Raw genomic sequence first — 72089 nt, forward strand, 5'->3', positions numbered from 1 at the left:
GCATTATTACCAATCATTTCTAGAATCTTGAAAGGTCCATACCTTATTGGTTTCAGTTTTTTTACCTTCTCCTTTAAGCCTCTCCTTGATAATTGAAATCCAAAATTCATCTCCAACCTGGAAATTATGGTCAACACGATGCTTATCATGCCTTGCCTTGTACTTGGCTTGGATCTTTTCCAATTGTTCTTGAATCATCTAATGCACCAATTGAACTTGTTCAATGAATCGCTTGGCCTTATCTATGTCAACATGACCATCAATAGAAACATCTTTCCTAAAGATAAAATATAAATGATATTTTGGTAAGTATCCAAAACATGCCTCAAATGCAGATGTTTGAGTTGATGAATGCTTTGCCTGGTTGTAAGCATGTTGAATGTAATGTAAGTGTTCATCCCAAAGCTTAGGATGTTTGTTGCAATAACCACGAAGAATGTAGTACCATTTTGTTCACCACTTCTGTCTGACCATCAGTTTGTGGATGGAATGTTGTGCTCTTTTTCAACTTGGTGTCCATGAGTCCCCATAAGCTTGACTAAAATTTCCCGACAAATCGAGAATCTCGATCAAAAATAATGGATTTGGGCAACGAAAAATGTACCCATACATTTTGAAAAAACATTTGTGTAGTTTGTTCAGCTGTAACCTTCTTCTTTGAAGGCATCAAAATACACATCTTGCTAAAATGATCCACCACAACATAAAGATAATCATGATTTTTTTTAGACATAGGTAGTCCTCCTACAAAGTCCATAGAAACACTTTCCCAAGGATGGGAAGGAACTGGAAGTGGAGTATACAATCCTAACTTTCTATTGATAAGCTTACTTGTAGCACATAATGAGCATCCTCTAACATATCATGACACAGTTTCATTCATTCGAGACCAATAACAATACCTTTGTAATTGTGCCACTGTCTTGCTTACACCAAAATGGCTAGCAATAAGAGAAGTATGTGCTTCCCTTATGATGTTGACTCTTTCACCCTGTGGAATGCATAACTTTCTAAGATGATACAAAATTTTATCATGAACATAGTAATCTAATTCCTCTACTTGGTTTTCTTGACACAAATTTTCATATACATCTTTAAAATCGGCATCTAAAGCATATTGTTCAACATAGCTCTCATGCATGATAGAATTATGCTTAAGAATAACTAAATCACTAAAAATTGGTCTAGAAAGCATGTCAGAAACTTTGTTATAGATACCTTTCTTATACCTTATCACCAAGTGGAATTGCTGCAAGAAACCCATCCATCTGAAATGTCTCGCTTGTTGTAGCTTGGTTTGTGATTGCAAGCATTGCAATGGTTGATGATCAATGTGAATGATAGTTTCCTTTCCCATCAAATAGTGTTTCCATTTTTTCACACTTTGCACCAATGCATACAATTCCTTGTCATATGTATGATAGTTAACTAATGCGCCATTAAAAGTTTCAGAATGGTAACATATGGGTGTATGTTGCATTAATATTGATCCCATGGCATATTCACTTGCATCGGTTTGTATCTCAAATGGTTGTCTTAAATCAAGAAGTGCAAGAACTCGAGCTGTGTTGATTCTCTCTTTCAATGCATCGAAGGCTTTATGTTGCTTTCCTCCCCACTGAAAAACCTTTTCACACTTGTCAAGGCATGTAATGGAGCTATAAATGATGAGAAGTTAGAAATAAACTTTCTCCAATATTAGGTTGCTCCCAAAAATCTCCTAACCTCAGTTACATTATTGGGCTTAGGCCAACCTACAATGACTTTGACCTTTGAGTGATCTATCTTTAATTCACCCCTGAAAAAATATGTCCCAAATACACTAACGAGGTCTTTCGAAGTTCACATTTAGACATCTTTAAAAACATCTTTTCATTTTTCAAGACATCTAAGACTTTCCTAACATGCCTGACATATTCTTCATGGGTCTTGCTAAAAATCAATATTTCATCTAAGTAGACAATCACAAAGACATCAAGAAAAGGCCTTAAAACATCATTCATAACTCTCATGAATGTTGTAGGAGCATTACAAATCTCAAATGGAATAACCAACCATTCAAACAAACCTTCCTTTGTTTTGAAATTTACCTTCCATATGTCTCCTTCAAAAGTCCTAATCTGATGATAGCCACTTCTCAAGCCCAACTTAGTGAAATACACACCATCTTTCAACTAATCAAGTAAATCATCAATTCGAGGAAGAGGGTAATGATTATTTACTGCAATCTTGTTCAAGGATCTGAAATCCACATACATGAGCCATGTACCATCTTTCTTTGGAACTAAAACAATTAGTGACCCACATGGCGATGTGCTTGGTCTGATGACCCCTCTATCAAGAAACTCTTGGATTTTTCTCTTGATTTTTGCATTCTCCATAACCGGCGTCATGTACATGCCAATATTTGGAAGAGGACAATCTTGCTGCAATTGGATCTCATGTTGTATTCCTCTTTTAGGAGGAAGTCCTTTGGGCTCTTGAAACATCTCATCATAGTTGTTAACAACCTCAAACAAATTAGATTTTAATCTTGCATCACATCCTTGGAGGCTTCATTTTCAACATTCTCTTTTTGTTTGATCATTAAGAGTACAAAATTATTGCTAGCATTAACAAGCCTCTTCATTTGTCCATCATTCACAAGTGATAAATTCAATTTCTTGCTATGTTCTCTAACAATGTACTCAATCCCATATTAAAACAAGTGATATTTGTTCTCATGGTGATAAAATATGGCTCTCCTATCATATAGATATGGGCTTCCCAAAACAATACCACATATGTCAATTGGAATAACATCAAGATCTACCTCATTTATAAAGTTTGTAGTGATGGAAAATCTCAGTTTACATCTTTTTGTCACATGCAATTTTTCATTGTCACATATCCAACCTAAAGGATAAGTTTTAGGATGAGTAGTGGTTTCCAAATTCAATTTCTTAACAATGTCTTCGGAAATGAGGTTTGATTGTGATCCACTACCAAACAGTGTATCTATCTTGGTATGTTTTGAAATGACTCTAATGTGGAAAATCTCTATTCTTTCTTTTTCATGTCAAGTTTCATTGAGGCTATTTGAAGAACTAGCACTTGCAATTGAGTCCTTACCTTTAAATCCCATGGTTGTGATCTTTGTTTCATCTCCGGAATCGGATCCTAAATCATGTTGTGTAGTTGCAGAAGTCTTTTGTTTCCCTTTGTTGTTAAACTTTTTGGGTCTCATTTTAGGATGAAGTTTCCAACAGTGGTCTTCATCATGGCCTTCTTTTGAACAATGTTTACATGTAAGTTTTTCTCCCTCTTTCTTGACTGAAGCATTCTTCTTTGAATTCCCCCTTTCCTTTGTCTCCATTCTTGAATGGATTTTTTCTACCCTCTTTAGGAACATTCTTCTCTCCTACTTCTAAATGAGTTTCCTGTACACAAACTTCATCTATTTTTGTAGGGTTAAACATGAGAATTGTGTGTCTCAAATAAATATGTAAACCTCCAATGTATTTGAGTAGAGTATCTTGGGAGGAAAATTCTATACCCAAAATAAAATATCTTTTCCTAAATTCTTGAGTATAGCTTTGCACATTTTGACCCTTAGCTTGCCTAAAGTTTTGCCAATCCATTATAGCTTTTTGCATGTATTCTAATGGATAAAATTGTCTTCTTATTGCAACAACAAAATCATTCCAAGAGGATAAAACATTACCATTTTTCTTCATGTCCTCTTGAGTTTTGGCCTCCCACCAAATAAGTGTTTCACTTTCCAACCTAAGAGAAGCAAGATGAATTTTGGTCTCATCATCCTTGATTCTTTGTATCCTGCAATACACTTCAATCTGACGAATCCAATTATCTAATTTCTCAACATTTACCTCTCCATTGTACATAGGAAATTCAAACTTTATGTCAAGATTTAACAAAGGAGTTTTACCATGTCCCTTTGGATAATTTGGAGGTGTTTGTGAAAGGGTAGAAGAAGTAGAAGAAGATGAGGATGAATATGAGGATGAGGATGGAGGTGAAGGTGGTGGCTTGTCACCATTTCCTCCATTCCCTTTTGGAGGTTTGTCTCCTTTTCCTCCATATCCTTTTGGAGGTTTTTAGCTCTCACCTTGCAACCTTGAGTTCCTCTCCTCATAAAGAAATTTTACCATTTCAAACATTTCAAGGAAGGCTTTTCTGAAATTTCTTTCATCTTCAGACATCCCTTCAGGACCTTCTTCAACAATGTGAGACCTTGGCTCCAAAAGTTCTCCCTCTCCTCTTTTAAGCTTCAACCTTGTAAGCATCAAAAAACACTTGCAAACAAAATCAAACCTTCAAAATAACCTGGCTCTAATACCAAACTAATATGTAATGAAAACTTGAAGGTGATGGAAAAATTTGCAAGTAAAATTTTATGTATTGTAGGCAATGGATCACTTTGCAAAACACATAAAATATTCATTTTAAAACTTATTTAATTAGGCCGATAGGCCTTCTTTTGAATCAGTCGACTATCTACACTTTTAATGTCAGTCTAACATCTGTGCACAGATTTTTAGAGCCATCCTTCTACTCTCCACTGACATCCGGATATTCGTTATGGTCTTCATCCTTCAGTTACTAGTCATAGTCTTCATCCTTCAGTTACTAGCAGAACTCGTCATGGTCTTCATTTAAGGACGGAATGGTGGGCATTTCTGTTATGGGCGCCAACAACTGATGGATGCCTTCCACTCGATGCCTTCCTCTCAATGCAGAGATCGTAAACTTCCCTTCTCTCTCAAAAGCCAAGCACTTCAGCTGCGGAGATCGTCAAGCACGCACAACCTTATAGTGCTCTTGTATAACCCCTAACATAGAAGCCTAATTCTGTGTATTCGAGTAGTCGACAGGAGCATTATTCTAGTTGGTAGCGACACCAAGAATCGGAAAGCCTCTCTCATTATTTTCTATGGCCTGTCCCTAGCCGAAGCGCTTCTGTTCCTGCTAGAGAAGGTCTACTGGCAATGGAAGATCATTGTACGAAAGTTGTTGTTACAGGTGAACACAAAATATGGCTTCAGTGATTCAGAGCTCCCCACCGTTCGACGATTTTTCTATGACACATATTCGCAGTGCGTCAATGGAAGCATTTTCGATGGTTTGAAGATGGAATTTGTGTCATACAACATGGAGCTGCTGCAGTCCTGCGGTATAAGTGATCGACAGCTGACAGGGGCTCGAGTTCTGTCGACGCTTGTGAATAAAGATGAGTTTTCCGATGACACTTTGAGGGCGATCATAAGCATGCGAGATGTGGTGGAGAGGCTAATCGAGATGCTGAATTGGAAGAACCATCAGGAGCAGGGGATTCGAAGAGCGGCTGCAGAGATCATCTCCAAATTGGTTAAGAAAGACAGGAATCGCGTTCGGGTCACGACCATCGCTGGGTCCATGGAATCTATAGCGTCTTTGCTTTACGATAGCAAACAGATTGAAATCCATTCGAGGCAGTATGGGGATGCATACAATTACACGGTTTTCAGTATGCTGGGACTGTGGATACTGAAAAGCTTGGCCATCGAGCACGAAAACTGTGCTAAAATCGGAAGCAGCAGAGGGCTGCTTCCCAAAATCATAGGACTCACAGAACTAAATCCTAATGCGCCCGAATCCCAGATCAAGACCGCAAAGCTCGCTCTGGAGCTCATGAGAATGCTGGCAAGCAGTACAGGCTCGACAAGAAAGGCCTTAAGGAGAGGCATCTCGGAGATAGTCTTCTCCATAAGTAATCTAAGAGACGTTCTTCATTACAGAGAAGTAACGACGCATGGTCTGCAAATCCTGGCCATCGACACATTGACGAGTCTGGCTCTCGAAGAAGAGGGGCCGAGAGAGCATCGGCGGCACTGGCGGTGTTTTGCGTTGTCTCTTCTCTGCGTTTCACATGGAGAGGATTAATATTGATATTAATATTACAAGAGGACCGGGCGACGATGAAACGAGGGAGCTCGTGAGGAAGGCAGGAGAAGCCCTGGCTCTGCTTTCACTGGAGAATAAACAAAACTGCAGAAGAATGATGAGCCTTAAGCTGCGGAAAAATCACCCGAATTTGATCCCGAGTCTCATCTCTGTGCTGGACGACCCAATTCGGGGTTTTCATGCTGCGAGAATTCTTCGGAATCTGTGCTCATATTCAGAGGCAGATTACGTTGAATTGAGGAAAATCACTGCAACGGCAGCAAAGGTAGAAGAATGTATTCAATTAATAGCATTTCTTTTTGAAATTACAACTCTGCACTGGGGCTCGATCTCACAACAGTTTTATCCGATGGATTAATTTATTGTGATATTTTTTTGTCAGGTCTTGAAGTTTGTGATGGAGAAACGAGGTGAGCATCAGGAAGCAGCAATAGGACTTGCTGCTCAGATCTTCAAGTTCATAACCAAATCAGATTTCGATCGTCTGTTCGAAGAATCCGACGGTATAACAAGGAGATCGCTGATTTTGGAACTTGTAAGGGTTCTCGGGAGGCACCCGCATCCGTCAAAGGAGTTTCTGAGTATTAGAAGATTTAGCATCGAGCTTCTGATCGGTGTCATGGAGATGGACAGGGTTGCAATATTAAGCAGTTTAAGCATGGAAATGAGATCGGAATTGGAGGAGGCTCTGGAGGCGGTGATGGAGACGACGTCGGAGTTGGAGAGTTACAGTACATTCTCCGGCAGTGTGGGATTGAGTAGGCATCGTCTACCTATTTCATCCCTCGTAGAGTCTGCCATGGACTTGCTTCATGATTAATCGCTCTGTCATGATTAGATGGAAAAAGCAGATGTGGCCGATGGCCCAATCATGGGAGAAAATATCCATAAAAGACAAAATATTTGGGAGAAAATATCTGGGAAAAAAACAAAATATTTGGTAGAGAACGCTGGCCATGACTACATGTACTCCGGAGATGAGTCATTGAAATTTTATAAGCTGGAAACGGTAACTTTAGATCAACTCAAAACATGTTTTATTTCATTTCATTTTAATATTTTTATTTAAGAGTAAGTTTCAATCAACCTGTGAAAATAGGTATATTTTTATGATCAGTATATATTCCTTTGACTACATGTACTCGGGAGATGAGAGTCATTGAAATTTTGTAAGCTAGTAACTGTAACTTTAGATCAACTCAAAAGATGTTTTATTTCATTTCATTTTAATATTTTTATTTAAGAATACATTTCAATCAACCTACAAATAGGTATATCTATATGATCAGTATATATTTATTTTAATTTTTTATTTATATGAAGTTTATAGAAATTAAATTTTTCAATATGTAAAAACAATTTCTACATAATATTTAAAGAAATTTTTATATGGTTAAAAATTTGAATTTTGTTAACTTTTAATAGATTTCAAGTTAAGAAATTTATGATGATTTTGAAGTTTTGAACAACACACTAATAAAATATTTTAATTATAATATACTTTTTATTTTCACTTAATTTATATATCTACATAGTTGACATATGTTAATGTTAATACTTGCTCTCTTATATTCAAAAGTAAATAACATATATCAATAAAATATAATATCTATGTTTTTGTTACTGATGTATTTTAAAAAGTTAGATGTAGCCACCATATTAAAAAATTGCAAATCTATATTATATCTTTAATTAGAAAACACTTCACCTATAAATGAAAAAACACTTTCTAGCTCTTTATATATATATATATATGATGGTTTAATTTATTTACTCAATATACATATTGAAATATTTGATTTAGAACTCGTATGAAACTTTTTTTGGGTTAATAATATTTTTTAAATGTTATATATCAATTTCATATTAAAAATGGAATAAATTATACACTTTATTGGAAATAGAAAATCAACATATAAGAAAAAAATTAATTTTAATTTTAATTATTTTAATTTTCTCTACACAAAATTGATATAAAATTATCTTATTTAATATGAATATTGAAATATTTTACTTATGATTATTATTATTATTATTTATTAATATATCTTTTTAAAATATTACATGTCAATTGAACATGGAATGAGTATAAATCATGTAAGATTAATAATATTATTTTCACATGCCATCTGCAAATATATATTAAGTAGTGAAGGAGTTAAATATCTTTCTCATACTAAAATGTAATTTATTTATTTTTGTAACTTTGAGTCTCTTTATATCTCTATATAAATTGATGTCAAATTAAAGTGGAAGTTAAAGTATTTTATTTGTAGACAATATTGATTTTTAAGCCAATAGGCCTTCTTTTGAATCAGTCGAATCTTCTTTTTAATGTTCGTCTAACATTTATCTTTGAGGAGTAGTTTTTCCATTACTTTTTTAGAAGAGCCCAATGATGAGGAGACAATACAGATGGAGTGAGGCTCCAACCATGGTAAGCGACAAGTGCTTATGTTTCCATATACGTAATAGTTCCTATCAGTGTAGTTCTCGGATTTCCTAGTGTTCCCAGATATTGAACCCTCATCTGCGTTGTTACAGGTAAACGCTATGCTAATTGTCTACGTTGTTACAGGTAAACGCTATGATAATCTGATCTCCTTCACTATCAGAAGATATGTTAATTAGACTTGGCTTTACTGTGTGAATATGAATTTTTCGAGAGATATTTAAAACTCTTAATTGTTTTCTAGACTTCTTCTTATGCTCATAATGATTGCCTCTGTGGGTCTCTTCTTCCTCCCTGCAAGAACAAAAAGCTTTGATCATGGTGGCCTTCAAGCAGAAATTAATTAGTGGGTCTCGTACAATGTCTCGTTGCAATTGATATTCATTCTTTTAGAGAAAATTTAAATGATGAATAGTCATTGTTGCTTTCTAGTGAGAGGGTCGAAGCTTTTGTTTTAAGTAGATATGTAGGTATGGTAAATGTTGGTAGCATTTCATACCAAAGCCCTTTCCTCAAAATTGGAACTACATTTAATAAAAATTAAATTTATATTTTATTGTGTATGCCTCTCCATGAGAGGCAAGAATGTTTTCTGAAACATGAACATAATTTTACTATACTGACAATAGTACTTAGTCTAGAGATAACATCGATAAGGATGAAAATAATTTTGTATGAAAATCTAAACAAACATTTTAAATACAATATAGCTAATATAAGATGATTTATAATTAACAATTTACTTTCTCCTTCCACTCTATGATCATGACTTCAAAATGTACACCATATTTTAAATAATGAATGTAGTTTTGATTATAAATTTTAACTATTGCAACTGCTTTTTATTGCAACTAAAGGTACTAAATCTTTTACAGTCTCACCCCTCTCTTTGAGTACTCATTTGTTTAATTGCATCTTTTTCACGGGTCTCTTTGAGCAGGCTCATTTGTTTAATTGCATTTTTGTCACGGGTGACATACTCTAGCAACTACCTATCATTGCAACTAAAGGTACTAAATTTATTACAGTCTCTCTCTTTGAGCAAGCTCATTTTTTTAATTGCATTTTTGTCACATGTGAACATAAATACTGAAGCATGCAATGAATTTATGTCTAGCACTAACTCTGGAGATGAATAATTTCCATGTTATTGAACCTTGCAAGGCCAGATGTTTTGCCTATCTCAGATTGGTATGATTCTCATGATGAGATTGTTGAGAAAGAGAAATTTATTGTTAGTGATGCTCTTGCCACTCTATTCAATGATGATTTCTGGTGGAAAAGGTTTGTTACAATTTTACCAGTCTTGTTTAGTTTTGTGGATTGGTTGGATATTCCTTTTGCAGACTATTCAAGGGCTTAGTTTTCAACTTTTCCAGGTTACAATTTTTTATAAACTCTATTGTTTCCATTTAGATTTTTGTTTTCTTGCATGCCATAGTTTAAGATAATCCTTGTGTTTTCATTGGAGGGAATGTACACAGAAATGCCTTTTGAAAAGCCCTTTTATTTATTTTGTATGCCTTTGTTCATCCAAGGCTTAATCTTCATTACAAAATTTCATTATTTTGTATTTTAATTTGGATTATATATGAAATTAAAATAGCACCACTTATCGTTCATATGTAAATTAAAATACATTGTAAATAAATTTTATTTAATTTAAAATATATATATTAATTAATAATATACTTTAGATTGTAGATGTTATGTGGTTTCCAACAGTCGTTATTCTCTATTTTTAGTATTTTGTTAGAAGTATATCAAATTAGTGTTTTTAGTTTGAACTATAGAAATTATATATATATATATATATATATATATATATATATATATATATATATATATATATATATATATATATATAACTATATAACTAAAATATCATCTTTTACAATATCTATATAAAATTTAAATTTGCCAATACATATGGTATATGGCATACATATCTACAAATGCTATTTTCATACCATTTTTCCAATTTTCATACAATTTTTCCAATTTAAAAAACTTATCAGCCTCTTTTTGCACCTTTTGGGGCAATTGCTAGTAGAATAAAATAGGGAAAAAATACCATATCAGAAACACAAGACAACAAAAATGATAAAGGAATTCACCCCTCTCCTAGGCTACATCTCCTGGTCCAACTTCCAATGTTGAGCCTCTTTCATTAAGTGCCCAAACTTGTGTTTACATGGATTGACAATGCTCAGATATATATATATCTATATAGATATATATAACTAAAATATCATCTTTTACAATATCTATATAAAAATTTAATTTGCCAATACATATGGTATATGGCATACATATCTACAAATGCAATTTTCATACCATTTTTCCAATTTTCATACAATTTTTCCAATTTAAAAAACTTATCAGCCTCATTTTGCACCTTTTGGGGCAATTGCTAGTAGAATAAAATAGGGAAAAAATACCATATCAGAAACACAAGACAACAAAAATGATAAAGGAATTCACCCCTCTCCTAGGCTACATCTCCTGGTCCAACTTCCAATGTTGAGCCTCTTTCATTAAGTGCCCAAACTTGTGTTTACATGGATTGACAATGCTCAGAATATAAAAATTATGTCTCCAATGGCTCCACAACAGTCAAAAACCCTTGTTTGGGATCTTGTTAGGTTCAATTTGGCCAAAAAATGAAGAAGTTATTCTCTCTACAAGTTTTCTCTGCTAACTGCCCTACAAACTAGACTAATCTACTATCCATCCTACAAATCCACCTTTTCTGGGTGCGTCGAGCGACAATTTAGTTTGATGCTGGCTAGATTCGCACTGAATTGGGTGCAAAACATCACTCAATTTAAATTTCCAATAAGGCCTGTAGGCAGAAAAATTGGGCCACATGGGGCCATGCGTCCGGGGGCTAGGGCTAATCGCCCACCCTCGTCGGCATAGCCCCCTAGCTCTTCGAAAATGGTTCCATGGAGCCATAAAATCAGGTTTGTTCCCCATCCTTTGTGCCCGTCATTATAACTTTCCATCTAGCCTTTCGCTCCGACCTGTTGTGGTCCCATGCCATATGTTGCGGCCGTGGGCTGATCTAAAACGTTCTGCCCCCGCAATTGTTAAACACCTACATTGTTGGCATGTGGTCCGGTGGCTATAAACTATGGGTGTTCGAACCTTGGGCCAGGGCTAAGCCCATTGCCTCAGCTCATGTTGCCTACAGTTCCGTGGCAATAAGGTGACTGGGGGCCAGGGCTTAGCCTCAGCCCCATCTCCCAATTACATCAATGCTTAAACCTTAAATATATGTTTGCCACTATATATGTGAAGATCCACCATGCACCCTAGTGGTAAGGCATTGTATTTCCACTTTGGAGTTCTTGTGTTCAATTCTAGTTGAGCCTCTAGCTGACCCCTTTCCAAATTTTGTTTGACCTCGAGGTGCGACATGGCATCCCACCATTGGCCCAAATAAAAACTCAACCACCAATTAAATGTGTAGTAAATTTGAACAATGCGGTGAGGCCAAGTGGCAGCCTTCCATTGGCCCAAGAAACATAGACATCATGTCTAGTCACCCTACCCAGTTGGCATATGGACTGCCAAGTCAACAGTCCTGCATCTAACTTGCAAATTTTTTACCTGTTTGGGAAAAATGATTAGAGTGTGATATCGAGAGCATACGATATCAGTTTTGAGTGATTCAAGCTGCATTGGGTTTAGGATGTCTATATCTACACTTTGGTATAGGTTTTGAGCACTTTTCAACACCTTGAATTTTGAGCACTTTATTGATCACTTGTGCACATCCTGCAAGTTTATAGTCTATCCCTCTGCCTCACTGACTCACTCTAGCCAAAACTTAGCCAATTTTGAAGCCTTCAAAGCTCCTATTTCCTTGTGTTGTTCCTACAAGAAATTAACCCGTACAATTCGTCTAGGTCCTTCCTTTGACTGCATGCACCACATGTACATATTGGAATATGCTACAAATGATAGTACACTACCTTGGAATCTTCATCTCAATTGGCTCTTTAATTATATGCATGCAATAATTATTTTAGGCTAACTAATCATTTAAATGGTTGATCATTGAGTGTGGTTGAAGTTCCACTTCCACAACTTGACCTACGCTATTCCTCTGATAGTTAGAACTAGTTTAACTGGCAATAACTCAAATTAAGTGAAATAGATTGCTACAAATTAGCAATCAATCATACTGAAATGAAATCAAGCTTCCCCAACTTGAATTAACTGATTTAACTGAGTGACAAGTGCCATGTCACCTCAATTAACTACCTCCAAGATTTATGTTGAAATAGAAATTCAAATTTTCTCTAGTTTGACCAAGGTAAAGTCAAACTGAGATTTTCTTGTTGCATTTTCAACACTCCAAACACATTATTCTCTCCAAACACAAAGTTTCTCTCCCCCTTTGACATTAAGGGAAAATGTTTGAACCATGCTTAATGAAGTATTTCCCTTGTAGTGCTTATTGTTGTAGGTCTGATCTCCTAAAGATGAGTCTTGAAAACTGCATATTGACCATGTTGAACATTTTGAAGATATTTAATAGAGTACAAGACTTTATGACTCAACCAAATATGGCCTTTCCTATCACCAATGACTTTATGATCCAATGATTACATCAGTCACCCAACATATTGGGTTTACATATTGGACCCAAATTTTACATCATGACATTATCTGATCCCAATGGCCCATACATGACTGAATTTCATAACATGGGTCTTTTCATTACCTTTACATCAAACGACATATATGACACTTGTAACCAAAAACAAGGACCTCAATAATGAGGTAGAAATACCATAATAGACATCAGCAGCCACCATGCACCATATAGGAATCTACAACATAAACATCTGATAGAAGCAAAATAGATGTCATAATCACAACAACATGAACATCCTCATCATCAAGAAACTATGTAAGATAAGACAATGTAACATCAGCATGTGACCAAATGTGCAGTGATCCCAAGCATCATCTATCAACATATGCAACCCATGCATCATTAATAACTCATAACATAATGACAACAACATATGTTTCTTCAGTAGTAACAGTAGCTACAATATGTTTCTTTAGCAATAATAGCAACAACAACCATACATTCAGATTACCAGTAATGATATGTACTCATCATAGTCAACATAATGCAACAAGGAGTGCTCAAGAAATCATAACCAACAATGTAAGTGGGTGCTAGTTGTAGCATTATTATTTGTGACTATGAGTTGATTATGACATGGTTATTAGTCTTGGTAAAGGATTATTTTAGATTAATGGACATGATGTCTTGATATTTGGAACATGTGACTGACATGGGTGAAGAGTTTCAGGGAAACATGCTTGGTATTAGCATGACTATGTAACAATTGATTTGTCTATATAGATTATAGCTGGGTGATGTGATAGAAACTAGTAAGACTCGATTTCAGCAAGGTAAAAGGTAAAAGAAAGGAATTGGATGAGAATTCATTTGCCTATGTTTGGAAAAAACAATTCCAAATGAATGAGTGTTTTGCATGAATACAGAAAGTATTCTTAACCTTGATTTTGTCTCACATTATGTGGATATGTACTATATTCATGGACATGTGTTTGACATGTATAAAAGTTGGTTTCTAGTTATGGCTAGATTCGTCAAGGAATTGGAGTTTAGTTACAAGGCAACGTGCTCGGCACAACAAGGTAAGGTAACCGGTATATAGTTATGTTTATTTATGCAATGACACTTATGCATTTATGGCAATATGATGTAGGGGATCGTATGGCGAGAGATAATGCCATGAAATATTCAAGAAGTTTTGGGTTGAGCTTTCACTAGGAAGAATTAGGAACCCATGGGGTTGATTCATGGTGATTGTTGCTAGTTTTTTGCTTTCGGTGCTTTGTGATTTGGTTGCACTTGATTTGCAGTTTTTTTTTTATGTCTAGTGTATGGCCATTCCACTTTATTTGTGGTGTCCCATTGCAATTGGTTTTCATGGTTCTCTTCTTGTTTGTCTCTTGTTCTTACATTTTATGTTTGAGGGCCTTGGGAATTGGTTTGGGAAAGATAAAGTTAATGGAGCTCGGAAAGAGTTGAATGAAACCCACCAGGTAATATGATGTTAAAGAATCTAGGGCAAAGTAGTGTAGTGTGATTCTTTGTTACTTGATAACAATTTGTGGACTATTTTTACTTTTCCTTATTAGCTTATTCTTCTTCTTATTATTATTAGTGGATATGTGTGTACTTCATCAAACAACTACCAAAACATAAAAACAAGAACACAAGATGTTGGCTCTCTGCCAGGGCTGTTACAGGGAAAAGTGTCTACACAGAACTGCTTATCCCACTAAGGTGTGATAGCTACCTTAGAAACAAACAAAGTAAATCCACTTTCGTTTTTCCTTTATGAAATATAGATGAGAGAAGAACAAAGAAGACCAACCTCTGTCTTGTGCTAATCTCCTAGTTCGATTCATCTCTCTCTTGATAGTCTTTCGCTACTTGTTCCCTTGCACGCCCAGCTTCACGGAGTACCTGTAAGATCATAGTAGCATAGCACTATACAAGAATATGGATCTATAGTCATAAACAATCTAGGATCATACGTAAATTGACCATAAAAATGCAGAAAACATAAATGGCACAAGAGTATGGAGGAAAACTTGAATAGCTTTTATTGATAAGCAAGAAAGAGCCAAGGGAGTTACAACCAGTTGTTCTGACCCAACATCATCCTCTTGGCAAGGAAGCCCCTCTTCACCTCATACAAAGCTTAGATCACCCAACACTCTGATGTTGTCTCAAGAAACCAACAACAATTCCTTACAATATGCAAAATTCCAGCCCCTGGATCTCTGGGATGAGGGATCCATATATAGATATCTGTAAGGGAGATGAGTCAGCTTGTCATTTGATTAGTGTCTTCCCTCTGATAGTTCTTGCTTCCACTTGGAGATTGATGATCTCTTACTCATCCTTGGTCGAATTCAGAGAGGCAAGTGTCACAGGAGAAGTTTTTGGAAGATTCCATGCCTCTCCACCTTGCGGAATGACACTGCCATTTGTCACTTCTCGCCCATCGCACCCTATAGAAGGAATTTTTGAGATGCAATGCACCCACACAGTGTATTTAGGTGAGATGCAACACACTTTGCCTATGGAGCAGCTGAAATGATCCTGTTTTGACCAGTTTTGAGCAGTTTTTCATGGAGAACTTCTGGGAGAAGCTGTAATCAGTTAACCTTGTTCCTTTAGGGGTTAGAACAACACTTTTAGGGACTTAGGAGCCCTTGTTTTATGGACATTTCATGCTTGGGGTTGTAGTGCCCAAAAATGTCTATAACAGTTGCCCCCTAAAGCATGAGGTCATTAATCTTTTGATGTCAGGTGAAATGCTTTATTATGAGGATCCAAAGTTCTTTCAAGCTAGGAGGAGACCTGTAATAAGATACAATACAATACATTATCTTCATAATATTTTCATGATCTAGCTGAGGCGAGCATTCCCATGCTCAGCTTTATAAATTCATTTTCATGTACATAGGACAGACAATCGTCTGAGTGTAGACTGATGATTCTGGTAGAGTCATCATCCCTTTGATTAGATGATTACCTGTGCAGCAATGATGTACATTCGATGTTTTTATTTCCCTGAATATATATTGTAGCCCGGATGGATGAAACTAGATCCGGGGTCTTCAATCTCGTTTGATCTTCACTCGAAGTACAAGTCTATCCATGTGAGAGATGTTCTAGAGTCGAACATGAAAAGACATCGCCTGATTACCAGCAAATGATGTAAGTTGTTAACAGGCACGAGAGGAATCACCGATAATGATAATGACCCTCAAGGTACTGCAGTACAATTCACGTGGTGTGAATAAAGGACTTGGCGTCGAACACCACGCAAAATCTTTCGGTCGAAGGTCATTGATGTAAACCTGTTGCTGGAAGTGAGAAACTTGCCATTGAGGCATGCAAGCTTCAAAGTACTGAATGGGGTGTTCCTAGATCGACTTCTTGGATAATGAGCTGATGTTGACAAGAAGCGATCTGTCACAGGAGGGCCTTAATGAATCCCACATCAATGACACAGAACGGAGCAAATTATTTTAATGGAGGTGAAAACGATCTAATGACATATGGTTCAGGGTGGCGGTCATGAAAGAATGGAGTGTAAATGTATTGTAGCGGGTGAGACACAGGTGAATTCTCTGAATGACTTCTCTTGAACATATCGACGACACTGACATGATGGATTGGTAGCATTACCCCAAATGTGGATGGTGTGATGGGACCATGGTGATGTGACTGGTGAATGAAACAACCCAACCCGACTCGGATGCAGAGTGAAAGTGTCATGTTCAAGAGCGACTTGCTACCAACAAAGTTTCTTCAAGTTTTCTTCCCAATTTTCCCCAGTCATTGCTGACCAGTACCTATTTATTTTTGTCAAGCTTGAGGAGGATAACATATGCTTGTTCTATAATTTTCCCTTCGGGCAAACCCATCGCTATGTTTTAACGAGCCTAGCGATAGTGAACCTCGTTCTTGTCTGCTATGGACAAGTTTTTCGCTATTAAGTTTTAATGAGTTTAATGACAAAGATAACTCGGTCCTTTTCAATTTTAGAGAGTCTGAAAAGGAACGTAAAGGAAACTCCAAAATTCCTTTTTCGTCATCTAATCCCTTAAGTCCAAAAAAGTATAAAACAATACATAAGGGATGAATTTTCGATACTTTTAACGAGCCGAACAAAACAAGCGCGCGATCTTTTTGTGTAATAATCCCTCAAGTCCAAAAAGATTAAAATTTAGAGGAGGGATAGCACTTCCGGTCCCTTTAACGAGCTGGAGAGGCCAATGGCTCGACAATCTTTTCATATTTTATGAGTCAGTTGAAAAGAGCTTAAAGGAGACTCGTCTTTTGAGGAACGAGTGATAAAATTGGGTAGCAGCTGATTCCAGGTAAGGTTTGGAATTTTCCAATCACGACAGTGTTACAAGGATGGCTAGTGAGATCACTCTTCGCAGCTGTTCCTCAAAAGGGGTAAACAATCAAATGGAGGTGAATGATTGACCAATACAGAGTGGAGGTGATGATGAGAACACGACCAAGGCTTTTAAAGGCTGAAGTACTACATTCACGATGGTTATTTACCGGGAAATAGTTATTTTTTAAAGAGCTTAAACGCGGGGGGAAACATTTGCTCATGGCTTATGTTTATTTTTTAACGAGCTTGAACTATGCGCTAAAACTGCTCGATTAATCCAGTCGTATAATAAGAACGTCCCATATATGATAACGGCAATTTTTAGAGTTTTGCCCCACATCCTTTCTTTATGCAATTTATGAAACGACCAATCCAAAAAACAGATAAATGATCGTTCTTCGCTTGTACGCCAAAAGGTTTGCATGCTCCCAGGTATAAAACAGAGTTTCAAGGTCACCCTTCAAATCACCAACAAAACATTTGTTTTATCAGGAAAGGTCTACCTCTTTCAAGTTACCAAAGATTGTTCTATTCACAGCGCAAACAAAACACTTCTTCAGCGATGTCTACCAAAATAGACAAAGGTGAGACAATCCACTCACATAACTTTGACGAGAGAATCTTATTCTAGAATAACTCCCTCTTCCAATCACGGACAGGAGTACAGACCAGTCATATATCTCTCACGGAAACCTACCCTATACCCGAAGTTTTCCTGCCGAAGCAGACCAGGGTGCATGCCCCCTGGGTTTCAATCATGTCCCCCGAATCACTCGCGCTCATCAGGTGGACGGACTGGGGATTGATGAGACATTCCTTGTGTGAAAAGACCATTTAGGGATGGTATATGACTATTTGCTATGCGTGATCCGGGAAATGAAAACTGGTCTACGAGCTTGACCACTCTTCCTTCGTGCGGAAAACACATTACTCTAAAGAGTGATGAGACAATTGCTCCCATGCAATAAATATAGTCTCGTCCAAGGAGTAGATTATAATCCAAGGGTCCTTAAACTACCATTACGTTCATGTGAACAGTTTTCCCTCTCAATGTTATGGGCACATTGGGAAGGATCCCTAACAGTCGACTGGTTCCTTTGTCAAAGCCTGTTAGATTTCTCATCTCAGGCAAAAGCGATGGCGAACCAAGCGCTTTCCAAGCAGTCGTGGAAAGGATACTCACAGAAGCCCCTTCATCTATGATGGTACCAGCCATAACCATTCTATATATTTGAGTAATAATTCGGAATGGTACACTAGCCGATAAACGGGGTATACCTAGTTGATTCCAGTTGAAGGAGACAACTAGGTTGCTTGGAGGTGGGACCGAATAGACGACCGGGTACGACTCTGATGAACTTCCTTCCTGCGGTAAAGGAACGGGTAAATTGCCCCCATGTTCATCGGAGTCTGTGCTTACGAAAAGAATTTGGACGGTGTCATCCTTATTCTCTTCTGTGACTGTATCATCTGAAGATGGAACCTCTGAAGGCAAGACCGGGTCAACTACCGCCTCAACCTTTTGACTTTCGTCTGGTATGGGTTCAGATGGTTTGTCTTCAATGATAGATGCTTCAGCCGACCATCTGGGTGGGTCAGCCAGATTTTCAACTAGTGACAGACTCGATAAGAGTTTTTTATATCCAGGAGGAAGTCGTAACGGTGAAACCGGATGATCATCCAAAACTCTTTTAGCCTCGTTTAAGAAGGGACTGTTAGCGCTTGAAATTTCACCTCAGGCTGAAAAAGGTAAACTCCAAGGCAACATCAAACCACTTAGCCTCGTAGCTAGCCCTACGGGGCAGGAGAGGGCTCTCTCCGGTCTATCTCGGTAAAGATCTTCAACGGGCGAGATAACCAATAAAGAACACTGATTTTAGGCTAGTAAACTGATAAAAAGGGTTTTTAATAAAATGATGGGGTTTTTCTGGGCTGCATGGGGCAAAGAAACAGCTTGAACAGAGAAATATAATAAAAAACACAGATTATCTCCTGAGGCAAGGTAGGCAAGAAATTTAACATCAAATTGAGATTAAATGGAATGGCAAGACTGCTGAGGAGCTGACAAGGGCATAGAGGATGAATCCTTGTCAAACAGAAGAAAACATTAAATATGAACAAACTTATAGGCAGAGCATAAAATATTATGAATTCTACCTAAACACTTCATTTGTTCAATTAGAAATGATCATGAAGTGAAATGAAAACATAACAGGTTACATATGAAACAGAAGGAAAACTTATGCTAAATTGTCATACCACAGGAATCTTAGGGGTCAGAGCTGTATTTTTCATTAAACTCTCTGTCAAAAACTATACAAGTAAGCTCTCTGTTCTCCTCCACCAGTACTCAGAACTCTCTTCTCCACTCTCTCCTCTAACCTTCACAAATAATTTTTAATACATTAAATAAGACTGTTGTAGGAGAAAACAGATTAACCCAAAAACCTGGGCGTTGTTTCACCTGAAGTTATATAAATAGAACAAAGAACAACTTTCTCCTAAAACTGAAGATCATTCCCCTTGAAATCCTCTGATGACCAATAAACTGGAGCGCAGATCTTTTTGACTTATTAACTGAGGTCTTGAAATAGGAAATCGGTTCCTATTTTTCTGTTGCGGTTGATGTCTTTGTGGCGTGAATGAGGACCGGATTTAGTGCTCTGGCGGGGTTCACTTCACCCGATTCCATATCTAAAGAAGAAAGCATTTTTATTGTAAATATCTGTTATTGGGGCGCCCGCATTGTTCGTGAAAGTGGCGGTGGTGATGAGGGCGGACCTTTTGAGCAGCATGGATGAGAGTACGGGGGAAGCTGCGCTGCTGCCATACAACATCCACACCAGTAGTTAAAACTTTCATTACGTCTTTTTCGTTTGCTAGGTTGGGTTCAACCGCAGTTCCCCAAAACTGGGAAAAACGATCCCATTCTTCCTCTTCCAACACTTTCCTGTCTTTATCATTTAACCTGAACTTGCATAACTGGACATGACTATCAGTAACCGCGATGTGATAGCAAATATAAGCAAAATCCGTGGAACTGGGCCTTTCACGACTACAAAAATAATCCCCATTCAGAAATATGAATATATAGGTTCCAGAATCTAATGACCCAATGGCAACTGCAGCATAATCGCGCCACTCACATCTCCGGTAAAGGGATTGATTAAGGATTGATATTTCAACTACATCAGTGTTGTTGTGAACTAAGCATGACTCGGCATGACATTAAAAAAAAATGATAAATCTCATTTTCATCGAGTACTGCAACCTCTGTCTCACAAACAGAACAACAAACTGGCTTGAAAACTTCATCTCTTAATTTTTTATTTGCATCTTCAGGCAAGCTGTTACAATTTTTGTTGTATTGATTGCTTCGTTTCTTACAATCTTTTTCTGCCTCATGCTTTCTGCAGGCCTGCGTAATCTCTGGTTTTCGACAACTTTACAGGTCATAACAAACATGACCCGGTACTGAGTTACATATATTTCATGTCTTTGGAAGTCAATACAAAGAGTCGTAAAGCACACTGGATCGCTGAGCAATGCATCAGATTTCCTGCCTTGTCTTTTGCATAGCACCCAAGTCTCGTCCTTGTCATCCATCTCTGCATCATAGAATTCTGGCTTCACAGAGTAGTTTATTTCATCATCATCTGAAACATGTTTGTTTTCTTCAAATTGTTATATTATCAAAACGTAAATGAATTTGAAGCAGATTGTCGAGTGGAGCTAGAAATGCGGGCTTGTTGGGCTCTTGCTCTTGCCAGAGCTCTTCATACTGAGTAGCAGAAAAATCCCAGCTAAAATCTATTGTCATCACCTTCTTAACAAGTTCTAGCCACCAATTTGGCTTTTTTCTATAGTAAGTAATAGCACGATCCAATGCATGGTTTAGTCCTTGTTCATCAGCTGCGGAGAATGTAAATCCATCTCTAACTTTTGCAGGTATTGTCTCATCATCCACATCAAAAACATTGTCATTTAAGCCTCCTGTACCATGAAGTTATCGATTCCAGTCTGATCTACTGGATCCTTGCCAAACAATGGACATTATTGTTGAAGCCTCCAGTACTAACATTAAACGTAGAAGTACTCCAGATGTTGGATGTCATACATGTTGCATAGAGATATGGCAACAAGCCCCATGTAACATCACCAACATCAACCATGTCGAAGAGGATGGAGTTAACTAATGCAGTATCATGTTCTGTGGTCACACCCAAAGTGTTGGTTAATGTTTTCAACCTCCAAATATCTTCTCTCTCCGGCAGAGAAGCTGGTAAGTGTTTTGTGAAGTCTGACAATAGTGAGAATAGCAGAGGAGTATTTGCATCAAGGACTTGTCCAGTAGCTTCAGCTAACAGAGAACTAAAGCACAATGCCTATCCTACCTGAATTGAAAATTTAATCAGAGGCTCTAACTCATGAACCTGTTTCAAATAATAATCCCTTTCCCTCCAATTATGCATACGTGCAGAGAGAGCCTCAAGATATTCCTTGTTGGAATGCAATGTAGTATCGATGCAGCTCAAAAGAGCAGTCAGATGCTCTCGAATGATACCATCAAGTTTATCAACACCATATGGACCAAACAACCGAAAAAAAGCCTTGAGTTCGGAAAGGCCTGTTACCGCCTCAGCAAAATACCCCCCAACTAGTCTTGCACTCTTGAAGCACTTATCTATAGGCGTAAATAAAATACCAGCACCATTTACATCTTTAACAACATTCTCCAGGTACCAATCACAGATAATTGAAATCGTTGTGCCTGTGTTCTGTACAGGTTTCTCAAAAGTATGCAAACCAATTATGGGTGCAGAAAATGCCTCACACAACAACACCTTCCCGCATACCCTGAGTTAAATCCATACTTACATGCTGTTCAACCAGATGAACTATATTCATATGACGGTGAACCAATGACTCCAGAACAGAAGGCCGCTGAAGGTCCCTATCAATTTTTAAAATTGTAATCAACCTTTTCTTGAAGTTGTTTAGTACACAATCCCTCAGGTACTCTCTTAGAACAAAGACATGGTTCAGAATACATATTGGTTCCATTTCATTCAACACTGAGCAGAGACTTGTCAACCTTTGCACTGCAGCCTCCAACATTTTAATGGTATCTCTATTTGCAGGTTCACTCTCCTTTCCTGGCAAAGGCTAATCTGAACTGCTCTTCATTGACTTGGTAGAAGGCATGGCAACTTTGGCTGCATGATTCATGCGAATAGCTGCTTGCTCTGGTAGGAGCTTGGATTCTAAGGAACCAAAACCCACTTTCAGAATCCAGAATATTGATAAGCCCTTCCAATCCTCCCATGATGGATTCTATAAGCGACTCTACATATGACACTGCATCCCGGCCTATTTTTAAAAACTCCTCAGGCACACTGACAGTGGCATTATCTGGAAAACTGCTGCCATTTGAAGAACTGTAGAGCTTTGGAACATTTTGACAAATTATATATTCTAAAAAAACAAAAACACATTTAATGATTTCTTCTTCAAAACAGGGTTTTGAAGAAGAATCAATCTCACATTTGACTTGACAAGACGGAGTCTAACATCGGCTCCACTAGGGATGGCAGCTGCCGCTTTTTGGAGGTGCCAAGAACCGCAGAACTTTGGGAGAGCAGACAGTGCCTCCATCCATTGGGCAATGGAGTCATGATTCCAACAACTAACACAGACTTTGACATATTTATGGACTGAAACTTGACTGAAATGATTGAAAAACAGACTCGGCAAACTTCACACTAAAACTGTAATGAAACTGGAACAAAATGCTGCCTTTTGGCTGCTTATTTATTTACAAAATCTACCCTAATCTGTTGTACAAACAATAGATCAGGTAATACTAAAATGCCAGATTAACCATTCAAGTAAACCTGAAAATGATGCCGCTTGAGAATGCTTCCGCGAGGACACAGATGTAATTGCTGGCAGCCCTTCATGCACGTAATGACCCTGGTCACGGAAAAGACAGCCTGATCTGTCAATCAAACTGAAAAACATGTCCATGTATGCCGCAATAGGATCACGGAAGCCAGACTCTGTTGGCTGCCCCAACTCTGCAATACATACTTCCAGCTGCACACTGTCAATGTAAACATCTGTAGGCAAGTCTGTTATTTCTTGTTGCGAAGGAGGAAGGATTTCCAAGAACTTTTTAGGGTCTTGGAAATCATATGACTGGATCTGCTCATCTAAACATTGAATCTCCTTTTCGATTCTTTCAACAATTAACTCACAAAATTTAGTTTTGAAGAACTTTGAAGATTTCAACCATTGAAGCAAGGAACTGAAAACATCTTCATCAAATTCAGTATCTGCTAACTCCTTTCTTATTTCTTCTACAGCTTCACATAGGGCAGGGTTTGCCACATACTCTACCATTGCATGAATGGATCAGCAAGCGTTGGAATGTCTGGATCGAATTGGAGTCGCCAGGTGAATGGTTCAACCTGCATATGTGTCTGACTGTTGTCCACCATCAGCATCAGATCTGCAATTTGATTTCATGTACTGGGACAAGACAATCAACAAGTCGAATGTTCTCCCCAGTATGGTCGCCAATATGTTAGCGCTTGAAATTTCACCTCAGGCTGAAAAAGGTAAACTCCAAGGCAACATCAAACCACTTAGCCTCGTAGCTAGCCCTACGGGGCAGGAGAGGACTCTCTCCGGTCTATCTCGGTAAAGATCTTCAACGGGCGAGATAACCAATAAAGAACACTTATTTTAGGCTAGTAAACTAATAAAAAGGGTTTTTAATAAAATGATGGGGTTTTTCTGGGCTGCATGGGGCAAAGAAACAGCTTGAACAGAGAAATATAATAAAAAACACAGATTATCTCCTGAGGCAAGGTAGGCAAGAAATTTAACATCAAATTGAGATTAAATGGAATGGCAAGACTGCTGAGGAGCTGACAAGGGCATAGAGGATGAATCCTTGTCAAACAGAAGAAAACATTAAATATGAACAAACTTATAGGCAGAGCATAAAATATTATGAATTCTACCTAAACACTTCATTTGTTCAATTAGAAATGATCATGAAGTGAAATGAAAACATAATAGGTTACATATGAAACAGAAGGAAAACTTATGCTAAATTGTCATACCACAGGAATCTCAGGGGTCAGAGCTGTATTTTTCATTAAACTCTCTTTCAAAAACTGTACAAGTAAGCTCTCTGTTCTCCTCCACCAGCACTCAGAACTCTCTTCTCCACTCTCTCCTCTAACCTTTACAAATGATTTTTAATACATTAAATAAGACTGTTGTAGGAGAAAATAGATCAACCCAAAAACCTGGGCGCTATTTCACCTGAAGTTATATAAATAGAACAAAGAACAACTTTCTCCTAAAACTGAAGATCATTCCCCTTGAAATCCTCTGATGACCAATAAACTGGAGCGCAGATCTTTTTGACTTATTAACTGAGGTCTTGAAATAGGAAATTGGTTCCTATTTTTCTGTTGTGGTTGATGTCTTTGTGGCGTGAATGAGGACCGGCTTTAGTGCTCTGGAGGGGTTCACTTCACCCGATTCCATATCTAAAGAAGAAAGCCTTTTTATTGTAAATATCTGTTATTGGGGTGCCCGCATTGTTCGTGAAAGTGGCGGTGGTGATGAGGGCGGACCTTTTGAGCAGCATGGATGAGAGTACGAGGGAAGCTGCGCTGCCACCATACAACATCCACACCAATAGTTAAAACTTTCATTACGTCTTTTTCGTTTGCTAGGTTGGGTTCAATTGCAGTTCCCCAAAACTGGGAAAAACGATCCCATTCTTCCTCTTCCAACACCTTCCTGTCTTTATCATTTAACCTGAACTTGCATAACTAGACTTGATTTTTGGTAACCGCAATGCGATAGAAAATATAAGCAAAATCCGTGGAACTGGGCCTTTCATGACTACAACAATAATCCCCATTCAGAAATATGAATATATAGGTTCCAGAATCTAATGACCCAATGGCAATCGCAGCATAATCGCGCCACTCACATCTCCGGTAAAGGCATTGATTAAGGATTGATAATTCAACTACATCAGTGCTGTTGTGAACTAAGCATGACTCAGCATGACATTAAAAAAAAATGATAAATCTCATTTTCATCGAGTACTGCAACCTCGGTCTCACAAACAGAACAACAAACTGGCTTGAAAACTTCATCTCTTAATTTTTTATTTGCATCTTCAGGCAAGCTGTTACAATTTCTGTTGTATTGATTGCTTCGTTTCTTACAATCTTTTTCTGCCTCATGCTTTCTGCAGGCCTGCGTAATCTCTGGTTTTCAACAACTTTACAGTTCATAACAAACATGACCCGGTACTGAGTTACATATATTTCATGTCTTTGGCAGTCAATACAAAGAGTCGTAAAGCACACTGGACAGCTGAGCAATGCATCAGATTTCCTGCCTTGTCTTTTGCATAGCACCCAAGTCTCGTCCTTGTCATCCATCTCTGCATCATAGAATTTTGGCTTCACAGAGTAGTTTATTTCATCATCATCTGAAACATGTTTGTTTTCTTCAAATTGTTATATTATCAAAACGTAAATGAATTTGAAGCAGATTGTCGAGTGGAGCTAGAAATGCGGGCTTGTTGGGCTCTTGCTCTTGCCAGGGCTCTTCATACCGAGAAGCAGAAAAATCCTAGCTAAAATCTATTGTCATCACCTTCTTAACAAGTTCTAGCCACCAATTTGGCTTTTTTCTATAGTAAGTAATAGCACGATCCAATGCATGGTTTAGTCCTTGTTCATCAGCTGCGGAGAATGTAAATCCATCTCTAACTTTTGCAGGGATTGTCTCATCATCCACGTCAAAAACACTGTCATTTAAGCCTCCTGTACCATGAAGTTATCAATTCCAGTCTGATCTACTGGATCCTTGCCAAACAATGGACATTATTGTTGAAGCCTCCAGTACTAACATTTAAACATAGAAGTACTCCAGATGTTGGATGTCATACATGTTGCATAGAGATATGTCAACAAGCCCCATGTAACATCACCAACATCAACCATGTCGAAGAGGATGGAGTTAACTAATGCAGTATCATTTTCTGTGGTCACACCCAAAGTGTTGGTTAATGTTTTCAACCTCCGAATATCTTCTCTCTCCGGCAGAGAAGCTGGTAAGTGTTTTGTGAAGTCTGACAATAGTGAGAATAGCAGAGGAGTATTTGCATCAAGGACTTGTCCAGTAGCTTCAGCTAACAGAGAACTAAAGCACAATGCCTGTCCTACCTGAATTGAAAAGTTAATCAGAGGCTCTAACTCATGAACCTGTTTCAAATAATAATCCCTTTCCCTCCAATTATGCATACGTGCAGAGAGGGCCTCAAGATATTCCTTGTTGGAACGCAATGTAGTATCGATGCAGCTCAAAAGAGCAGTCAGATGCTCTCGAATGATACCATCAAGTTTATCAACACCATATGGACCAAACAACCGAACAAAAGCCTTGAGTTCGGAAAGGCCTGTTACCGCCTCAGCAAAGTACCCCCCAACTGGTCTTGCACTCTTGAAGCACTTATCTATAGGTGTAAATAAAATACCAGCACCATTTACATCTTTAACAACATTCTCCAGGTACCAATCACAGATAATTGAAATCGTTGTGCCTGTGTTCTGTACAGGTTTCTCAAAAGTATGCAAACCATGTATGGGTCCAGAAAATGCCTCACACAACAACACCTTCCCGCATACCCTGAGTTAAATCCATACTTACATGCTGTTCAACCAGATGAACTATATTCATATGACAGTGAACCAATGACTCCAAAACAGAAGACCGCTGAAGGTCCCTATCAATTTTTAAAATTGTAATCAATCTTTTCTTGAAGTTGTTTAGTACACAATCCCTCAGGTACTCTCTTAGAACAAAGACATGGTTCAGAATACATATTGGTTCCATTTCATTCAACACTGAGCAGAGACTTGTCAACCTTTGCACTGCAGCCTCCAACATTTTAATGGTATCTCTATTTGCAGGTTCACTCTCCTTTCCTGGCAAAGGCTAATCTGAACTACTCTTCATTGACTTGGTAGAAGGCATGGCAACTTGCTCTGGTAGGAGCTTGGATTCTAAGGAACCAAAACCCACTTTCAGAATCCAGAATATTGATAAACCCTTCCAATCCTCCCATGATGGATTCTATAAGCGACTCTACATATGACACTGCATCCCGGCCTATTTTTAAAAACTCCTCAGGCACACTGACAGTGGCATTATCTGGAAAACTGCTGCCATTTGAAGAACTGTAGAGCTTTGGAACATTTTGACAAATTATATATTCTAAAAAAACAAAAACACATTTAATGATTTCTTCTTCAAAACAGGATTTTGAAGAAGAATCAATCTCACATTTGACTTGACAAGACGGAGTCTAACAGGGACAACGGTGGACGGCATGATCGCCTTTGCACAGTTTACAAGGAAATCTATATTTTCCTTTTTGTCCTGGGGCTTCACTTTCACTAGTCGATGGTGTGTTTTCAACATGATCATCAGAGGTTGATGACACCGGGTTGTGCAAACGAGGAGACTAGTCCCTTCAGATCCGAGGGATGCATAGACAATCTCTATGATAGTGGTCTCCTCTGCAAATGACACATGGCGATTTAGGCCTGGTCGGTGCAGTGTGTGGATTTTCGCTAGACGATGCTTGGTTGCCCCCTTTCACTTTTGGCTCCTTCTTCTCTTTCTTCTTCTTTTCCTTCTTCTTCTCAGGTACTTGATTTTTGGCTTTACTAACCCCATCAAGTGAAGAAGAAGGAGGAGAGGAAGTAGAAGGTTGGTGGGTAACCCTGGATTCGTCTAGTTGTTGACTCGATTATTCAGGAATTGCGGTGTTCTAAACAACAGAGGTTGAGAAGAGCCATACAGGCAAGCCGATTGTCAATCCTGGAAGCGACGATGTGGCCATATGGGGTGCACCAACATCTCCCCAAGAGGAGAAGGGACTAGGATTTCCTCCAAGGGGAATTCCTTGGTTGGTGGGTTCCATTTTCTCAACCTAAGATCAACATAGGAAAGGCTGATGATTATTCCGTTTAAAATAAATTATAGACGCTTTGACACAACTTGTTTTTTCAATTTTTAAGAGTCGAGAAAAAACAAAAGATGACTCTAGTCGCCTTCGATTTTTAATGAGCCTAAAGTGACAAGTGCTCAGATGGACCTTTTCCGTTAAGGAGTCTGAAAAGGAACGAAAGGGACTGCTCTGGAAATCTAGGTAGAGGGATTACCAGACCAATCGCAAAACTGCAGATTCAATACTTTTTATGGTACGGCAGTCAATCTTCCCGAATGTTGTGTTCAGTGCATTGCGATCGATAGGGCGGCAGACACGGTTTCCTATGGATAAAGGATTAAGCCTATTGTGGTCTCCCAAAATATACTCGACAGTACGTGGGAGCACAAGCCCGTACTGGCACTTATCGTTTCAAAGTGGAGGAATCACCCAACCATCAGTGAGAACAATATTTACCAGGCTTTACGACGCCGGAATACATCTCTAGCCTAGACTTCTAAATGTTGTGCGTTCGGTTCCAAAGCGTTGTTAGATTCATTGAATTTATTTTATAGTTGATCTTGTTTATGAAATTTTCCTTTCAGGTTCACCGTGAGATGTAGATGTATAATTCCTAAAATGCAATCTAAGATGATAAACAATCTTTTATCTCCTTTGTGCAATGAAAATCCTAGCTACTAAGGAAAGAGAGACAGTATTCTTTCACAAAGAGCAAAGACCACACTCTAAATGCACTGTCCTAAATCAAACCAATCAAACAGTCTAAATGCAAATACACATGCATGTATTTATTTTCGGCTTTCTTAGTATGTGAATGGTAAAAAGAAAGCTAATGCACAAATCTGAATTACTTTTCAAGCGACAATTACCAACAAGTTTCTTTTCGAAATAAAAAATGGAGATAGTCACAACACTTTATGATTTGGAAATGAATACTTGCTTTCGACACTAGAAAAATTACAAATTCAAACCAAATACAATAGTAACAGGATAATCGACTATCTACAGCAACCAAACTCTTTCCTATGACTGAAAACGACACTTGCGATACTTTCAAATCAAAGGACGACAGTACGATTATGTTACTTTTTGCAAAGGAGAACTGAAAAATGACTCAACATATACACAAAAAACATTTATAGTTCTTTTGTACAAAAGAGGCGGAATAACAGCAAGGAAAAGAGGTTTCAAACAGAGATATACTGATCACAGGCAGCAAAATTCATGAATAGAACTGGAAAGAATGAATCGCATAAACCAAAACTAAACAATGCCTAGTCTGATCAGCGCACCTGTAACACAGGAAATTTGAAATGCGGTGCACCTACTACACTCGGGAAGTGCGCTGAATTTCAGATTCACAGAACAGTACCTGCGCTGGGCCAGAGACGAAACTTTGCTTGGGTTCCGGGTCACAGTTTGCAGTTCAGTTCATGGGTTTTGGTCGAGCAAATGGTAATCAGTGATGCAACAATCAAGGGTAGATCTAAGGAGGATCTAAGAGCTACCACAAGGGGCAATCAGAGAGTTTGTAAATCAGTTGTTTAATTTATAAACAAATCCCGGAGATTGAATGAAGCGGAATTTATCTACTTTTCATTTGCATAGCAAATGCAGTTCGAAAGCTACCTGGCTCAACTTTAGGCTCCGTCTGTAAGTTTATAAAATAGACAACAAGGAAGATGAAAAAACAAACTAATTCATCCCCAGCGGAGTCGCCATTTTGTTACAGGGAAAAGTGTCTACACAAAACTGCTTATCCCACTAAGGTGTGATAGCTACCTTAGAAACAAACAAAGTAAAGCTACTTTCGTTTTTCCTTTATGAAATATATATGAGAGAAGAACAAAGAAGACCAACCTCTCTCTTGCGCTAATCTCCTAGTTCGATTCCACTCTCTCTTGATAGTCTTTTGCTACTTGTTCCCTTGCACGCCTAGCTTCACGGAGTACCTGTAAGATCACAGTAGCATAGCACTATACAAGAATATGGATCTATAATCATAAACAATCTAGGATCAAATGTAAATTGACCATACAAATGCAGAAAACATAAATGACACAAGAGTATGGAGGAAAACTTGAATAGCTTTTATTGATAAACAAGAAAGAGCCAAGGGAGTTACAACCAGTTGTTCTGACCTAGCATCATCCTCTTGGCAAGGAAGCCCCTCTTCACCTCATACAAAGCTTAGATCACCCAAAACTCTGATGTTGTCTCAAGAAACCAACAGCAATTCCTTACAATATGCAAAATTCCATCCCCTGGATCTCTGGGATGAGGGATCCATATATAGATATCTGTAAGGGAGATGAGTCAGCTTGTCATTTGATTAGTGTCTTCTCTCTGATAGTTCTTGCTTCCACTTGGAGATTGATGATCTCTTACTCATCCTTGGTCGAATTCAGAGAGGCAAGTGTCACAGGAGAAGTTTCTAGAAGATTCCATGCCTCTCCACCTCGCGGAATGACACTGCCATTTGTCACTTCTCGCCCATCGCACCCTATAGAAGGGCTTTTTGAAATGCAACGCACCCAAACAGTGTATTTAGGTGAGATGCAACGCACTTTGCCTATGGAGCAGCTGAAATGATCCTGTTTTGACCATTTTTGAGCAGTTTTTCATGGAGAAATTCTAGGAGAAGCTGTAATCAGTTAACCTTGTTCCTTTAGGGGCTAGAACAACACTTTTAGGGACTTAGGAGCCCTTGGTTTATGGACATTTCATGCTTGGGATTGTAGCACCCAAAAATGTCTATAACAAGGGCCAAAACCTCTCTTCTCTTGAGAGGAAAACCCTTTAGTGAGTTTATCTTATTGAAGATTATTATTGATCAATTCCAAACCCTAGACCCCTAACAAGAGTATCCTCCACGCACATGTCAAGTCCTTCCTTATTTCTGCACCTTATTCCCCAGCACTTCTTCCGACACTTTTTTCTCCGACACTTCGCCCTCATTCTTCCAGTACTTTGTTCTTCTTATTATGATTCTTGTCTAGAGATAGAACCTCAGTGAGTGAGTCTTCCAGATGAGGTGTTCCTCCTCCATCAATTTCTCAAGTAGACTTCCACGTTGACCAACCAAGATCCTTGTTGAGATTTGAGTGTATCATAGTGTTGTTGTTCTACTACCCTAGTTTCTCACACGTGTGGAAGGATTACTAGGTTTATATGCTCTTCTCTCCTTCGCTTGAGAGTCTTTCTTCCACGCTAGAGTAGGAGGGCCTTGTAGGCCTAGTTTTAGACCCAAACAAAGAGAAATATACAAGTGTGATCTTATTTTTTTTATAGCTACAAACTATCCTTCATTTCCTTGCACGTGTGATTGTGTATACCCTAGAAAAAAGACCTTCACCTTCAATGTCCTTCCTTCTTACTTCGTTGCAACTTGGATACCCTTATATGCATACTTCCATTTTCTCCCTCTCGGCTACTTCCTTCACAGATTTCAAGGATGATTGATTTTGTTATAGAGAAGTGGACAACCTCTATATATAGATGTTTTTCCCTCCATTTAGGTCAACTAGTCACCTTGTTTGTAGGCCGAATTGAGGACAGTTTGGTGGTTGATTTGTTAATAATAATTCGGATAGTTTCCATGGTGGTGTAGCATGCTTGAAGGTGCCATTGCATATGAGTAGACTTTACTTTGCTTGGAGGTTTTCCCTTTGACTTATTTATATATTTATACATAGTGTAACCTGTGCTTAAGGCTTTCAATATTTTCTCTTGACTATTTGACTCACCTATAGCACTTTGACATGTGATAGACCTACTCTAATGAGCAAGAAACTCATTGACATACATTATAAAAATAATATTTATTTTCTTGAATAAGTAAAAATATCAAAAGTACATTTATGAAGACTGTTTGGTCAATTTAGTGTGTCCTAAATTACTACATTAATTATCAATTCGGGAGTCGTAGACTGATGAAGTGTGGCGCACTATATGTGCAAGACAGCCTCTTTCTTATCTTTTTGTCGTTTTCAATTTTTTTTTTTTTTGGGGGTTTTTATCTTCGTTTATCTCCTAATATGAATGGAAACCCTATTCCTAAGTTTTAAGAATACTCTAGGAGGCAAGTATGGATATAGATTTTAAGGCAATTGTGTCCTCTATAATGATTTCCAGAACTTAACACTTCAAAGGGTCTTAGAACATACTAGTGATGAAATTAATACTTGAACAAGAACAAAAATGTGCTGCTATTTAAATCAAGCAAGTAATGAACTGCTGATCATGAAACTATTATCTCTGCTGCTGCCTAAATACAGAAAATGAGCACTCAAATAAATCAAAAATTGCAATCTAGTAAAAGTAAAATCAATTCACATCATTCATATTCCAATACCTCGCCAGGTAGTCTAAGCTATGGCTTTTGGAGATAATGTCAATGATATGAGCAAGTTGATGTCTAATTTCATAAAAGTAAAATTAAAATCAAATCCCATCATTCATAATCTGATTCCTCGCCAGTTAGTCTAAGTTATGGCTTTCAGAGATAATCGTCAATGATATGAGCAAGTTGATGTCTAATTGCAGAAAAGTAAAACTAAAATCAAATCACATCATTCATAATCCGATTCCTCACTAGTTAGTCTAAGCTATGGCTTTCGGAGATAATCGTCAATGATATGAGCAAGTTGATGTCTAATTGCAGAAAAGTAAAACTAAAATCAAATCACATCATTCATAATCCGATTCGTCGCCAGTTAGTCTAAGCTATGGCTTTCAGAGATAATCATCAATGATATGAGCAAGTTGATGCCTAAACTAACTACTAAAGCAAGTGAACAAGACTGGAATCAAAGCATAACTGGAATTAAAAAAACTAAGAAAAGAAAAGTCAGTAGAGAGGCTAATTCCATGTCACTAGTTATTATGAAAATTATATGCAAATGCTCGAGCCTACTTTATCCTGAAACATACACACACTGATCAGCGTTAACAGCAATATACAATGCTTTTAAAATCATAAACAAGAAGGAAATGTTAGAGATATATACACAGGTAAATAACTATGAAACATGTGTAGTGAAAATAAGGAAACAAGGCGTAAAAACTATACAACAACAAGGAAAACGAAACCTCAATGTACAGGGGCCCTCTGCATAGCCTCGGTCAATAGGCTATCAATCCAAAATTATGTTCACGCAATCATGTAGAAATAGAGTCTTCTTTATATATCAAAGCAGAGGAATAATCCTCTCGTTAACACAATGGAACTAGTGTCACGACACAGTAACTTTAACAGCAAAATTACATGAACAAGAACTAACTCTATGTGTATAGAAACGCGTTATTTATAACAAAAACTTCATAACTATTTTCCTGTGAAACTACGTCAACAGAAGACACGTAAAAGACAGCGTCCATGGATTTAGCATAATGGTTGCCGAGATTATTAAATCTATCAACTGTGGTTGTTGGATTCGCATCGTGGGGCAATCTACAGCTATCAGCATGTCCCCAGGGATCTAGGAACGACCACAAATCCTTCATGTGTTTGAAAACGGAGTCCTGTTGCTGTAGGACTCCTCTGTTTGACCACCGCTTGACCACCACTGACCATGGATTTATTTGATGAATCCAGTTGAACCAATAGGACCTGATCCATGTCCAGGTCATTCCTAATCTGCCCACGTGTCTTGTTTTTCCTGATGACACCTACAACCTGGAGTTTAACAAAAACAGTTGCGGAAAGTTGAATCGGCCATGGAAAGTGGCTGCATTCCGCAGCTAATGAGCAAAATCTAGTTCAAACAGCAAACACAAAAACATAGTTAGAAAACCACTTAAGTGCTCTTTTAGAATCAATATGCAATGATTTTGATAGCTTATGGAGTACTAGTGAGGGGAAAAAGTCTGGGAAAATGTGTAGGAGAGGTGTAATTTCAAAGCTCAACATACTCCCACAGTGAAGGTGTTGCATGTCCCCATGCAACCAAAACTTTGATCATCCTCCTTTCAGTTCATGTGTTTTGAGACCTCTTCCAATACATCCAGCCTTCTTTTCTTTTTTCTTGGGACCACTGTCATTCTCGGCTTCCTCATTAGACACCTGAATTTGAGGTTGATGAGAGCCCTGCTCAACCTCCTGTTATTTTTCTTTAATTTTCTATTTTTCTTCTGCCATAGCCCAAGATGCAACATGGCGTTGTCATGAATAATCTTATCTAACCTACCGTGTTCCTTCAATGTTTCATTTTCTATTTTGATGTGTCTATTTAAGACCTCTAGCTCAAAAGCTTCCTGTTTTAGTGATTGGATTTGAGCTTCTTGAGCTGTATTAGGCTGGGCAGATGAAGTGCCTGGATCTGTGGCTGTTTTCTCCAAGGACACTATATAATCATACATTTCTTGCTGGTTCGGGTCTATCTCAGGTGTAGTCTTTCTTAGGCTGACCCCAAAATTCTATTGAGAAGGATTGATCTCAAAATCTGGCTGAGAAGGACTCATGTCAAAATCTGGCTGAGAAATAGGAGTATGGTGAGGACCACGGACAGGAGGGATTGCTGAAGGTTGTTCCTGTGTTTCACCTCCTAAATCAATAAAGTGGGGTCCTTTAATTTGTATTTTCCTCAATTTCCCTTTAAGTCTGGAACTTCTCCTCAAATTTTGTGGGCTAGTGTCCTCTTTCTCCCCACTCTATTTTTCTTTCCCTTTCTTCTTTACTGCAGTTGACTGTTCCTGAAGGTAAACTAGTCTTTCAGACAGTATTTGGTGGTCCTCTTCTGAGGAAGGTTCTGGGGTTTGATGGACAGCCTCAATATTTATTTTCCCTTTTGATTTTCTTGGCTTCTTACCCTCAGTTTTTTCCTTCCTACCTTCAGACAGTTTTTCTTCCCTACTAGTTTCTTTAACTATGTTAGTAGGAGTGTCCTGAATTCTATCACTTGTTTTCTTTCTTCTGCTTCTCCTTGATGAGCTGCTTTTAGGGGTTTCTTGAGGATCTTGAAAGAAATTTCTAACTAAAAACTGCTCCCAGGTGTCCTTCTTTTCATTCAATTGTTTTTCTATCAAAATTTTCACAAGGCCGTGATGATACAAGTGGGGTTCTACGTTCCCCAGATTCTTTTGGACGGTGATGGACATTTTCTTCAAGCTATTTAACAAGAAGTAGGGCAAATTAATAGTTTGGTTTTCTAGAAAGTTCATCAGCAACCGGATATGGTACATGTACATTGACCCAAATCATCCCTCACAGGTAATGAATTTTTGGATTATCAATAATAGACTAGCCCATTTTTCTTCTAAAGCAGAGACAGGGATTCCACGTTTAAAGATGGTTACATCCATACCTAGATTTCGTAGGATAACCCTCCATGCTCTTTCGTCAAAGCTTTTATTTTTGAACCAGCGTTCTCCCTCTTGTGGGAGTTCGGTTGCAGCTGCTATGGATGCCGCTGTGACTGTGAATTTAAGGTCTACAACCTCAGCTTCCACACCATCAAAAGCCCTCGCAAAATTCTTCGTAAATTCCTTGTTGTAGCCACTGAATTTCTGAAGGAATTGTAGCCATTGTGCCTTCCTTAGCATGCTTTTCAATTGCAGATACCCTTCCATAAACTTGGGCCCTTCCGACTTTGCCCTCAACAAAAGACCCATTCTTTCCTCCTGTCTTAAACAAGTCTGCGTGGGCATTGGATGAATGGAGGTGAGACGACTGGGTTAACGGGGAATGGACAAGATTTATGGAGAAAAACCAGTGACTGTAAATGGAAAACAGAGAATAGGTAGCGGGAGTGAGTTCATGGAGCGGAGCGGAGGCTTATGTGAACAGGGTAGGAATGCAAACGTGATTTCAATAGAATAGTAGGGGAGTAAAGTGAGCTCGGCAGAGTTTTAAACTTGATGGCTGTGAAGTAGACGTAAAAATTCTCACAAAATGGTTGCGGAATTTGTGTGGTGGAGAAGAGCCATGATCAAATCAACCACGTCCCCATAATCACAGGTGGAGTGTCAAAGTACAGCCAAACATGAGTTAAATCTGGAGGCTTGATCATGAGGCCGTTTGAAAAATAAATATAAGGTTCATGGAGGAATCATAGGTCGTGGAACGGTTATGGATGCTATCAATGCCAATCATTGCATATAATGGAGTCGTGGTTTCATAACTATATAAAATGTGCTCTAAATGCTATTTGAAATAAATCTTACTCATACCTTGGAAATTTTTTTCACTTTTCGTCCATTAACCTTTGATCAGCTACTCCCCGTTGATGTTTTTAGGTGCCTCATATCTTCAAAATAGGTCCTTGGCCACACCTGCATTTGATTTTCATGATCACTTAACTAACATCTGACTGTCAGTGTTGAAAAACAGAGTGGTGGCTACGGAATCAGCTTCTAGCTGCGGAAACTGACACAGTGACCATATGACTGAATGAAGATGGATAAATGATGACTGAGTGAATGAAAATGGTCATAAAAGGAATTTTATTGGCGGAATGAGATGATGAAATGAAATGAAGTGAAGTGAAGTGAAATGAGGTGAAATGAGGTGAAGTGAGATGTCATGAAACTATGAACACAATGAGAGAAGATTTTTTTTTTTGGAAAATATAGGGCGTCAGGAGTTCTTGATTTTCGCCCTGTATTTTCTGTATAAGACTGCCAATTAGTAATTGGTTTTCAGGCTTACACACATTATTTATTTATTTTTTTAAAATAGAAAAGAACAAAGGCTATGCTGGTGGAGAAGAAGGATTCTTCTTCACCAGCCTTATTGCAGAACTATCTTGAAAGATTTTGACAAATTCCTCTTTTGAGAGTGGCTTATGATAGATCTTTAATTTGTGGCCATTCACAATAAGAGGATTCTGATGTTCATCAATGGTTTTGATCCTTACCGATCCATGCTAAAGATTTTGTCAATCTCATATGGCCCAAGCCAATGAGTCTGAAATTTTCCTTTAAAATCTTTAAACTTGGAATCAAATAGCAATGCCTAATCTCCTTCTTGAAACTTTTTCTCCTTGATGTATTTGTCATGCCACTTAACTCTTTGATATTGAACTAGATCAATTCTTAGGATTGCCTCTTGTCTGATCTCATCTAGATCAACTACTCCATTCTATGCTTTTGGGCTTTTGATAGATCCATTCTCAACTAAACCACCATCTTGAAAGTTTTGACTTGGAACTCAATGAGAAGCAGGACTTCTTTCCCATAAACAAGTTCATAGGGAGAATGTCCTGTTGTATTCCTCCATGTAGTTCTGTAGGTCCATAAGGTTTCAGGAAGCCTTTTTGCCCAATCTCTTCTATGTAGATGAACAGTCTTGGTAATGATGCCTTCAAGAACTTTGTTTGTAGATTCCACTTGACCATTTGCTTGTGGATGGCAAGGAGTAGATCTTCTGTGCTTGATTTTGTATTCTTCCATCAGCTTCTCCACCAGGTTGGATGTGAATTGACTTCCCTGATCTGTCACAATTTCTCTTGGAACACCAAAGCGAGTAAAAATATCCTCATAAAGAAAACTAACAACTGAATGCTCAGTAGTAGAAAATAATGCTTTGGCTTCTACCCATTTAGTGACATAATCAGTACATACCAATATATACTTTCTTTGTTTAGATGGTGGGTTAATAGGTCCAATGAACTCTAAAGCCCATTTTTCAAAGGGTTCGATGTGTACCTGTGGCTGCAATGGCATTTCATTTGAAAGGGTAGGTTTCCCTACTCTTTGGCAGCTGTCACACCTTTTGACATATTGCTTTGCATCTTTGAAGAGGAATGGCCAATAATATCCTAAAGAAAGGATTTTATAGGTTGTCCTTTTGTCAGCAAAGTGTCTGCCACATGGTTCATCATGACATCCTTTGAGGATATCAGGCATTTCATCTTCCCTAACACATCTTCTGATCACAAGATCTGGCCCTGTTTTAAACAATTCGTTAGAAATCCATATTTTGAACTCTCCTGAATAATCTTTCTTCTTTCACCAGGAAATAAATGTAGAGGTAGTTTCCTTGTAACCAAATAGTTAGCTATATCTGCATACCAAGGGGTCTTAGTAGCTACTGCAAATAAATATTCATCAAGAAACTTATCCTCTACAAGAGAATCTTCTTTAGTATTCTGAATCCTAGACAAGAAATCAGCGACTATATTTTGTTTCCATGGTCTATCCAACACAGTAATATTGAATTCCTATAAAAGTAGGAGCCACCTTGCAACTCTGCCATTAGTAATAGGTTTTTTCATTAGATATCTAATTGCAAAATGATCAGTATGAATAAAAGTTTCATAGCCTGTTATATAATGTCTAAACTTATTGATTGCATGAACAACAACTAAGAACTCTTTTTCAGTCACAGTATAGTTCAACTCAGTGGAAGTTAAATTTTTACTGGTATAGTAAATGGCATAAGGAGCTAAATCTTTTTGAACCAACACAGCTCCTAAAGTTGTATCTGAAGCATCTGTAGAAATATGTAAAGGAAGTTTCCAATTTGGTCCTCTCAAGATAGGCGCTTCAGATTTCTTGTTTTCAAAGTTTCAAATGTTGTTGACAATCAGGATCCCATTTGAATTCACAGTCTTTTGTAAGCAATTTGAAGAGTGGAGATGCTATTTTAGTGAATTTTTCTATAAATCTTCTATAATATCCAGTAAATCCTAGAAAACTTCTAACATCTTTTTGACAATTTGGAATAGGCAATTTGGAGATGACTTCAACTTTTGATTTATCAACTTTAATCCCATCCCCTAAACATATGATGTCCTAAAACAATATCTTCAGTAAACATCACAAAGCATTTTTCATGGCTTAATGAAAGGTTTGTCTCTTTACATCTTATAAGGACTTTTTCCAAATTTTCTAATGCCTCTTCAAACGAATTACCATAAACTGTAAAGTCATCCATATAAATCTCTACACAATCATGGATTAGATCAGAAAAAATTCCTAGTACTACTCTTTGGAATGTTGCGGGTGCATTACATAATCCAAAAGGAAGCACTCGATAAGCAAAAGTTTCCCATGGATGGGTAAATGTGGTCTTAGCCTGATCTTCAGGTGCTACCTGAATTTGATTATAACCACTAAAACCATCCAGAAATGAAAAGTACTTTTTGCCTGCTAATGTATCTAATACTTGATCGATAAAGGGCAAGGGAAAGTGATCCTTCAAAGTTGCTTTGTTCAATTCCCTGTAATCAATGCATACCCTCCATTTACCATTCTTTTTGGGTACTATAACCAAAGGAGAAACCCATCATCTATCTGAAATTGGATAAATGAAGTTTACATTGAGTAGTTTTTGGAGCTCTACTTTCACTATCTCCATAAGATTTGGATTCATCCTTCTCTGAGGTTGTCTGATTGGTCTACTGTTTTCCTCGATATAGATATGATGGATGCAAGTCTTAGGGTCAATACCTTTCATATTAGTATACTCCCATGCAAATGCAGTATAATGTTTTTGCAGGATTTTGGTTAGTTCTTCCTGTTGTGACTTTTCCAAATTTTTGTTGATATTCAATGTTTTACCTGGAAAAATCTCAATGGTAGAACTACCAAACTCTTCCATAGAGTAAAGATACATTTGTCTTGATGATGAGTACTCAATATCAGAATCTAACTGAAATTGTGTGTGGTCATATTCTAAAGGTGTTTCAAAATTTTCTAATGTGTTTAGACTTTGACTATCTTCACTGATTTCAGAAATGGTAAAGGCAGGTTGTATACTGTCCTCATCATCGACCCATTCATTGTCTCCTACTTTTGTAACTGCTTTTGCTGGAGGATACAGATTGAATTTCTTTGTCGAAATACCATCAGAAATATACATATCTCCAGATCTACAACTAATGAAAGCATCAGCTATGGCTAGCCAAGGTCTTCCTAAGATAAGTGGATGCCCTCCTAAATTACTCTTGGGAGTCAAAATCATGAAGTCTACTGGATATTCCCAAGAATCTAAGGAGACTGAAATATCTTCTAATACACCATCTGGTTTGATTATTGATCTATCTACAAGTTGCAGTAAGGTGGGTGTAAAAAGAAGATTAGGAAGTTTAAGTTGTTCCATAGTCTGTCTACTCATAATGTTGATAGCAGCCCCTAAGTCAATCAAAGTATTTGGAATTTCTACCCCATTTATATGTGTCTTGACAATTGGACTACCTGGATCTACATATTTATTCATGGTAATTTTTCCCATCATGATATCTGCAATTTTTCCTACCAGGTGGATTCTTCTTGTATCTCTTGGTTTCCTTCCTGGTCTTTTGAGACTCAACTCCTTTATTATTTTTACTAGAATAAGAATCTCTCTAATGGCTTGTAGCAAGGGAATCTTGATACAGACATTCTTTAATTCATCTAGAAAATCATAGTCAGGCAACAAGATTTGTTTTTCCACCCCTTTGTCAAATTGTAATCTTTCAAGGAAAGGAGGTGTGGATGAAGATGTAGGTTGCTCAACTATAGGAGTTGTGGGGGTTGACTCTTTTTCTTTTTCTTTTTGAATGTTTGGGTTTTGAAGAGATGCTTCCTCAAAACCTTTATTGGCTTTAAGATAATCCTCCTCAGAGGTATCTTTCTTTTGAACATCTATAGAAGGTTTTTCTAAAACTCTACCAGACCTGAGTTGTACATCATTGAGAGGAACAATCATATAGGTAGGAAATTGTTGTCCTTCTACCATGTAAGCATTCTAAGGACTTTTGTTGTTGGGATTTGGCAATGGTTGGGCTGGGAGTTGATTTGTCTTTTGGTGAAATGGAAGCAAGAGTTGAGAATTTGGATTTTGTTGAGAAGGTTGTTGTTGTTGTTGTTGTGAGAGTTGTGGGTTTTGATTTGGAATTTTTGAATTTTGTTGAGTTTGAAAAGATGGAGGGTATTGATAAAATTGAGCAAATCTCCCATAAGGATTTTGCATCCCTTGTGCCCATGATTGGTATGGATTTTGAGATTGGGGTTAAGGTTTTTGCCAAGAATTCCAATTTGGTGGGAGTTGAAAGTTCATAGGATTGTTAAATCCTTGATTTTGTGGCCCCTGCCATGGTCTTCTTGAAACAAAACAAAGGGATTCTACTGAATTTGGATCTTCTTGAAAGACAGCTTTGAGCCCAGGAATTGAAGGACAATCCTTGGTCTCATGGCTTTCTGAGCAAATCACACATGTTTCTACAACTTTTGCATCCAAGGGACATTCCCTTAAAGCATGTTTCTTTCTACATTTTGGACAAAAGATGGCTAAGGCTTCGGCTTTTGCTTTCTATTTGTTTTGTATTTTAAGGGTGTCTAGTTGTTCACTAAGGCTCCCTAGAATGTCAATTTTGAATTCATCAAGCAGATTTCCAATCTCTACCCTACTTACTGATCCAGTTGCAAATTTTTTTGCTCTAATAAGAGAAGGATCTCTAGGCCCTTTTCCAGTTTTAGATTTTCCCCTTGAGATATGGACACATAGTTCTGCTATGTCATTGAGTGGAAGTTGAGAAATATCTCCCTTCCCCATCATGTTTAAAATATCTATCCATTCATCTCTAATGGCTTTTAATAGAAGGGCTTTCAAGGTTTCCTCATCTAAATTACTCATTTTTGCTCTCTTTAAGTTGTATTGAAATCTTTCAAGTAAATCCTCCAAGTTTTCATCTTCTTTTTGCATCATCTTGAATACCTCATCCTTATGATTGGTGGGCATAAAATAATCCAAGTATCTATCCAAAAATATTTGTTTCATATCATTCCAAGTCCTAATAGATTGAGTGACTAATCCCATGAACCATTTCAAAGCAGCTCCTTTCAATTTTGAAGGAAACAATTTGAAGTTTTGAGAGTTTTCCATATAATCATAGGTTCAGCACAAGACTTCAAACTCAAATAGAAATGTTTCAGGATCCTCACTTCGCAACCCATAAAAGTTTGGGAGGACAGATGGTGAAATTTTTTTCAATTTTGTATGGGTTTCCTCATCGACTATAGGGAATCCAAATGAGTTGTCTCCATCCCTATTTCCCCCATTGTTACCTCTACCTCCTCCATTGTTTCCTCTTCCTCTACCTTGACCCCCTCCTCCAAATCCATTTACTACTTCCTCTGTCATGATAGTTTCCTCAGATTTCTCAGAGTCCTCTGGTTCTTCTATTAATGGCAAACGAGGAAGAATTTCTCCCTCCTCTTCTTCAGGTGATTCTACTTCTTTGATTACTATACGTTTCCCTGTAGAAGTGAAGAAAGGTTCTTCTCCTAGGTCAGATTTAATGGATAGTGTGGGAGAGTCTCCTAATTTGGTTGCTGCCCCTTGAATTCCAGGAATCCTAAGGCTGGGAGTGTGAGTCAAAGATGATGGAGGTGTATCTAGTCTATGCCTTGAAGTAGCTGGAGTTGTGAAAATCGAACTTTTGGCCCTAGCTATAAACCTTCCCCTAGAATCTCTTGCTCTATGCATGTCATTTTTTTATTTTTTATTTTCTCAATTCGGGCTAATAATTCTCTTTCTGATCTTCCAAATCACACTAGGTGCAAGAAGAGAGCATAATCAAGAAATTATTAAACTAACAACTCTCTTTTCTGATCCTCCAGATCATACTAGGTGCAAGAGGAGAGCATACTTCAAGAAGTTATCAATTTTTCCCTTATTTCTTTTTTTTTTGAGAGATTGGCTACCTAGTTACACTTCCCCGGCAATGGCGCCAAAATGTTTGGTCAATTTAGTGTGTCCTAAATTGCTACATTAATTATCAATCCGGGAGTCGTAGACTGATGAAGTGTGGCGCATTATATGTGCAAGACAACCTCTTTCTTATCTTTTTGTCGTTTTCAATTTTTATTTTGTTTTGGGGGTTTTTATCTTCGTTTATCTCCTAATATGAATGGAAATCCTATTCCTGAGTTTTAAGAATACTCTAGAAGGCAAGTATGGATATAGATTTTAAGGCAATTGTGTCCTCTATAATGATTTCCAGAACTTAACACTTCATAGGGTCTTAGAACATAATAGTGACAAAATTAATACTTGAACAAGAATAAAAATGTGCTGCTATTTAAATCAAGCAAGTAATGAACTACTGATCATGAAACTATTATCTTTGTTGCTGTCTAAATACAGAAAAATGAGCACTCAAATAAATCAAAAATTGCAATCTAGTAAAAGTAAAATCAATTCACATCATTCATATTCCAATACCTCGCCAGGTAGTCTAAGCTATGGCTTTGGGAGATAATGTCAATGATATGAGCAAGTTGCTATCTAATTTCAAAAAAGTAAAACTAAAATCAATTCCCATCATTCATAATCCGATTCCTCGCCAGTTAGTCTAATCTATGGCTTTCGAGATAATCGTCAATGATATGAGCAAGTTGATGTCTAATTGCAGAAAAGTAAAACTAAAATCAAATCACATCATTCATAATCTGATTCCTCGCCAGTTAGTCTAAGCTATGGCTTTCAGAGATAATTGTCAATGATATGAGCAAGTTGATGTCTAATTGCAGAAAAGTAAAACTAAAATCAAATCACATCATTCATAATCCGATTCCTCGCCAGTTAGTCTAAGTTATGGCTTTCAGAGATAATCGTCAATGATATGAGCAAGTCGATGTCTAAACTAACTACTAAAGCAAGTGAACAAGGCTAGAATCAAAGCATAACTGGAATTAAAAAAATCTAAGAAAAGAAAAGTCAGTAGAGAGGCTAATTCCATGTCACTAGTTATTACGAAAATTATATGCAAATGCCCAGGCCTACTTTATCCTGAAACATACACACACTGATCAGCGTTAACAGCAATATACAAAGCCTTTAAAATCATAAACAGGAAGGAAATGTTAGAGATATATACACAGGTAAATAACTATGAAACATGTGTAGTGAAAATAAGGAAACAAGACGTAAAATGTGTACAGCAACAAGGAAAATGAAGCCTCAGCATACAGGGGCCCTCTGCACAGCCTCGGTCAATAGGCTATCAATCCAAAATTATGTTCACGCAATCATGTAGAAACAGAGTCTTCTTTGTATATCAAAACAGAGGAATAATCCTCTCGTTAACACAATGGAACTAGTGTCACGACACAGTAACTTTAACAACAAAATTACATTAACAAGAACTAACTCTATGCGTATAGATACGTGTTATTTATAATAAAAACTTCATAACTGTTTTCCTGTGAAACTACGTGAACAGAAGACACGTAAAAGACAACGTCCATGGATTTAGCATAATGGTTGCCAAGATTATTAGATCTATCAACTGTGGCTATTGGATTCGCATCGTGGGGTAGTCTACAGCTGTCAACATGTCCCCAGGGATCTAGGAATGACCACGAATCCTTCACGTGTTTGAAAACGGAGTCCTGTTGCTGTAGGACTCCTCTATTTGACCACCGCTTGACCACCGTTAACCACGGCTTTCTTTGATGAATCTGGCTGAACCAATAGGACCTGATCCATGTCTAGGTCATTCCTTACCTGCCCACGTGTCCTGTTTTGCCTTATGACACCTGCAACCTGGAGTTTAACAAAAAAAACTGCGGAAAGTTGAATTAGCTACGGAAAGTGGCTGCATTCCGCGGCTAATGAGCAAAATCTAGTTCAAGTAGCAAACACAAAAACATAGTTAGAAAACCACTTAAGTGCTCTTTTAGAATCAATATGCAATGATTTTGATAGCTTATGGAGTACTGGTGAGGGGAAAAAGTCTGGGAAAATGTGTAGGAGAGGTGTAATTTCAAATCTCAAAAAGACCGAACCAAGTTACACTTCCTTCAACACTCCCTCTTAACTAGGAAGGTATTCATACAACATTACAAGGTGTTTGACTACTATCAATCTTGAAGAATTCACATAAGAGAAACCAGATTAGCAATCCATCTGTTATAGCATCATATCCATCACCATTGTCATAGTGCAAGGCCTTAACTAACAACTCCATCTCTTTACGATACCATGAGCTACAATGTTGGTGAGACCAATGATTTATAGACACCTTCATCTTTGTCTCTCAAGGTACATACCCACCCGAGAGTTCACTGAGTATGGCCTTCTAGGACCATTCTTATCTTGGGTTCCTAGCCCTCAAAGAATATCGGTCCTCTTTCCTACTCTTGTCTTGGATGCCCTACACATCCTCAAAGCATATCGGATGCCAAATGATTACCCAATCCTCCCATTCTTTCTTCCCAAGTGAAGACAAGAAAGTAGTGTTTATCTTGTGTCTACATTTCCATTCATGGCCTTCATCTAGACTTACGGCTGTTAGTCCTTGTCTAGTGCATGACCCATGAAATGGAAAACACAATTTTCACTCCTTTGTAATCAGGGGTGATCCAAAACTCCCTCTTGATCAGGGACCTGTCAAAGCTCCCTCTCAACTAGGGACTCCTTCATTCATCAACAACATCTTCTTCAAGGTCCTTTAGTTGCTTGATCTCCTTCCTTTCTTTGATGTCATGAAGTATTTGTTCGAACTTCTTCTAGGTAGGGCACCATTCATCGATCACTTTCCTTCCTGGTTTTTCATGTCATTGTTTCCTTCATGGAAAGTGGCTTGCATGTCATACATCAGGTTTTTCTTTCATCTTGGCTACTCCTTTTTCATCTTGACCATGCTTCAGAATATTCTTCTCATGGATACTTCGTTGTACTTGCTTTTTTACATGCTTTGACCTAGTATCCCATTATGAATTCATCCTGATATTGCTTCAACATTACTTTTTCTTTTGTTGGATGGCTTCTTCATCATGACATCTCTGTAGAGTAGAATCAACTATCTGCACCTTTTATATCTCTAAGGACTTCATAGGTGTCAAGGGTCCTTTCTTTATTTATCATAGTTGTCTTGCCTTCTTTCGGGAGATATCTTCAAAGTATCTTGTCAGATAGTGATTCTTGGTGATCATGGTGTTCTTCCACATGCTTGATCTCTTTCTTCATTAGCTTATTATTAGATAGGTCAGCCATATTATGCTTCTTGAGAGAGCATTTCTTCATTGCTTCTAGACTTGTCAGCATTTCTTCTTGCTTCTTAGTCAACAATCTTATGCTCCTTATGTGAGCATATTCTTTTGTTGACCTTCATTGCATTGTGGTACATGCCTTCGAGCATGTTCTTGGTGAAAGAGATTATTTCATGCTTGATCATGTTATATAACTATACCCATGACTCAATAATATGCAAATGATAACATGAATTAAACTTTGATACATACATACCTCATCTTGATTCTTCTTTGATCATCCTAGCTTCATTTGATTGACCTTGGTGTGGCCCTTCTTGCTTCATCTTAGCTTGCCTACATATCATCCTTTTCTTGAATCCCATGAATGGGATTACCAATAAGACATCTTCTTTGGTCTATGAACCTTCTTTTGAAGATTCCATCAAAGGATATTAAAGACCCTTGCCTTGCAAATGTTTCTTTTCTTTTGATGATGGATGTCTTCTAAAATTCTTAATCATGATCAAGTTTCCTTTCATCATGTATGAGGTCCTATACTAGGTATGCTTCTTTTACATGAATATCTTGAGCTATATCTTCCATGCTCCTATATTCAAGAAGATATTTATACTTATGCATTTTTTTTCTTATCATAAATACTACATCTTCATGAGTATCTAGAATTCTATGTACATCATGATTCTAGATTCTAGATGAAGTTCCTAGCCAGGAAATATTAATCTTATTCCTACATGCTCCTATACTACTCAAAACTTTGAAAGAAGTCTAGAAGTAAAGAGTTTGACCTAGTCATAGTAGAGATCCAGGGGATCTTATGTATTTTGCTTCTTTCCTTCTTCTTTCACCTCTTGAGTTATGTGAGCTTCTTCCCTCTTTCTTTTGTTGTTTTTGTCGTTATTAATCTTAGGACAATTCCTTTTGTAGTGTCCATATTCTTGGCATCCAAAACATTGCATTTTGGACATGTCTCTGTTTTTTGTTCTTCATGGACCAAACTTGCTAAATTTACCCTTTCTCTTGGCCATGGTAGCAAATTCTTGCTCCTTTGATCCCACATCTTCCTTTGCCTTAAGTCTAGTTTCCTATGTTCTGCATAGAGACCAAATTTCACCGAGAGTGGTTGCTTCCTTCGTGGCATATATGCTTGATGTGAAGTTTCCCCACTCCTCAGGTAGAGCATTGAGTACTACAGTTGTCATCTCTCCATCATACATGACTTCCCCAAGCTCTTGAAGTTGATCTCTCATTTCAAATATTTTAATGAAGTAGGGAGTTATTCCTTCCTTTGTTATCTTCCTCTTGTACAATTCATTCCTCAGAGATATTGCTTCTCCAGTTTTTGATACCGAGAATATCTCTACTAGCTTATCATAAATTTATTTTGATGTCTCAAACTTGGAGACATAAGGAATGAGAGAACCTTGGATTGATTCTATTAGAACCCTTTGAGCTCTTGTCTCATCCTTATTGTACTTGGCTAAGGGTTGAGTTTGTTACTTAGCAGGGACAGCGATATTCCCTTTGACATGTTCTAGGAGTTCATTCTCCTTGAGAAGTAGATCAATCCTCTTCTTCCATGCAAGAAATTTATTGGTTCCTACCAATTTATTGCTTTCCTTGCAAAAAGACATTGATGTATATCAGAAGGGGACATGTACTTACTTGATAGATTTTGAGATGTAATGGATTTTCTTTCTCCTTGAATACTTGATGGCTTGCCTTCCTTGGATCGTGAAGTTATTCAAGTGGCCTTCTTTAAGTGGACTTGCTTGATGATGAGATTTTCTTGATGACTTGGAGCTTGATGTAGGTCCTGCTTCAATCTACTCTTCTTTGTAGGTGCCTTTATGTAAGGCTCTTCTTCTAGCTTCGTAGACCTCCTTGATGAATGATGGATTGTAGACCCTTCTTGTCCTTGAAGTGATTTAAGACTTCTAGGCTTGATGCTTCAACTTTGTAGATGCTTCCCCTTAATGAGTTTTCTTGAGTTGCCCTTTCCTTGATGTGTCACCTTAGCTCTGATACCATGTTAAAAAATCTATGGCAAAGTAGTGTAGTGTGATTCTTCGTTACATGATAACAATTTGTGGAGTACTTTTACTTTTCCTTATTAGCTTATTCTTCTTCTTCTTCTTCTTCTTCTTCTTCTTCTTCTTAATGCATATGTGTGTACTTCATCAAACTGCTACCAAAACATAAAAACAAGAACACAAGATGTTGTCTCTCTGCCAGGGCCAAGACCTATCTTCTCTTGAGAGGAAAACCCTTTAGTGAATTTCTCTTATTGAAGCTTCTAATTGATCAATGCCAAATGCTAGACCCCTGACAAGAGTATCCTCCAAGCACGATTCAATTCCTTCCTTCTTTCTGCACCTTATTCCCCGACACTTCTTTCAGCACTTCTTCTAGCACTATTTTCTTTGACACTTCATCCTCCTTCTTCCAGCACTTTGTTCTTCTTATTATGATTCTTTTATAGAGATAGACCCTCAGTGAGTAAGTCTTCTAGATGAGGTGTTCCTCCTCCATCACTTTCTCAAGTACACTTCAACATTGACCAAACGAGATCCTTATTGAGATATGAGTGTATGACAGTGTTGTTGTTCTGTTGCCCTAGTTTCTCACACGTGTGGGAGGATTACTAGGTTTATATGGTCTTCTCTCCTTCACTTGAGTGTCTTTCTTCCACGCTAGAGTAGGAGACCTTGTAGGCCTATTTTTAGCACCAAACAAAGAGAAATATACAATTTTGATCTTACTGTTGTTATAGCCACAGACTGTCCTTCATTTCCTTGCATGTGTGACTGTGTATACCCTAGAAAACATTACTTCACCTTCATTGTCCTTCATAATTACTTTGTTGCACCTTGGAGACCCTTATATACTTGCTTCCCTTTGGTCTCTCTCGGTTACTTCCTTCGCAAATTTCAGAGATGATTGATTGCATTATAGAGGAGTGGACAACCTCTATATATAGAGGTCTATCTCTCCATTTAGGCCACCTAGAAGGCCGACTAATCACCTTATTTATAGGCCGACTTGAGGATAGTTTGGTGGCTGATTCGTTATGCAGACTTCAGATAGTTTCCATTGTGGTGTAGCATGCTTGAAGGAGCTTCTTGAAGGTGCCTTTACATAGGAGTAGACTTGACATTGCTTGGAGGTTTTCCCTTTGACTTTAATATATATTTATACATAGTGTTACATGCCCTTAAGATCTTCAATATTTTCTCTTGACTATTTGACTCACCTATAGCACTTTGACATGTGTTAGACCTACTTTAATGAGAAAGAAACTCATTGACATATATTATAACAATAATATTTATTTTCTTGAATAAGTACAAATAGCAAAAGTACATTTATGAAGACCGAACCTAGTTACACTTCCTTCAACATATGAGACCCGGATGAAGCTCGGTGCATGAGTAAAGGGCAGTTAAAGGCAAGAATATGAAAGCCAGTTGGATTGGTTGGGTCCATTGGTATAAATGGATAGTGGCATGATAGTGATACGAAAGGTAATAGGGAAGGTAAAGTGAATGGATTTTAGGTGCCATATGCCTCGGCTATGTTAGGAATTATTGTTCTCGATGTTGTGCATGTTGTGCACAAACAGAGGGAGTTCTCTTAACCTTGAACTTATGATATCTAGTAATTATGTTGTGATCTAAATTATGCTTATGTATATATATTTATACATGTATGTATGTATGTCATTATCTGATAGGATCATCAAGGATCACGATTGCTTGATATCTATGTATATATTAGGGGACTTTTGAGGTCTAAAATGGGCCTCCTAAGGAAATTATAAAATAATAGTGGAAATAATAAAATAAGATTATATTACATCATCAAATTTAGAGGGAAAAAAGAAAAACCTATTTTTTCAACTCGTATTTTCAACTTTTCTCCATATGGGTTTACTCAAATTTCGAGTGGAAACACTCGTTGGATGCAAAATTTGATTCCTCATCCAAGGAGTACCCATGTTGCATACATTCGATGGACCCTACTACAGGGAATACATGAAAAACGTGATTGCAATCACGTTTTTCATATATTTCTCATTTTTTGTGTAGAAGGGTCCATCGAAAGTATGCAACATAGGTACTTCTTGAATGAGGAATTAAATTTTGCAGCCAACGAGTATTCCCGCTCGAAAGCAAACTAAAACCTTAGGGAGATAAGTTGAAAGTATGAGTTGAAAAAGTAGTTTTATTATTCTATTATTTTTTAATATTTTTACTTTTTTACTCCAAAATGGTGAATCATCCTCCATTGTTGACATTATCATCTTGAATCCTATTAGTTCTTATAAATTTTATTATTGTTGTACATTTTTCTTAGGAGGCCCATTTTAAACCTCAAAACTCCCCTAATGATGTATAAATGTATGTATGTATGTATGTATGTTGTTTTCTGACACGGTTGCCAGGGATCGTTCTTGTAGAGGAATGCTTGCTTATGTAGGGGAATGGCATGAAGAGGTTCCTGGTTTTATGAGGAATAAAGTGGAAAGAGTAGTCCTTATAGATCTATGAGGTCAGTATCATGTGGATATGAATTGATATTATGTTCTTGTACTATGCCTATGTTTATGTTATGGACATGTGACACTGAAGGATGTATTGGTAGAATGAAAGCAATGTGCTCTGTGGCATGCTCATTAGGGAATTTTGAGGTATAAAATGGGCCTCCTAAATCATAAAATAATAGTGGAAATAATAAAATAAGATTAGATTACATCATCAAATTTTAGAGGGAAAAAAGAAAAAAACTATTTTTTCAACTCGTATTTTCAACTTATCTCCCTAAGGGTTTACTTAAATTTCAGGCGGCAACAGTCGTTGGATGCATAATTTGATTCCTCGTCCAAGGAGTATCCATGTTGCATACTTTCTATGGACCCTACTACATGAAAAATGAGAAATACATGAAAAACATGATTGCGATCACAGTTTTTCATCTATTTCTCATTTTTCATGTAACATGGTACATCAAAAATATGCAACATGGATACTCCTTGGATGAGGAATTAAATTTTTCATCCAATGAGTACTCCTACTCGAAATTTGAGTAAAGCCTTAGGGAGATAATTTGAAAATATGAGTTGAAAAAATAGTTTTATTATTTTATTATGTTTTAATCTTTTTACTTTTTTACTCCAAAAATGGTGAATCATCCCCCATGGTTGACATCATCATCTTGAATCCTATTGGTTATTATAAAGTTTATTTTGGTTGTACATTTTTCATAGGAGACCAATTTTAGACCTCAAAATTCCCCTAATGGAGACAAGAATATAAAGTAGAAAGACACTAGAAACAAAGTTGCTTGGTAGAGATAGTGTGGTCTCCGGATGTGCACAACTGGTGGTGTGTGCATGTTGCATATGCAGTATTTTTTACATATAGTGATTTGTGCATGTTTCATATGCAATAGTGTGTACATATAGTGTTGTGCGCATATTGCAAATGCGATGCTATGTACATATGGTGATGTGTACATTTTGTATATCTGTTATTGTGTACATGTTGTATATGTGGTGTTGTGCACATGTTGTAAACGTGGTGTTGTGTACACATTGTGCAGGTGGTGCTATGTACATGTGGTATTGTGCACATGTCATACATGTTGTTTTATGTATATGTACTATTGTGCTATGAGCATTGTGTAGTCATTTTTCGTGACATGTGTATTCATTGTGTTATATACTATGTGTACATATATATATATGGTGTTGTAAATCGGGTGTAGGTGTATGTCTCATGTTGTACACTGGGTGTAGGTGTATATGTGGTGTTGTACACCGAGTGTAGGTGTTTGTGTTGTATTATACACCAGGTGCAGGTGTATGTGTCATGTTGTACACTAGGTGTAGGTGTATGTTTCATGTTGCACATCGGGTGTAGGTGTAGGTGTTGTGTTGTACACTGGGTGTAGGTGTATGTGTGGTGTTGTACGTCGGGTGTAGGTTCATGTGTTGTGTCATACATTGTGTATCTATATCTGTTGTACAATGTAATGCATTAGTCTGGGCCCTTGTTGTTGCTATTAAGGGTTGAGGCAGTTTAGTCTCTGGATGCCCTTGTTGTTGCTATTAAGGGTTGAGGTAGTTTAGTCTCTGGATTCCCTTGTTGTTGCTATTGAGAGTTGACATGGTTTAGTCTCTCAGTGCCTTTGTTGTTGATATTGAGGGTTGAGGCATTTTAGTCTCTAGACGCCTTTGTTGTTGATATTGAGGGTTGAGGCAATTTAGTCTCAGGATACCCTTGTTGCTGATATTGAGGGAGGAGGTGGCTTAGTCTCTGGATTCCCTTGTTGCTTGAAAATAAGAGAAGGCACTCGGTGTTTTTCGGGTTTGGAAACTGATTCAATGTGTATACGAAAGGGACAAAGAACAAAGTTAGAAGCAAAGAACCATTTGAAATATAAGTATAAGTATTTTACTTTAGTTTTTAATTATGTTTGTGATCTATGACTCTAATTTATGATGGTTACATGTGATTTATGATTCTGATTTATGACGGTTTAGTTTTGAGATAACTGGATGTGATATATTTATACAAGCTGAGTTGATTGAAGAGCTAGTTTGACTTGTTGTGACAAGAAGTAAACAAAATTGCAAGTGTACCTTATTGATGGGCCACCAATGAGGTATGATTTGAATTTATTTCAATTCCTTTGAGTTTAATGGAAATTATGTGCTTGGTATAAGAAAGCATGGAAAATTCCCAGTTTGGGTGGTTGAAATTGATTGCAAGAATGATAGTAGTAGCAGTGAAAGGAATTGTAACATTAAGCAATATGTTGGTAAAGCATTCAGGAGCAGGGCCATTGTGGGACACTGGTATCCAATAGTATCCATTGATTTCCATGAGCATGCTATGACCAGTATTATGGTTTTGATGTAGGGACATACCTTGGTTTATGGACCTTACCATGCGAGGAAACCTTGCCAAGGGATGGATCGCCTAGGAAAGGGGATGTCGGGGAACTTGGAAGGTCATTGAATACATGGAAGGGGGTGACCGGATTTCCTAAGGGACTATGTAGCAGAGAAGGGAAGGTCGAGGAATGGATTTGTTTTGTCATTAGAATTTTCAAATGGAATTAGATGCACATTAGGAGTGTGCCCTAGAACAATGAGTCAGTAACTGTTCACTAAGGGAACATGTAAAGCTCGATCATAGTGTGGATTTGGGGTAGCATCGCATGTGCTCTAGCCACGAAATTTGGTGGAGAAGTTAGGGCATGTTAGGTGAAATATATGTCATAATAATAGCATTGTAGTATAGTTTCCCAACTATTTACTTGTCAATCCAGGGTATGTAAGCTGAAGAAACACGTGCACGATATATGGAGGACTGAAGTAGAACTAATATAGTCTAATCTACATTGCTGAAATCAACTTAGTCTATGAATGGAGATTTGCATGAAGGAAAAGAATTACAACATGTGAAGAGTTAACAACAAATGACATATGTGAGCTCACATCCATAAATCAATATTACAATAATCAAATGACAAACATGAGAGCATAACAATGAAAGAATCTAAGACTAATCAATCTTCTTACAACTTCCAACTTTCCTTCCCCCCCTCAATGGAGAGGGAGCACTCTCCTTTATACATGAGAGTATTTGAAGATAAGATAAGAATGCATTAATTACATACCCACTATTCTCTCAACTACTCTTAACCACTTTCCCATTATTACAAAATATAGTTCCTTCAAATCCTCCACACATCTTTCACATATCTTAGATAAGATATGCCAGCCAAATATTCCATGGTCTTCTCCCTAAGAATAGGCTTGAATAACTATCTCCTTGAAATGGTGGAGGATATATTCGAGAAGTCTCTTTGAATTAATCATTCTCATATTCCTACACATTACAAAGCTCACCCATATTTGAGATATATATGAAAACATGTATATTTTCTAATATTAATCATAAATTCACTCTTAATACTAAAATGAATAAATTGGAAAATAATAATATGAAACCCAAATGAATTTATGAAAATGATATGATGAAGGGTTTAATAGGATGATGGAATGTAAGGAATAGTGAAGGGAAAGGTGGATGAAAAAGTGACATTTTTGAGTCCTAACATCCCTCCCAACTGAAGTTGTTGCATGTCCTCATGCAACCATGCATGGATCATATGAGGAATTTTTGGCATCTGAACTTTGGCTTTGATTGATGATGTCTTTTTAATAATGAATGTTTCCAGGATATGTGAAAGATGTGAGTAACAGCTGGCACTTTCCTATGGTTGGTTCTTGTGTAACAACCATGAATATAAGAATGTTGGTTCTTGTGTTAACAACATTCATTTCGTTATTTTTCTTGCTAGAATAATAATGTAACCACAAACTTCATTGGAAATCATAAGCTATTAATGTGTATGAGAAAACATCACTGAGTGTAAGAAAGTCATTTCTCTGTCTTTTATGAATCATGCCAATATGTATATCAATGCATATGAAGCAAAGTGCAACAGGGGATCGTTGGAAAAGAAATTTTGGTGAATGGTAAAAGGGATGAAAATGGAATGATGATAGTGGAAAAATGGAATGATGGTAGTAAATATGTGGTGACTATGAATATAGTTCCCCCTCCCCCCCCAACTGAAGTTGTTGCATGTCCTCATGCAACATAGTGTAGGTCATGGAAGGGAAAAGGAAATGGAGTATGGCGAGGAAATTTTCCAAAATATTCAAGTCAGCATATAAGGAATTGCGTGATTAAAGCTTAGAAAATAACATACCTCCACTTACCCAAAAGGTAGATGAACTATGCAATAGGAATGGGGTTGTTGCAACTGCTAGATCAAGAAAACGTGACTGGTGCGAGAGCTACAAGTGCACTACTGTAACTGCAATTGCTGGAACTGCTATAATAGCAACTGTTGTAACTGCAACTGCTGGAACTGCTGTAACCAAGAATGTGAAGTGGAGGGATCTGAACTACTGCTAATGAATCAGGGAAAAGAGGGAGTATGAAAGTGGACTAGAGTACTCTCATATATAAAGTCATACTACTGTAACTGCAACTGCTAGAACTGCTAAGGGAGTCAGGAAAAAGTGTATAGTCTTCACCTGCTACAAACCTGATGGTACAATTCTAATCATGCGAATGAATGTGTCGATGTCGAGCATGAATAGAAATCATTGGATTACCGACCATTGATGGATGTCGTTAACCAATGCGAGGCAACTCACCATTGATGTCAATGAGTGCCAAGGTACCTGAGTACATCTTGCGAAGTGCGAATGGATGTGCTGAGGTCAAGCCACTTGCAAGATCTGAGGATCAAGGGACATTGATGTATTCCCATGATCGTCAGCGAGAGAACTTGCCATTAAGGCATGCAAGCCTCTAGGTACTCAAAATGGACTCTAGTCTATATCCCAGATAAGGTGCTGAGGTCGATGGGGCAAGACTGGTTGAAAGGTGGGCCTTAAGGAATCCCACATCAGTCAACGCAAGTTTTTATAAAAAGAGTTGGTAGGACTATAAGAAAGATCTCAGTAGCAACATAGTTTATGGAAAGGAAATCGAGGCAATGGAATCATGGAAAGGGAGTTTGTTTTATTCAAAAGGAAAACTGGAAAGGCAAAGATGAACTGAAAAAGATAAAGGAAATGATGTATGCTGCTCAGAAAAATAGGCGTATGTGAAGTCATGATGGATTAGGTAATGGAAGATGGGCTTCAACACGGGGATGATCAATATGCTTGGAAGGAGAAATGTGGGTAACAAATCATGACGCAGAAGTTTTTTTTTTGTGTAGTGGAAAATGTCATGACATGCGTGAGAATCAACTCCTTCAAGTTGTCAACAAGTCATGTTTTTATTTATTTTTTCGCTGAAAAACTTTATGATTCGGAAGAATCTCTTTGGCATAAGAATTGATCGTCTGTGCACCTGAAAAAGCTTAGTACAGATCCTGCATGAAAACTTGTGAGAAAAAAAAAAAAAACATAACATGTCTAGAGAATAAGTACGAATATGGCAAGAAAATAAAATGTGTTTGTACCTGTTGCCATTGTGCACTTGTGTTTCATCGTCTTGTAGCTTGAGGAGATTTGAGAGAAACAAATCATCATAAGGTGTAAAAACATGTTGGAGATTGTGTTGAGGAAATTTCCATTTACAATGCTTTGAACATTATTTATTATCTAGCTAGGATCTTTCCATGTTACAAGGGAAATTCCAAAATTCAAATATACATTAATTACAATAAGATAAGAATGCATTAATTAAATACCCACTATTCTCTCAACTACTCTTAACCACTTTCCCATTATTACAAAATATAGTTCCTTCAAATCCTCCACACATCTTTCACATATATTAGATAAGATATGTCAACCAAATATTCCATGGTCTTCTCCTTAAGAATAAGCTTGAATAACTATGTCCTTGAAATGGTGGAGGAGATATTTGAGAAGTCTCTTTGAATTAATCATTCTCATATTCCTACACATTACAAAGCTCACCCATATTTAAGATATATATGAAAACATGTATATTTTCTAATATTAATCATAAATTCACTCTTAATACTAAAATGAATAAATTTGAAAATAATAATATGAAACCCAAATGAATTTATGAAAATGATATGATGAAGGGTTTAATAGGACGATGGAATGTAAGGAATAGTGAAGGGAAAGGTAGATGAAAAAGTGACATTTTTGAGTCCTAACAGGGCACATGAGATCTCCAATACCCAGAAAGGGTTTAGCAGATTCTAAACAGTTTGGGAGATTTTTTTTTTTTATCTCTTATGTTTCTGCAATCTTCATAGTTGTGTAGATCATCTTCTGGATTCATTGCATTAGATTATTGTTGCTTGACGTTTCGAACCATCAACGGTGGTTCATCATCAGGAGAACTTGTGAATAATGGTCTTAATATTCAATTTAATAAATAGATGTAGAAGATGCAAGAGATGTATTGCCGACAGATCTTAGGGTTTGTTTAAACTGTTATTTTATGATTAAAATATTTATTTATTTTTATTTATTCATTATTATTATTATTATTATTATTATTATTATTATTATTATTTTATTATTATTATTATTATTTCATTTTTTGAAATTTATATGATTAGTAAACCGTTAATCAATTCATTATTTATTTATTCTCTATATGATTGATAAATAGTTAATTAATTAATTTTCTAGTCTATTTATTTATTTATTTATTCTATTTTATTTTATTTTATTTTATTTATTTATTTATTTTAATTGAATTGTGATTTAAGAGGGTTGTATTCGTTCTATTATGTTTATTATTATTTAATTGTTTTGTTATATATTTCAATTTTTTTGTTATACATTTAGTTATATTAGTTAGGTTTTATTTTAATTATTTGTTTAGATCATCTCATAGTATTGTTTAAAATAATTAATATTTTTAATGGAATCCCTAAGCCTAAACTTAGGGAAATTAAAATATTAATGTGAATTAATATAAAACTGTGTTAGAATGGTCCAAAAGACATAGATCAAGCTAGGTCTAATCTTAGACTTTGATTAGGGACTTAATCTCGGCCGTTGATATGTCAACGAGAAAAGTATAAGAGGAGGCTTGAGGGTCACCTGGAGAACACACCAGAGTGATTGTCATTCTATTCTCTAGAGCGGGGTTTGATAAGAGAGATAGAATTAGTGATCAGTTGCAGTGTTGGCTTGTTGGGACCTGACCCAAGTTTAGAAGTGTTTTAGCCAAACAAATCCCAAAACTACCGGCCCTTTCAGCAACAGTTCACGAATCGCAGACTGAGGTCTCACCTGAGGTAGTATGGGAGGGTGCTGGAAATAGGCTTCTGCACCCTAGGGATGTCTAGATGAAGTCTAGAAGGTCCGCGAACCAGTCCTATGTGCTTCGCGCAACTACTTATTTAGTGCAACTACCTTCGCGTGGCTTGGATGACGAGCACGACTGTTCTTTACCCTTGACAATGCTTATTAGTATTATGGAACTTGAATTAAATTAAGTGGGCCCAATGCTTTCCTTTATCTTTCAACATAAATAGACATGCGCACAATTATAAACTATAAACAGATGCATAAACAGAAACAGAGAAATAGTTAGGTGATATTCCAAAACCAACTTATCTTTATTAATGTTTTTTCTAGTTACAATCCACTTCCTACCCTACGCACACAGCTGCAGGGGTCCGCACACACAGTTGTGGACTCTACCAGGCCTCTGCGCACATAGTTGCAGAGCCTCTTATACTACTACAACCCACGACTCGGACTTTCAGACTTAGAGTAACTATTGTATCCGACAACCCATACACTTCAGATTCAAATAAAAACTTACTAAAACTGACTTCTACACTTAGAGCCTTGCTCTATTTATACATTCCCATGGTCCATGGACCATGGGCAGGCCGACTCACTTTCTATTATTTTACATTATTTTTGGGTGGACAATCATTTGACTTGACTCATTACAACTCACGCTCTGCACACTTCGCAGGGCCTTTACAATACCATTACCCAAAATTGTGGGCTTTGAGCCCCAAAACTGTTATGCGGGGGATCCACTACCCAACAAGCCCCCAACACAAACATCATGACTCATCTCGAGTCACTTGGCCAATGCGGTGATCTTCACGCGAAGTTCATCCAACAATCTCTGCACTTCGCTTACGTCCGTAGCACGTTCTTCCGTTGTCTGTTGTACATGTTTTGCGCATATCCCCGATTTTTAGTTGTCAGGTGCAATTCCTTGCCTGAGTGCATATATGCCCTGCATGTGTGCCAGCTTTCCCTCTATCTTGGCGGTGACCGCAAACGCTTCCTCGAGCCAAGGCCGAATACGTTCTTTAAGCACTGCTTCTTTTTGATGTGTGGCATCCACCTGGGCCTTTAGAGACTGGGCCTCCCTCATCTTGGCCAACCGCTGAGTAAGGGCGACCATTTGCGCGGTCCCCCGGACATTGTTGTAAGCCTGTTGTAACTCCCGCGCTTCTGTCTCTAACTGCTGTAGCATTGGGTCATCATGTAATGAAGTGAGGGTGACGAGTGACTGGTCCAACAATCCTGTGCAGTCCTATACAGCGTGCTCTATATCTTTCAACCCCGATTGAATGGCTCGGTGGTGCTGCTCTCTGATTTCGAAGGATGTAGAGGACTGCGCCTTTAGTTGTAGCTCTGGGATCTGCAGGTTCAGCTCTAACTGAACCTTCATGGCATCCTCCTGGGTCCTGCGGGCTCCAGCTGCTAGTTGATGAATCTTTTCCATGGTGAGGAATGCTGCTGGCACGGCCAACTATGAAATGCTACTATAGGCCTCCTCCACTGCCTGTTCTAATCCCTTGTTTTGGGCGACCAGACTGTTGCGTTGTAGGTTGAGCTGTTCTAAGTTTACCTTCTGCGCACTCAAGACTTGGAGAGAGCGACCCTCCCTGGCGTGAAGCTCATCAGTTACCCCATCCTGCAGTTGGTAGAGGGTCTCTCTGGAAACATATCCCCATCCCCTCCTGTCACCTTCGGCTTCTGTGAAGATGGCATCTTCTGGTAACATGAAGGTGTTCATTGTGCGTGCGTGCACCATCTGCTCAGCTTCAGCTATATCTTTTGCAAGGTGCGGTGTCATCACTCCTGGGGGTCACACCTGTAATTCTTGCAATTGCTCTCTGAGTGCCCCCAACACAATTGTCTACTCCATCATCAACTCTTCCAAAGCATTCTTAGTGATATCGTGAACTGGTTTGCTACTGTCAACAAGGTCTCCCTCCACAGTCTTCGTTGTCTTTGTATTTTTGTGTGCAGGTGGCGACTCTTGGTCACGTGGCCTCTTGAGTTGGGTCACTTTTGTTGTAAGGTCCATGCATTCTTGTGTCTCACCTCCCCCTGTATGTCATACTCTGTGGACATTTCATGACCTTCCTCAGTCTCCTTAGCGGGCACGGTTGTGGTTTTTACCATTTGTTCTATTGCTACTACCTCAATCGCCTTCCGCTGCGCAGTTGCTTCCTATTCCTGGCGCTTTCTCTCTGCCATCTTCCCGATGTGTAGCTTGGCTTCCCTCTTCCTCTACTATGCTGCAATCTTTTCCAGTTCCACCAAGTCCGAGGCACACCACTCCGAGGACCATGATGCCATTACTTTGAATATTTCATCATTTGTGGCAATGAACAGCAGCTTTACCCATTCTCGGGCTAGATCCGTGCACTCCCGGATATACAGGTTATGCATATCCTCCTTGAATTTTGTCGCGCTTTGTAAACTGTTATATATTGTCGAGGACAAGCGTGGCCTGCAGTTGATCCATGTTCGTAAGGTCACCTCTACGAATGTCGAAAACACTTTTATCTCTTGAATCCTCGTAGCGTCTTTGGTTGCCCAGAGCCAGGTGTACCTCATGGCCTCGGGTAGGTTCCTCTCAATGGTGGGAAACTGGTTGTCCGTCGACAGCTCCCCAGAAACCAACAAGATGGATAAGAGCAACCACACGTAGTGGAAGGTCTTACCCTGGTCCTGGGCTTCTCTATAATTCATCAAAAATTCATCGCAGAGAAACTGCGCCCAGTTGAACTGGACCCCTTCTGCACACTGCTCCGCCAACGCAATTATAGATGCTAGCACTTCATCTGCATGGCATTTCCTCATGAGCTTGCTGGCCAGCAGCTGGGTGGCGACGCGCTCTCCTTGATCCTTGATGCTTGCTATTACAGACCCTCGTTTCCTTTTCTCTAGCTTATATTTGGCTTTCATAGCTTTTGCGAGGCCCAAGTCGTTTCTCTTTCCTACGATGTCTGCAGGATTGCTTCCTTTAATGGGCAGCCGCGAAATTTGATGAATTAAGTCAGTCGTGATGGGAAGCGGCTCCTTCATCCAAAGATGCCCATCATGTACTAGACACAGTAGCTGCCGGATGACAAAAATTGTGATGGGCACACGGTGGTAGTGGGGTATCCACCGCAAATGGAGTAACCCAACCTTCTCCACACCGTTCAACCATATCTGCTACAGTAATTTCTCCGCTGCTAACTATGGAAACTTCTCACTATCTACAAGGTCCCAGTCTTCAAATTTTATATTCGGTACCCGTCCCAACGGCAGACCATCAAACCTTATTTCATCCGGATGAAGCTGGGTCTAGAGCGCACTCTTCGTGACCTCCATTTCCTTTGGTATCTTAGTTGTCCCTTTCCATGAGGGAATGTAGGGGGGTAACTCTACCATTTGTTCTATTGCTACTACCTCAACCGCCTTCCGCTGCGCAGTTGCTTCCTATGCCTGACGCTTTCTCTCTGCCATCTTCCCGATGTGTAGCTTGGATTCCCTCTTCCTCTACTATGCTGCAATCTTTTCCAGTTCCACCAAGTCTGAGGCACACCACTCCGAGGACCATGATGCCATTACTTTGAATATTTCATCATTTGTGGCAATGAACAGCAGCTTTACCCATTCTCGGGCTAGATCCGTGCATGCCCGGATATACAGGTTATGCATATCCGCCTTGAATTTTGTCATGCTTTGTAAATTGTTATATATTGTCGAGGACAAGCATGGCCTGCAGTTGATCCATGTTCGTAAGGTCACCTCTATGAATGCCCAAAACACTTTTATCTCCTGAATCCTCGTCGCGTCTTTGGTTGCCCAGAGCGAGGTGTACCTCATGGCCTCGGGTAGGTTCCTCTCAATGGTGGGAAACTGGTTGTCTGTCGACAGCTCCCCAGAAACCAACAAGATGGATAAGAGCAACCACACGTAGTGGAAGGTCTTACCCTGGTCCTGGGATTCTCTATAATTCATCAAAAATTCATCGCAAAGAAACTGCGCCCAGTTGAACTGGACCCCTTCTACACACTGCTCCGCCAACGCAATTATAGATGCTAGCACTTCATCTGCACGGCATTTCCCCATGAGATTGCTGACCAGCAACTGGGTGGCGACGCGCTCTCCTTGATCCTTGATGCTTGCTATTACATACCCTCGTTTCCTTTTCTCTAGCTTATATTTGGCTTTCATAGCTTTTGCGAGGCCCAAGTCGTTGCTCTTTCCTACGATGTCTGCAGGATTGCTTCCTTTAATGGGCAGCCGCGAAATTTGATGAATTAAGTCAGTCGTGATGGGAAGCGGCTCCTTCATCCAAAGATGCCCATCATGTACTAGACACAGTAGCTGCCGGATGACAAAAATTTTGATGGGCACACGGTGGTAGTGGGGTATCCACCGCAAATGGAGTAACCCAACCTTCTCCACACCGTTCAACCATATCTGCTACAGTAATTTCTCCACTGCTAACTATGGGAACTTCTCACTATCTACAAGGTCCCAGTATTCAAATTTTATATTCGGTACCCATCCCAACGGCAGACCATCAAACCTTATTTCATCCGGATGAAGCTGGGTCTAGAGCGCACTCTTCGTGACCTCCATTTCCTTTGGTATCTTAGTTGTCCCTTTCCATGAGGGAATGTAGGGGGGTAAATCTACCACTAAAGGTACTTGGGAGACATTCTCCACCTCATCATCCTATGCCTCAATTTGGGCTATCAGGGCTTGCAAATCTTCCTCCTCCTCCTCTGTTTCAACGGTGACAACTTTTCCCTTCTCTGTAATTGACAATTTACTAACTCTTGGGTTCCATGGTGATACTTGGACTGACCCCATTAGCTATTTGTTTTTCTGGGGTCGCGGCATGCGTGGGAACTTCGGTACCTCTGGTGCACCTACTGCCTCTCCAAGCCCCTCCTGGATCACCCAGGTGTTACAGGAAAATTTGGGCACATTAACCCCAACTTCCAGATCTATATTATTAGGGTCCATCAACCCCTAATTCAGTTGTTTTCATTCCATAATGAACTTAACCTACATCATGCTTACCTCCCAAGAGTTTCATGACACCATTCATAAAAAAAAATGCCCCTAGACAGATCAGCGTAGATGGCCCTTTATCAGGCTGCAATGCATTGCAGTAACTGCATTGTCTGGGTGTTATGCATCACACCTAGCCTTTGTTCTGCCTGCGCTGAGCGAGATTCATCGAATTTTTGAAATGAATCCATTGGATTCCTCATCCAATGGATGCTTCTAGACGTTTCCAGATGGATTGGGCTCGCTTTTGGGTGAGGAAGGAGATGAATTAACATTAATCCATTATCCCTTCCTCCATGGAACCACTTCCCAATCTTGGCAAAGCATTCATGAGGGCCATTAATGGCTTAACTTCCTCCATTCAGCTATAAATGGACCAGGCATTCAAAGGCTTGGGGAGGTTGGAACTTCTTGAGTTAAGGAAATGTTATTTGAGTGAGACTTGAAAGAGAGTAATGTTATCATGTCAAATTGTTGCTTCATGAGGAGAGAAGGGTTTGAAATTGGAAGGAAGATGTTGAATCGAACATGGCTTCAAGGGTTGTAATCTTTCCTTTATCAATAAAGATTTCTATGCTTTTTCCCATTCATGTGTTTATATGATGTATATTGTACTTTTGATTCTATAATATGTTTAGTTAATAGATCGATATGTATGCTTTGATGGTTTTCTATCTTGTCTTGTGTGCAGGTACTTTCCAAGTGAGTTAAGTATGGAAAGGAGTGGCGAAATCGGTCAAAGGAAAGACGGATCGAGCGAGAGATACAGGTTGGTTCTTTTGTTCCTCTTTATTTTATCTGTTAGCTATAGGAAAAGAAATGGAATTAATTTAGTTGTTGTTCTAGACTAGCTACTAGGTCTAGGGGTTAGTCGTTTGAAGAAACACTAAATTTGCCCATAACAAAATGGAAACTCCACTGGGGATAGTTCGTTTTCTTGTGTCAAACTTGTTAAAAAATGAAACAAGGGTATGAGGATAGTTCTTTTACTGTGTCAACCTCATTAAAAAATGAAACAAACCTGAGGATAGTTCTTTTACTATGTCAACCACATTAAAAAATGAAACAGCCTCCGAGGAAAGTTCGTTGTCTTGTGTCAACCTCGTTAAAAAATGAAGCAAGGAGTCTGAGCATAGTTTGTTGTCTTGTGTCAACCTCATTAAAAAATGAAACAAGGAGTACAAGGATAGTTCTTTGCCTTGTGTCAACCTCGTTAAAAAAAGAAACAAGAAGTCTAAGGATAGTTCCTTGTCTTGTGTCAAGCTCGTTAAAAAATGAAACAAGGAATCTGAGCAGAGTTTCTTATCTTGTGTCAAGCTCATTTAAAAATGAAACAAGGTCCCAAGTTCCAAGTCGAGTCTTTGAGTAGATCTTGTAAAATCCCATTCGAGTCTTTCACTTGATCTCATAAAATAACCTTCATTCCATCCACCTGATAGCCACGAGTAGTCTACTTAGGTGAACGTAATGAAGCTTGGGGGGCATGCACCTAGTCGTAAAGTTAAGTTTACCTGTAGGTTATGTGAAGGGAATCACCCCATTCACCTTTGTCTCTATATGGACGAAGCCAAAAGGTGTTGGATAACCGTCCTGCTTCACCGCAGCGACTTCCATGTGGTTACAAAAGACTTTCCCTTTCATTATGCTGGGGGTATGTAAACCATTCTCAAGCATAGTTGTTCATCTTAAGCTTGTGTAAAAATGAAACTAAATCCAAGCATAGTTTTTCATTTCAAGCTTGTGTAAACATGAAACTAAATCCAAGCACAGTTCCCTATGGTTCAATCTTGTCTAAAAATTAACCCATTTCCATTTTAACCCTTGTGATTTCTATTCTATCAGCCTTTTTCATCAGATGAGCCTTGGTTGTTTTCATCCCATCGCCACCATCCTTTTGGCTGATCATACGGTTTCACTTGGTTATTTTACCTTTTTTGAGGAACAATTTCCATGAGTGGTCTTATTAGCCAACCTCTTCACATAAATCAACATGTTTTGAGACGTTCCAACATCATCGGAACTATTTTCTACCCTAGACACTACTCATTCCTCAAAATTGAGTCCTCTTTAAGCTCTTTTCAAACTCTCTAAACATGAAAAGATTGTCGAGCACTTGTTGTTTCTAGCTCGTTAATGGATTAGAATCGATATCTACTCAGTATAGTTTTACCCCTTCTTCGGGCTGAGATAGATTAACTATGAAAAAGGTACTAGTTGGTCAAACATGATCAATAGGTTCTCTCTTGTATTGTTTTATGCTTTTTTGGACTTGAGAGACAAATTTACAAAAAAGAACTTATGGAGTTTCCTTTTAGTCCCTTTTTAGATTCTCTAAATTTGAAAAGGACTGAGTTATCTTTGTCATTAAACTCATTAAAAGCATCAAATAGCGACAAACTTGTCCATCTAGACAAGACCAAGTTTCACCTTTGCTAGACTCATTAAAACATCAAATAGCAATGGATTCACCCAAAGGGTGGAATTATACAACAAGCATATGTTATCCTCGTCAAGCTTGATAAAAAATAAAGAGGTACTGGTCAGAAATGACTGGGGAAAATGGGAAAAAGTTGGGAACACTTTATGGTAGCAGGTCGCTCTTGAACATGGCACTTTCACCTCATCATCGTGATTATGTGGGTTGGGTCATTCAGCTTTACGGTTATCATACCATCCATCACTTTGTTTTGGGTCAAATGCTATCAATTCACTTCAGTGTCACCGATATGTTCAAGAGAATTCATTCAGTTCAAAACTTCATCCTTTACAATATAGTAAACCTTCATTTTCATGCCCGCCATTCCTAAACCTTGTGTCATTAGTCAATGTTTCATCTTCAAAATCATTTACCTCATTTCATGTCGTTGATGTGGGATACATCAAGGCCCTCCTGCGACGAGTCGCTTCTTGTCGACATTAGCACATCATCCAAGAAGTTGACTTAGAAACACCTCTTCAGTACCTTGAGGCTTGCATACATCAATGGCAGGTTTCTTGATTCTGGCGATAGGTTGAAATCACTGGCCTTCAACTGAAAGACTTTGTTTGATGTTCAACTTCAAATCATTTATTCACACCATGCGAAATGTACTACAGTACCTTGAGGATCATTATCATTATTGGTGATTCCTCTCGCATCTGTTAACAGCTTACATCATTGGCTGGTAATCAGATGATGTCTCTCCATGTTCGAATTCAAATCATCTATTCACATGGTTAGACTTGTACATCGACTAAAAGATTGGATGAGATTAAAGACCCCGGATCTATTTTCATCCATCTGGGCTGCGATATATTTTTCCAGAGTACTTTATCAAATGTACAATGGCATTACATTCATGGTCATCCACTCATGGGTCTACATCTGTAGACGACTATATTTGTACATGTAATGAAAGTTTATAAAGCTGAGCATGGGTATGCCTTCCCTCAGCTAAATTGTGAGAAAAAATCAAAGTATCATGATATATGTATTGTAACTAATGCAGATCTCCTTCCGTTTCAAAACCTTCTCTCCAAGTGGTAAAGCATCTCAATCGACATGTTTATTTTCAAAATCATGCTTTAGGGGGCAACTGTTACAGGAAAATTTGGGCACATCAACCTCGACTTCCAAATCTATATTATTAGGGTCCATCAACCCCTAATTCAGTTGTTTTCATTCCCTAATGAAGTTAACCTACATCATGCTTACCTCCCAAGAGTTTCATGTCACCATTCATCCAAAAAATGCCCCTCGACAGATCAGCGCAGATGGCCCTTTATCAGGCTGCAATGCATTGCAGTAACTGCACTGTCTGGGTGCTATGCATTGCACCCAGCCTTTTTTCTGCCTGCAGCGAGATTCATCGAATTTTTGAAATGAATCCATTTGATTCCTCATCCAATGGATGCTTCTATAAGTTTACAGATGGATTGGGTTCACTTTTGGGTGACGAAGGAGATGAATGAACCTTAATCCATTATCCCTTCCTCCATGGAACCACTTCCCAATCTTGGCAAAGCATTCATGAGGGCCATTACTGGCTTAACCTCCTCCACTCAGCTATAAATGGACTAGGTATTCAAAGGCTTGGGGAGGTTGGAACTTCTTGAGTTAAGGAAATGTTGTTTGAGTGAGACTTGAAAGAGAGTAATGTTATCATGTCAAATTGTTGCTTCATGAGGAGAGAAGGGTTTGAAACTGGAAGGAAGACGTTGAATCAAACATGGCTTCAAGGGTTGTAATCTTTCCTTTATCAATAAAGAGTTCTATGCTTTTTCCCATTCATGTGTTTATATGATGTATATTGTACTTTCGATTTTATAATATGTTTAGTTAACAGATCAATATGTATGCTTTGATGGTTTTCTGTCTCGGCTTGTGTGCAGGTACTTTCCAAGTGAGTTAAGTATGGAAAGGAGTGGCAAAATTGGTCAAAGGGAAGAGGGATCGAGCAAGAGATACAGGTTGGTTCTTTTGTTCCTATTTCTTTTATCTGTTAGCTATAGGAAAAGAAATGGAATTACTTTAGCTGTTGTTCTAGGCTAGCTACTAGGTCTAGGGGTTAGTCACTTGAAGAAGCACTAAATTTTCCCATAACATCGGGGCTCTGTGGTAACTTCCGTGAATCGCACTTTGGTTCTTGACATTGTGTCTATGCTGGACTTGCTTGGTCGCGTACTCACAGGTGGCAAAGTAGCTTGTTGCTCACTGCTCTATACTGGATCAAATCTCAAACAACCAAGTGTTGCTTCGCAGCTACCCCATGGAATTTTATAGTAACATTTGAATTTGAACTCGGTCATTCCCTCCATATCTGAGTCAAAAATACCTTCTTGGCGGCAAATCATCCCAAATCTAGTTCTTAATTCCCATCTTAATGGCCCATCGCCTGCTCCTTTCTACCTTAAATTAGACCTCTTATCATGAACAATGACATCAATGATCACCTCCCAGTCTACCTGCGCAGCAGCGCAGCCCCTTATGCATGACCATGATCCCTGTGACAGACTGGCCTTGCGTGGAACCTCCTTTTCGCGCAGCTCTTCTGCAGACTTGTTTATAGTCCCGTGCCTTCTTTCAACTGCTTTGAGCACTGAGACTATGTGTCCTACAGATAGTCAGGTGGTCGCACCCCTGGTGCGAGGCTTCGATTTTCCTGCTAACCCGGGCTGCGAGCACCCTTTAAATACCCTCGCGTCCGATAGTATGTCACGTTCTTCTTTGTGTGGTACACTCCCTTGTTTAGTAAGGTGCGGTTGCAACCATGATAGCAGGGTTGCAACTCTTTCTAATGTAGTAGGAGGGTTGGCTAGACTTGATCCCAGCATGCTTAGTTTCTCGCAACCCGCTTGCATGACTTCGGCTTTCAGTTCACTGATTTCTTCATCCAATGTCACACTTCTCTTCCTCAGCCGTGCCCACTCGTCATCGAGTTCACGAAGTTTCATGCTCCCTCGCTGAAGGTCTTCTTGCAACTACCTAATTCCTTTACCCAGGTCCTCACGTCCTATCCCTACTGTGGTTTGGGGATTCTTCTCTGTCCTCCTGGTTTCCTCTCTTCTTGACACTGTTGAGGTCATTTCCGCGCTCTGATTTTTTCTTATGGTCCTATAGGCCCATCAAACTACTGGTATGCGTAGGTCCCAATTCATTCATCCTGCTTGGTAAACTCTATTCATGATTCCACGTAGCTTTGTGAATGCTCTGTCACGAGGTATTTGTGGTGTGCATCGCTTTTCCTGCTATTACGTCAAGTTCTAATTTTCGATCCTTAGCATGTGATGTGCTTGCCCAACACTTGTCTACACCCATCAACACACGTGTGCGCGCAAACTGCTTAGGCTTGGCTGCCCAGCTCGCATTCGACATTGGGGACTTCGAAACCATAAGTGCATCCATCTTCTGTATTCATGCCAGCTCCCCATATTCTTCTAGTGTGTCTTCCACCATCGTGTGGGTGTCACACGCAACGTCCATTCCATTGCACCGTACCACGGCTGTTTTGGTACTGACCTCTCGAATTTGTCTAATAATTCATCCGCACCTGTCTCCCCATCATATGTTGGTAGTTCTCGTGCTTCGGTCCTTATGCACCGCAATGATCTAATCATCATGTTGCAATTTAGCATTGTTACTTCGTGCAACCGGTTTTGCTAGCGTTCTATTTCTTCGTCCGAACCCAAAGTACAGGAACTGTCATGCTCCCATGAGATTCTTCCATCTTCAGTCGGGTTCTCCCAATCATGGTCTTGCGCCATTATCTGATAGATGCAATCCAGCTCATTGGCGTTGTCATCCTCAAGCACAGGTTTAGTGTAGCGCACCCCTTCGGCCGGATCGAGCGGAACTACTACACATAGGAAATTTTTCTCGAAAATCATTTTCCGCTTCTTCAGGTTGATAATTCCATTCATATCTGTTGCCCAGTCTATCCCTAATAACACGGGGTAAGGGTTACTGTCATCCACAATCTCTATTACCTCAAAGTCAGTTTGTGTGCTCACACCTTCGATATCCACAGTTACCCCTTGCAATCTTCCCATGGGCACGATCTTTTTTTGGTTCGCCATCCGTAATTGGATAGGAGACCACTGTAATGCAAGCCTACCCATGTGTTCCCACGTCTACTTTGGTAACACATTCGCGTCTGAGCCCAGGTCTAGGATGACCTGATCCATCTCATATTCGCCAATTTGCGCTGTCAACCGCATTTCCCTCCCAGTGCGCAATGCATGCTTTCCCAGCTTCTAGACTACGCGCGGTTCCCCTGACCCTGCGCACCTAGTTATCAACTCCTGTAATCCTTTAACCACCTTATTGTCGCGTAGCAACTTCATGCATGTCTCTAAAAAGGTAGTAAGCATAGAAGGATCCATTCCCGGCTCTGGTTGATCCTTACTACCTGAAGTAGAGGCCTCCATGAAGCTCTTCTTAGCTTCCATAAATGTTTCCCTTGTGCGCTCCAAGTCAAACTTAGGTTCCTTCATAGGAGCCTTATGAACCCATGTATCATCCTCGGGTTGCTTTCCCTTATCTTCCCCTGGGGTCGTGCCGCTTCTGAGCACCATGTTTAGGTTGAGGTCTTCTTCGCGCAGTTCAGACCTCATCATTTGGATATTTTGAGTCGGAGTAGGCTATAGTACCCCTTGCTCATGCATTTGTGTGATCAATGTCGGACAATCTACCGCTTCATGATGAAATTGATAATAGTACAAACAACATGTTCTGGTCAAGTTTGTACAGTCACACGCGTAGTGCCCAGGTCCTTCGCAATTATAGCAGATTAATTGTCCATGCCCTCGTCCGGGTTCCATTCCTCCTCCTCACCCTCGCCCTTGAAATCCCCCACGCTCTATTGTTACGGCTGGATCGAGGCCTTGTGTTTCTATCTGCATTCGATAAGCTGGGGTCCTATCCATCATTAGCTCATGGCTGCGAAATTTCCACTCATCATGGCCCACTGATCTATAGAAATTACAAAACAGCTGCTACGGAGTCTGTGTATATTTTTGCAACAGGTGACAGTTGTCCGTTGTGTGCTTTCCCCCCACCTGACAGATCGCGCACCAGAGCACGGGCACCATACTTGCCCTTGCCTATGCCTCTGATCTCAATGGCATTGGTCCCCCTCCTGCCAAGTAGTTCACGAATACCGGACAGTGATCCTTATCGTGACCCTGGCCCTTACATTTTATGCACCACACTTCTTCACGTGCTTCCGGCCGGGGTGCCCTATCCTGCTTCAAACTCTACATCTCCAAGCATAGGTTCTGTAGCTGTGCGGATTTGTTGGACTCCCAACCCCGGATCTTGTATCAATTTTTCATGCAACCTCATCGCCATTTCTAATGCTTCTACCTGGGTTAAGAGCTTCTGTTGTGACAGCGCCACCCTTCGGTGTGGTGTCAAAGACGCCACAAACCACGCGCGGTGTTGCACATATGCCAGTGTCATATTAGCCTCACGGATCATACTTTTTAGCCTCTGATCCAGATCCCAGGGGGTTTCACCTGGAAGCATCGCGATCTCCTTAAATCCGATGATCGACTGCATCTCTGATTTCGGCCAGCTAAATTCTTTGTTCAATGTGATCTAGATCTCTGCTATTCCTGCATTTGGATGATCATTCGAGTGCTTGATATACCAAGTCAGCACGTGATCCTGCAGCACGCTTACCAATTTTTCCTTCTTAACGTTGTCATCCATAACCCCGTGTGCTTCCCACACTACTCTTGCTACGAACCAAAACTGATCCAAATCTTCATTCCCTACTCTTAATATAGACAGCTTGATCGTGCTTGCCATGCTGAACTGCTAGTTTGGTGGGGGGGTGTGGGCAAAGATGGAGGTGAAGGAGGCAACATGAGTGGTGGCGTAAGTGGGGATGGTAACTGCAGAATGCATTACCTTATCAAATCGACCGCACTCCTCGAAGAAACCCAAGCACGCTCTTCCTCGCTTGCTCGCGGAGGTGAAATTAAAGGACTATTTCCTAACCCTTCGATACCTTTGTAGACCTTTCCGCTCCACGTCGTTCGACTCATTAATGTATTCACATCACCCATTTTTCACATAACAGCATGTAATCCAGGTATTCAAAGATCTGATGTACTTACCTTGCGATCCCTTGAGAAAAAAATCTTTCTGCTTCATTGTAGCTTACAGTCGTGTTTATCACAAATTCAATGATAAACCCTCCTATTATCCGATTGAGCTAATGGTCTATGGCCTGTGCGATCTTATCTTCTGAGGCCTCTAGCCTGTGCACCAACTCCAGAGTCCACACTATTGGTTTATCAAGCTTATACCTTCCCTGGCTATCGCCTAACCTCGCAATCCAATCATACAACTCTGAGGAGAAGGACGCAAAGAAG

The 72089-nt window shown here is 38.7% G+C and overlaps 3 pseudogenes; 1 reads left to right on the plus strand and 2 right to left on the minus strand.

Annotated features, from left to right (window-relative positions):
* Positions 1 to 5115: 5115 nt before the first annotated feature.
* Positions 5116 to 6763, plus strand: LOC149256397 (uncharacterized; annotated as a pseudogene).
* Positions 6764 to 21407: 14644 nt separating this feature from the next.
* Positions 21408 to 25859, minus strand: LOC149256398 (protein NAP1 pseudogene; annotated as a pseudogene).
* Positions 25860 to 26278: 419 nt separating this feature from the next.
* LOC149256399 (protein NAP1 pseudogene) lies at positions 26279 to 59322 on the minus strand (annotated as a pseudogene).
* Between the last annotated feature and the right edge of the window lie 12767 nt (positions 59323 to 72089).

Source organism: Pinus tabuliformis, chromosome 7 (genome assembly GCF_031772625.1).
Source record: "Pinus tabuliformis cultivar Carrire ecotype Pingquan chromosome 7, CPIR1, whole genome shotgun sequence".
In the NCBI taxonomy this organism is placed as follows: Eukaryota; Viridiplantae; Streptophyta; class Pinopsida; order Pinales; family Pinaceae; genus Pinus; species Pinus tabuliformis.